Raw genomic sequence first — 72089 nt, forward strand, 5'->3', positions numbered from 1 at the left:
ATTATACAGACGAGATGTTCTGTTTTGGGGATATTATTATGCGCATTATATGTTAAGGTCGGTTACCAAGTCAAGCTATGAAAGCAATGAAAAGTGAATGTTATGTATCGAGAGAATGATTTTATACACATGTTATGTGTATGTTATTTTTTGTGCACGAGATATGTGTACTGTTACTAAGATTTATGAAAAATGAATTTCGTACACGAGAAAAGTGTACTGTATTTAAAAGATATCGCATGTACATTACATGTGGGTATAGGATTCGGGCCCATTTGTACCATGCAGCATTTAAATCTTGTGGTCTATCAAAATGATGGATTTTATTGTTTTATGATAAACTTATGAACTCACCAACCTTTTGGTTGACACTTGAAAGCATGTTTATTTTCAGGTATGAAAGAAATCTTTCGCTGTGCATTTGATCATTTTAAAGACATTACTTGGAGTCGATCATCGCAATGGGACCAGATGTTGGTGACTTCGTCCAGATGGATTAGGACGGGGTATGAGACACTAATGCATCTTAACAACTTATCAGTTAAACACACTAATGCAGACCTGGTTCGCTAAGACCACCGCTCTGATACAAACTGAAATACAGTGGGGACAACCACCATCCCACCCAGTGCCTTAACTATCCGGCGACCACTGAGTGTACCTCAGATATAGATTTTAGGGTCTGCCTCTAGGCTACTGCCAACCCTCGTAAGGGATCACAAGGAGTAAGAGCCAATGCTTCGCCACAAGTCACACTGTGAGAACCTCCTTTACGACTAACCCGCCACACATGGACGCGGTTATTCTAGCTCTTATACTAACTGAAAGGACTCGTTCATATACATTATAAACGATTCACAATAGTTGATTTCATCGCGAGGTATTTGACCTCTATATGATACATTTTACAAACATTGCATTCATTTTTAAAAGACAAACTTTCTTTACATCAAAAAATTGACAGGCATGCATACCATTTCATAATATTCACTATCCAACTATAAATTGACTTAATAATAATCTTTGATGAACTCAATGACTCGAATGTAACATTCTTCGAAATATGCCATGAATGACTCCAACTAATATCCTTACAATGAGCTAATACACAGCGGAAGACTTCTTTAATACCTGAGAATAAACATGCTTTAAAGTGTCAACCAAAAGGTTGGTGAGTTCATTAGTTTATCATAATCATTTATTTTCATCATTTGAATAGACCACAAGAATTTCATTTCCATTTCTCATAAATATACGTCCCATGCATAGAGACAAAAATCATTCATATGGTGAACACTTGGTAACCGACATTAACAAGATGCATATAAGAATATCCCCTATCATTCCGGGACATCCATCGGACATGATAAAACAACATCAAAGTACTAAAGCATCCGCAACCATGGATGGGGTTTGTTAGGCCCAATAGATCTATCTTTAGGATTCACGTCAATTAGTAGATCGGTTTACTAATTCTTAGGCTACCAAGCAAAAGGGGCATATTCGGCTTCGATCATTCACCCATATAATGTAGTTTCAATTACTTGTGTCTATTTCGTAAAACGTTTATAAAAATTCGCATGTATTCTCAGTCCAAAAAAATATAAAGGGTAAAAAGGCAAATGAAACTCACCTATTGTATTTCGTAGTAAAAATACATATAACGTCATTGAACAAGTGCAAGGTTGGCCTCGGATTCACGAATCTATATTATATATATATATATATATATATATATATATATATATATATGTATATATATATATATATATATATATATATATATATATATATATATATATATATATATATATATATATATGTATGTCAATATTTGTCAAACAATTTAGGTTAGGTCATAGTGTACCACAATCCTAATGCTCGAGACTAATATGAAAAAGTCAACAAAAGTCAATTTGACTCAAAATAATTTCCAAAATCTATACATGATTAATATATAGTTTAAATATTGTCGTTTTATATTTTTAAATATTTTTAAAAAATTTATTAGAGTAAATTATATAATTCATTTATTAATAAATAAAATTTTATATTAAAATTTATATAATAAAATATACTTTTATATTAAGTAATAAAATTTATAGAGTTCATTTAATATCATAAAGATAATATGATAGGTATTATTAAAGTAATTTTATTACACGTAGTAAAATATGTTTGTATCACATATTTATTTGATAAAATAATATCTATAATAATAGTAAGTAAAAGTTGTATTATTTTGTAATAATAATTATTATTATTCAATTAATAAAAATATCAATATTTATAATTACTAAAAATGATATTATGATAAAATGATAATTCTAATTATGATAACTTTAATATTTACAATACTTTTTAATATTAACCTTAAAATAATAATTCTAGTTAAAATGGTAATAATAATGATATTTTATAATAATAATGACATTTCTATTAAAATGATAATTTTTGTTAAAATGATAGTTTTAATATTATCAATACTTTTAATAATAATAGTAATGATAAAATAATAAGTACAATAATTTTATCTAAATTCATATCTTACAATATTTTAATTTCATCATGATACTTATACTCATTATTTCCTAATTGATTCATTTGATAGCTTTTAATTGTCTTTTATATCGCGTTCATTTTAATAATAATAATAGTAATCATAATAATTAAGTGTTACTAATATTAATTTTAATTATAATAATACTAATAATAATAAATATTATGATAATATTAATACTAATAACTATTTTAATGATAATAATAAAAATAACAATAATAATAATAATAATAATAATAATAATAATAATAATAATAACTTTAACGATAATAACGGTAGTAATAATAATAAAATAACAATTTTTAATGATAATACTTTCTATGGATAATGATAATAATAATGATCATAATAATAATGATATTAGTAATAATAATAATAGTAATAATAATAATAATAATTAGATAAAAAACTATAACGACGATAATAATAATCATTTTTAATAATAATACAAAGATTCAATTGACTATAAGTTCTAATCTGTTCATCGAATTCATTCGAGTTCTAAATAAAAAGTTCTTAATTTTTCACTAGCTTTCCAACGACATGCATATCTTATACCTTTTCTCAACCGCATACGTAACTAATTCAGGATTCAACATATCCTATCTAATGGCAATATCAAAAGTACAAGCATGCATAATTCTATATTCTCGAGCACTAGTCAAGGATACACTATCAATATATAAAAGTTGAGTTATGAGTGCTCACGTATCAATATTGAGATTCAATATTGTAGGGAAGGTACGTAGACGCAACGGAGACGATAAATACTAGATTAACCTCACGAGCATACCCATGAACCATACCCATCACCTCCATAGCTATAACCCATAATTTCCTTAGCCCTATCCTACTCGAAAAACTAGGTTTGAAATCACGCGAGCAGAACCTCGTCGTAGTATTTTATGTATAATACATAATAATAATAACACTTAATACTCCTAATAATAATATGATTAATAATAATAATAATAATAATAATAATAATAATAATAATAATAAAAATAATAATAATATTATATGTATATATATCGTGAGAGAGATATAGATTAAGAGTGTGTACACTGAACCAAAGATCGAACGTTTTATAGCATTGCTCCTGTCTTCACTTCCCATGCGATCGCATGGGTGCATGGGTATATGGCCATGCGATCGCATGGCCTATGGATCCAGCTAATATGCATTACAAATTCTCGCCGACACTTTTATATTATTATTATATATATATTATATTTAATTTATATAATTACTTATATATTATATTATATTTACGTTCATGGTAAAAATGTAATTTTTACTCAAATGACTTGGACGTCATCACTCGACTCATGTACCACTTTCGGTTTTTCGAGCGCACTTTCGTACGTTTAGAAAACTAGCCTTTTACGCTACGTGACATGTACACTTATTAATAATTTGACTTTACTCATCAAAAATTTACCTTATGATAAATGTAACCTATAAAATTGAGCGTTGTGGTCATTTGCTTCTATAAATCAGAGTCTCGTAGTTTATCAAAATGCGTTTAATAATATCGAAACGTTTTAATTTATACATTAACGCGTTTGTAAAATATATATATATTCTTACTTCAAAATATAATTTTGTATATCTTATATATTTATCTAATTATATTTCAAAGTTCAAAACGTTTAAATAATAGAAAATAACATGTCGTATCACGTTTTGCGTTTTTGAAACAATATATATATATATATATATATATATATATATATATATATATATATATATATATATATATATATATATATATATATATATATATATATATATATATATATATATATATATATAATTTATAATACAAGCTTTAATTAGTTCCTTAAAACTTATGAATAATTTATCTTATAAAACGTTTCACTAATAAAGTTCTTTAAAAATTATTTTTGTACGTTTGAAACAATATTAAATAAGTATGAAAACTTTGTTTTCCAAAACTAAGTATTTTTAAGAATCATTTTACTAACAAGTTATATTAGTAGAGGTTGTTATATCGTAAAACATTTTAGAGAAATAAAATTAAATATACTTTTCATAGGTTTCAAGTTCTTAACGTTTGTTGGTGCAACGTGGTATAAAGTCTAAAGGTTAGATAAATGTACGAAATCACCTTAATGTAAAATGTCGATACCCCATGTCTAAGTTATTTACATTCCACATTCCAACTTTAAAATGATAGTCATAATAGTTATCTTATTAACATCACGAGGAAAATTTTGTAAGGAATGAATTGAAAATCAAACAGGAGTCTCCACTAATCTGACTAGCTCTCGCTACTTGACACTTTGTCCTTACACGAAGATCACTTTACCTTTTATTCCGAATATTGTTAAAAGGAAATGTTTTCCAAATCAAAGTGGACCTCCTAACAGAGACTCGTAATCATAATTCAATGTATCTGATAATTCAATGATTTGATATTATCTTTTAATTCCGTCGATAATTATTTTAAATATATTTTAAAACAAATACGTTCATGTAAAGTATTATACGTCTAATACTTTGTAAACGTTTTCAAGTTATAATATATACACATATACATATATAATCATATCCGTTCATATAATGGTTCGTGAATCATCGAAACTTGGGCGAGGTTAATTGAATGCATGAACACAGTTTAAAATTCTTAACAAACTTTGCTTATCGTGTCGGAATAATGTAAAGATTAAAGTTTAAATTTGGTCGGAAATTTTTGGGTTGTCACACTATGAGGGGTTAATGTATATGAAAGTGGAAAGGTGAAAATGTGGCAGTTTCAAGGTGGTTACAGTGTTCTGCACTTGGTGTCTTGATGAATAGTCTACAGGAGCGTCTTTACGGGTGATCGTTGACGTATCGTTGGCAGGATCAGACGTTTCTATAGTGATGAGTAAGGCTATTTTGTCTATTGTTAGTATCATGTAATTAAAGTCTCACACACTTCAATGTGGCAAAGAAACTAAGATGACCCAAGCTAGTAACTAAAAGATTCGATTATCACTCAATGATGTTTTGGTTTCGAAAGGCTTCATTCCCTTGTAGTATTGCGATGTGAAGTGCGGCGTGACCAGGATAGTTTATCCGGCAATGTCAAAATGAGTCATAGTCAGTTAATCAGGAGTTGTTGTGGGTGTTTAAACATGACTGACCGTTAATGTTGATTTGTTGTTGAAGATCGGTGTAGGGTTTGTTCAAAGTCTCCAAGTGGTAGATTGTTGAGGTATGTAGAATTTGAACAAAATGGAAGAAGGAATGGGCTTAGAGACCTTTCCGGATCGCGAGGGTGACGTCATCAGACGAAATCCAGTAGGTTGAAATGCGAGAAAGGAAGTCTAGAGAATAAGTTCCAGATTGTGAAGATCTCGCAGAGCGCGAGACATAGGTCGTGAAACGCGAGATGGTGCTTGGCCATCAAGTCGATTGATTTTTTTTTTCCTTGTTTGTTTACTCCTAAATATTGTAACCCTAGAATCCTGTAATTGTGTGCATGTATTTTATAGTATAAAATCTTTGGTTTGTGCCCGTAGAATAGAGCATTATCCGTGTTTGGATTTGGGATATAACCACGTTAAATCCTTGTGTCATTTACGTTTACGTTTATCATTTTGCTTTATTTATTCGTTTGTTTTTCGTGGGCTTTGTGATTGTTGAAATTTTTATGTAGTGTTTGGAACCTACAGAAACAACTTTATTATGCCTTCATTAGAATTCTGTTCAAGACGAACCTCCAATTAAAGATATTATTCTTTTTGTTTGGAACGCAAAGAGCTGGTTAGATACAACCAAGTTTGAACCTGAATTGAATACCTGCCAGTCTGCCAAAGACAAAAACTTCTTGTCAACCAAAGATTATATACTATGTTCCAATAACTAAATAATATGTCCAGGTTGTTATATTTTAGTAGGCTTATAACTACCTTTAGTGGCCTAGTTCAATATATTCAAATTGAAAGAACCAATAAAAGAGAGATGTGTTGTAGAAGATATAGGAGAGAAAGAGGTTGAAGAGAGGTGTTATGTATTTAATGTATATGTGTGTATTTGTAACTTACATTATGCACATATATATAGTACAAATTTTACTATCCATATTTGACTAATTACCATCCATATTTAACTACTAAATTTACAACACTCCCCCTTGGATGGTAATTTTTTTTTAAAGAGCAATTAATACTGCCTCGTTAAAAACCTTGCTAAAGAAAACCCAGTGGGATAAAACTTTAGCTAAGGGAAAAAGAGTGCAGCATAGAGTTGACTCCCCCTCAAGTAGACAACGCTGAGTCGTCACATCTTTTGAACTTGCCTCATGCCAATATTGTGAACGTATGTTTTGAAAACAGCGATTGACAGTGCTTTGGTATAAAGATCAGCAGAGTTGTTGATTGAACGTATCTCATTTTAATCTGGTTGTCTTTTACGAGATCTTGAGTATATGAGAAGAATCTGAGGTTTTCATCTGAAACTGTATCATCTAAATCTTTTATGTACAAGTTTGACCCATGTGATTTGTCTACAGTCTCCTTCATGGTTTGCTCAAACTGTTGTTTCAATTCCTATTCCCTTTCAGTCTTTTTCTGAGCCTTACCAATATACCATTCTTTTCCATCAAACTTATGACCGTTAAGACCGTTTATAGCTTTAGCGCCTCGTCAGCATTTATGTTTTGTTCTATCATTTTTGATACACTTCTTTCATTTGTACTATGTAAGCTGTATTATCTTCATAGATAGTTGTTGGGCTTTTATAGTGTTCTAGTCCACAAGAATCAATAATGATTTGTATCATTGATCTTAACTAAAATCATTCCCGAGTAGCTTCATGTAATGCAATCACTTCGGCATGATTTGATGATGTTGCAACAAGTGTTTGTTTTGAGAACGTCATGATATTGCGGTGCCTCCATTTAGGAATACATATCCAGTTTGAGATTTAGCTTTATGTAGATTAGATAAATAATCTGCATCTGTATAACCAAACAAATCTTGTTTCGAGTTGTTAGAATAAAATAATTATAAATCAGTAGTTCCCCGAAGGTATCAAACTATTTGTTTGATCCCATTCCAATGTCTTTTGGTAGGGGCTGAGCTGAACCTTGTCAACAAATTAACTGCAAAAGAAATGTCAGATCTTGTATAATTTGTAAGATACATAAGAGCCCCAATTGCACTAAAATATGGAACTTCTGAACCAAGAAGATCTTCATGATCTTCTAGAGGATGAAATGGATTAGTATCAATATTAAGATCTAACAACCATAGAGTACTTAATGGTTTTTGTCTTGTCCATATTAAAATATTTTAAAATCTTTTCGGTATAAATTGTTTGATGTATAAGTAAGTCATTAGTTATATGCTCAATATGTAAATCAACGTAATACTTGATTTTTTTTTTAAATCTTTCTTTAGAAGTTGAATGGCTTCATAGATTTCTTTATTTAAGATAATTGATATAAACAGCTATGATCACATATCCGAACATTGTTTTTATAAAACACACGTGCATATAAGTTTATATGTATACCCTTTTCTTATCAAGTAGTAATTTAATCGATTATACCACATACGTCCCGATTGTATAAACCCATTTAGAAATCTTTGTGATTTAATGGAATATATTCCCCTGGGTTTTGCATTAGATGCTTATGATACCTTAACCCTTCAGGTATATTCATATATATATATATATATATATATATATATATATATATATATATATATATATATATATATATATATATATATATATATATATATATATATATATATATATATATATATATATATATATATATATATATATCACTATTAAGTGATCTATACAGATAAGTAGTAACAACATCCATGAGATGCATTTAAATAACTACCAGGTTGATTAAGTATCTAATAAGTAATTGTATTCATTATAGGAGGATAAGTTTTTCTCCTAATTCATTTCTGGTCTTTTTGGGAAATCTTGAGTTACAAGTCTAGTTTTGCCTTGTAACTTCATTTGCACATTTCTTTTCGGATAAAAATTCATTTGTATCCCATTGTTTCACATCTTTAAAAGTGATAACGATTGATCCAAAAACTTTTCTTTTATTAAGCGATTCTAATTCAGCTCGTATTGCTCCTTTCCATTGAGTTCAATCACGTCTATTTTGATATTCAATGACAGATTTTGGTTCCAGATCATCATCTTTATTCATGATGTCATTGTAACATTATATGAAAATATCTCATCAAGATTTTTCATTTCATTTCAGTTTCATAATATTGCATAATTTATTGCAATTTATGTATTTACATTTATCAATATCCTCTGCAGAAGGAGTATTGATTTGTGGTTCTTCTTGAACACTTTCTTTTACCTCATTATCAGCTGATTTTCTTTTTCGAAGATTTTTATCTTTGGAACCAATTGGTCTCCCACGTTTCTGCCGTAGCAAAGACTCATGAGTGACATTATTGCCAGCTTTTGTAATTTCAATTCTAGCTGAAGCATTTACTGCTGGTATATATGATTTAGTCACTTATTTTTTCTATCTTTAAATGCATAAAGTAATTAATTTGCAAGTTCTTGCATATGCATTATATTTGAACTTTCTTTTCGCATTCTTTTGTGCGATGATCAATATTCCTTAATTGATGTTCACACCATGAAACATCATTTTATTTATATTTCATTTCTCCCCCTAATATAGGGAAAAATGTTTCATTAAAGTGATAATCGACAAAACTTGCTGTAAAAACATCACCCGTCTTGGGTTCAATATATCTTATGATTGAAGATGTTTCATATCTAACATATATTTCAATCCTTCTTTGAGGAACCATTTGTTGTGGTTGTTCAATTAAAAATACACTGCACAACCAAATGTTCTAAGATGGAAAATATTTGATCTCCACCAAAATTAAGTTGGTAATGGAGAATATTTATAACTTGCACTTGATTTAATGCGAATTAATGTCACATCATGTAAATTTACATGTCCCCATATAAATTTTGAGAGTTTTGTACTCATTTCTAATTGTCTAGTTATTAGAAGTAAGCGTTTATCTATTGATTCAGCTAAACCAATTTTGTGTATGCACATGAGCAACTGGATGTTCAACAACAATCCTTGTAGACATATAATAATCATTAAAAGCTTGAGATGTTAACTCACCAGCATTATCAAGTCTCATCCTTTTAATGGTGTAATCAGAATAATGTGTTCTTAATTTAATAATTTGTGCAAGAAACTTTGCAAATGCCATACTACGGCTTGATAACACACAAACATGAGACCATGCGTTAGATGCGTCTATTAGAAAAATGGTCCACATGATGGATGAATTGGTCCATATATATACCCTTGAATTCTTTCAAGAAACATTGGTGATTATTTCTCAATGTGCTTTTCATTAATCGCCATATGTGCTTTTCATTAATCACCATATGTGTTTTTCGTTAATCACTATATGTGCTTTTCATTAATCACTATATGTGCTTTTCATTAATCACCATATGTGATTTTCATTAATCACCATATGTTCTTTTCATCATATATCATTTTCACCATATGCGCTTTTAATCATATGTGCTGCGCTTTTCGTCATATGCACTTTTCATTATATGCGCTTTTAATTATATGCGCTGCGCTTTTCATCATATGCGCTTTTTATCATATGCGCTGCACTTTTCATCATATGCGCTTTTTTTCATATACGCTTTTAATCCTATGCGCTGCACTTTTCATCATATGCGCTTTTTATCATATGCACTTTTTATCATATGCGCTTTTTATCATATGCGCTTTTCGGTGCTACATAGATATTTCTCATTTTCGATTATCATTGACTGATAATCATATCCATTATGATATATATCAGAGAAACTTAACAAATTTCTCTTTGATTTGGGAGAAAATAAGACATTGTTTACCAAAAAATTCGTACCATTTGGTAATATAAAATTTTGCCTTTTTCGTTCCTTATATCAAGTTTGCAAGAGTTGATATAGTATTTATAATTCCTTCATTTGATTTAAATCAATAAAATATTTCTTAGATTTGATCATAGTGTGTATGTTACTACTATCTGCAATACATAGGTCTTTACCATTTAATTGATGTTGTATTTCAGCAGGATTCATACTAAAACTTCAAATAAGATAAGCAAATAATGAGTTATATTTCAGCAAGATAATCAAATTATATTACCTGCAAACAAGTTATAATCTGAAGTGCATAAAAGATAACACTTAATAAAACATATACGTTATGGTCTAAAACCATTTATTTATGAGTGATACATAAAAATACTAAGCATCTTAGAAAATTCAAACCATTCAAGTCTCAAGGTAGCTCAGGGTTAATTTAATCAAGATTTGTCAACAGATTCACTCTCGTTTTCTTTTCTTTTTTGGGACTTATTTGTAGAGCTAAACAAGATGTTCATGTATTCAAGAAATACTAGACTGATGATCCACATTACCAGATCATTAATAAGAATCTCCAGAATTCTTATAAGAGCGTCTACTAATATCTTTAATTTTATTCTTTCATGGATCACCGTTATTATATATATATTTTTTATAATTAATATCGTATCTATCTTTGAGTATTTTCCATAATACACTTGGATTTTCGATCATATAATATGTAGATTCTAAGGACTCGTCAATATGTTTGCTAAGAAAAATACTTACTATTGCTTTCTCTTGTTCGGAATAATTGTTATTTTCATTCAGGGTTTCTAAAATACCGTTTGATTCGAGATGTTTTTCTACATTCATAACCCATGTTAAGTAGTTGTTCCCACTTGTTCTAAATGAACAAATTTAAGCCTTTTCAAATTCGACATTTTCTATTATCAAAAAGATGAATAACATAAATCATAATCATAATCAACTTCTATTTATAGACAAATAATAAAATGAAATTAGAATCATTTTAAATTCATAAGTAGCAAACAACAGAATAATTGTATGATTACAAATAATAAAACCACAAGGGCAGGATAGAATATAGGTTCACCCGGTGGTATATTAGCAACAATGATGATAGTTAATATGACCAATACAATAGGAAAAATCATCCTTGTGTAAATCATTTTTACAAAAACTTTTTGAGAGTAGTAATCTGAAAAATGAAGATTGATTTGTGAAAATGTGAAAACGGAGATGTTTATTTTATATTTGAAAAATATAGTTGTTGTAACGTCGTCAGTTGACGTTAACAACCGTTATGTATATATGACCGTTGTAACGTCGTTAGTTGACGTTAACGAATAAAGTCACTATATCAAAACGCGTATGAGTAATATAAAGGACAAGATTTTTTTTTCTTATTTTAAATTTTAAGATTTACTTTTAATAAAAATACAAACTACTTTTTCTTATTTTAACTTTTAAGATTTATTTTAATAAAAATACAAACTACTTTTCTTATTTTAACTTTTAAGATTTACTTTTAATAAAAATACAAATTACTTTTCTTATTTTAACTTTTAAGATTTACTTTTAATAAAAATACAAACTACTTTTTCTTATTTTAACTTTTAAGATTTACTTTTAATAAAAATACAAACTACTTTTTCTTATTTTAACTTTTAAGATTTACTTTTAATAAAAATACAAACTACTTTTTCTTATTTTAACTTTTAAGATTTACTTTTAAGAATAAACATTAGTATGCATGAAATAAATAATGATTAATTGCATAAGTAATCATAAATGTTAGATAACATATAAAGACCCCATCGTATTCGTATTGATCGGAATTAATCTCGACCCATGGTACCGTGTTGTCAAATGACGTGTTGCGTACATAAAGTACCGTGTTGTCAATTGACGTGTTGCGTACAATCATGAGGTCTTATTAACATAAATATAAATGTTAGTGAAGTTAATAAGAGTTAGATTACAGAAAATATAATTCAGGCGGTATAACCGACCATATATAACTTAAATAACATAAATATAAATGTTAGTGAAGTTAATAAAAGTTAGATTACAGAAATATAATTCAGGCGGTATAACCGACCATATATAACTTAAATAACATAAATATAAATGTTAGTGAAGTTAATAAAAGTTAGATTACAGAAATATAATTCAGGCGGTATAACCGACCATATATAACTTAAATAACATAAATATAAATGTTAGTGAAGTTAATAAAAGTTAGATAATTTCTTACCTTGATTAGTGACGTGTGCTTGCTTAGATAAACCTTGATTATACGGAGCACTTTGTGCTAATAACGTGTTATATTTCAGTAGGCTTATAACTACCTTTAGTGGCCTAGTTCAATATATTCAAATTGAAAGAACCAATAAAAGAGAGATGTGTTGTAGAAGATATAGGAGAGAAAGAGGTTGAAGAGAGGTGTGATGTATTTAATGTATATGTGTGTATTTGTAACTTACATTATGCACATATATATAGTACAAATTTTACTATCCATATTTGACTAATTACCATCCATATTTAACTACTAAATTTACAACACAGGTAAAAATATCACTAGAAGCAAACTATATGTAAAGGTAGTACAGTACTACATAACACGTTCATTACAAGGCCGAAAATTTAGGGCTAGAATGTTAGATATGTACACACATGCGCATAAATGCCAAAACTTACATAGTCAGCTAATCAGGAGTTGTTATGGCTGTTTAAACAAGATTGACTGTTGATGTTCATTTTCCGTTGAAGAACGGTGTAAGGTTTGTTGAAATTCTCCAAGTGGTAGATTGTTGAGGTATGTAGAAGTTGAACAAAACGGAAAAATGAATTGGCCTGGAGACCATTGCGGATCGCGAGGGTGGTGTCGCCGGACGCGAGCCAGTGGGTTAAAATGCGAGAAAGGAAGTCTAGAGAATAAGTTCAATATTATGATGATCTCGCGGAGCGCGAGACTTATGTGGCGAAATGCGAGGTGGGGCTTGGCTAACAAGTTGGTGGATTTTGTTTCCTTGTTTGTTTACTCATAAATATTGTAACTATAATTGTGTGCATGAAATTTTTAGTAGAAAATCATTGGTTTGCGTCCGTGAACTAAAGTCTTCTCCATGTTTGGAGTTGAGACACAACCACGTTAAATCCTTGTGTCATTTACGTTTATCATTTTGCTTTATTCGTTTGTTATTCGTGGATTTTGTGATTTATGTAATACTTATGTTTTGTTTGGGTCCTACAAATCTTAACATCTTTGTTATTCCTTCATTAGAATTATGTTCAATCTGAACCTCTAAATAAAAATATTAATTTTTTTTTGGGAACGCAAGAGAGCTGGTTTGTATAACCAAGTTTGAACCTAAATTGACAAGCTACCGTCTACTAAAGACGAAAGCTTCTTGTCAACCAAAGATTATATACTATGTTCCAATAACTATATAATATGTCGAGGTAAAAATATCACTAGAAGAAAACTATTTGTATATGTAGTATAGCACTACATAACACGTCCATACAAGGTTGGAATTTGGGGCTAGAATGTTAGATATGTATACACATGCGTATAAATGCCAAACCTTACTTAACCAGCTAATCAGGAGTTGTTATGGGTGTTTAAAAAAGCTTGACTGTTGATGTTGATTTTCCGTTAAAGATCGGTGTAGGTTTTGTTAAATTTTCCAAGTGGTAGATTGTTGAGGTATGTATAAGTTGAACAAAATTGAAAAATGAATTTGCCTGGAGACCCTTGCGGATCGCGAGGGTGATGTTGCCGGATGAGAGCTAGTAGGTTGAAACGCGAGAAAGGAAGTCTAGAGAATAAGTTCCAGATTCTGAAGATCTCGCGGAGCGCGAGACTTAGGTAGCGAAACGCGAGGTGGGGCTTGGCCATCAAGTTGGTGGATTTCGTTTACTCATACTGTAATTGTGTGCACGCAATTTATAGTAGAAAATCTTTAGTTTGCGTCCGTGGACTAAATTTTTCTTCATGTTTGGAGTTGGGATATAACCACGTTAAATCCTTGTGTCGATTACGTTTATCATTTTGCTTTATTTTTTGGTGGATTTTGTTTTTTTTTTTTTTGAAAAGCAAAATATATTATTATTAATGGAATATTTAATTACAGGATCCTATACTCATCTATACAATGAAATGGAGATACATGTTGTGTGGAACTAAATTATGAGGGTAGCCGTCGGATACCATAAAGACTAGCGAGGGCATAACAACTTGAAAAAACAAGCCGGGGTAGAGAGAGGAACAGTGACGATCAAGCGCCAACAAAGTTACTACAGACTAACCCGATTAATCGAACCCTCAGTAGAAGATATAGTATTCGAGGGCTACGCTTGAGAGTAGGAGCGTATCAACCGATGCCGACACGATGTGGGGGATCCGCCACAAAGAATGAAGGATTGATGAGCCATTGGTGCCATATGATAGGTTTATTTTTACTCAATCTTTTGGAGATCCAGCTAAAACTTTGAGATTGAATTTCGGAGAGGATCGATGCAATGGACCAGACTTTTTTGGAGAATACTTTTGCGTTTCTATGTTTCCATAACATGTAACATGTAATCCATTTGGTTGCTTGCCATATTGAAGAGCCGAGATTGTTGTGTGTGAAAGTTTGCTTATTGATGATAGCGTCATTAAGGTTTGAAATTAGTGAGTGGTCTTGGTTCCACCAATCTAGTACGTGTTTCCATATTTGGGCCGATTTTGGACAAAGAACAAGAGAATGCTCAATGGTTTCTATGCCCGATTCGCATAAAGGGCAAAGGATGGAGTCGAGATCAATACCACGTTTGTCTAATTCGAATCTAGTAGGTATCTTTTTTTGAAATGCTCGCCATATGAAAATGAAGACTTTTTGTGGTAGTAGATTGTTACGGGGAATCGTCATGTTGAGGGTATTACCACCAAGCTTAAGGGAGTTTATCAAGTGTGCCATAGATTTGGTGGTGTAAGTGCCCGAAGGGTCGAGAGAACATTTCCAAGAGTCGGGTTTTTCGGACAATGTCACGGAGGAAATTATATTGTTTAGTTCAGTTAATTCATTGAGAACACGGCCGTATGGAGATCGTGACCAGCACCAATTACCGAGTGAAAGTCCATTATTTTGCGTGATTCTTTCAGCGACTGTTGCTTCTTTATTGGACTCGAGCATGTATAACCTGTGGAAAAGTGTGCTGAAACGTTCCGACCCAAACCAAATGTCATTCCAAAATTTAATAGAGTCACCATTTCCGAGGCATTTTGTGATGGCAGTAGAGAAGGAAGTCCCGCATTTGTTCACAACCTTGCCAGCTTTGATGATTTCTTTCCAAACTGTGCGACCTGAAATATTCCTGCAAGAAACGTCAAATTCCAACCCCCCCCTTTCCCGTATATACTTGTGATAATTTTAACCCAAAGCGCATTTTCCTCGTTTTTAAAACGCCACCACCATTTGCATAGTAGTGAGATATTTTTGCTAAATAGGGAACCCACGTTTAACCCACCATTTTCGTAAGGAAGTAGAATTTGATCCCATTTTACCCAATTAATTTTGTTTTCAGAGGATGTCCCACCCCAAAAGAATTTGCGTCTTTTGGCCTCAAGGAGATTAAGGATGGAGGTAGGTGCATGGAAGAGAGAGAAGTAGTAGAGCGGTATACTACTTAGTATGGATTTAATGAGGGTGAGCCGACCTCCGAAAGATACGGTTTTGGCAGCCCAATCGGAAAGCCTTTTATCAAACTTTTCCACAATAGGATGCCAAGATGAAGGGTGTGATGAGGGGATACCGATAGGAAGGCCGAGATATGTGAAGGGAGTGATACCGGTAGAACAGTTAATGTAGTTTGCCATTTCTTCGGTTTCGGGAGGGGAAGTTCCGATACCGAAAAGTTTACTTTTTCGGAAATTGACATTGAGTCCAGAGATTTTCTCGAAGCATTTAAGGAGTTTGGATATGTTTTTGGCGTTCCTTTTACTCCATTCCCCGAAAAAGATGGTGTCGTCGGCATACTGTAGGTGGGTGACCGTGACGTTGTCATTCCCTACATTGATACCATGAATATGGCCATTAGAAAGTGCCCGTTTAGTAAGAATGTTGAGTCCTTCAGCGATGATGATAAAGAGAAAAGGTGAGATGGGATCACCTTGGCGAATGCCCCTTTCAGGGGAGAATTCCATTGTGGGAGAGCCATTAACAAGGATGGAAATGGATGAGGACGAAAGGCACGCACGAATGAGATTAATCCATTTCGGACCAAATCCCATGTAGTGCATGGTATTAAACAGAAAGTTCCATTCGATGCAGTCAAAAGCTTTTTCAAAATCAACTTTAAAAATCAGACCTTTGCATTTTTTTCGTTTAAGTTCGTCGATAATTTCGTTTGCAATAAGAACGCTGTCTAGGATGTTGCGACCTTTGAGGAAGGCTGTTTGTTCTACCCCAATGACCTTGTGGATGACTTTGGCGAGGTGATTAGAGAGGATTTTGGTTAGAATTTTATAATAACTGCCGATAAGACAAATAGGACGGTATTCGTTCAAACCGATGGGATTAGGTTTTTTGGGTATGAGGGTGAAGAAAGATGCATTGCAGCCTTTGGAGATTTCGGAGTTGGTCCAAAACCATTCGAGTGCTTTAATGAGATCGTGTTTAATAAGGTCCCAGTATTTCTTAAAGAATTTCATATTAAAGCCGTCGGGACCGGGCGCCTTAGAGCTATCACAATTGGAGAGTGCGTCCCAGATTTCTTTTTCGTTGAGTTCAGATTCGAGTATGAGATTATCCTGGGGGGAGATGTATTGAAGGTGGGGAGCATTATCGAAGGGGCAATGGTTATTAAGGTTATTGAATTTGAAGAGGTTATTGTAGTAGAGGTATGTTTCTTGTTTTATGACGTTGGGGTCTTCGATCCAGGATCCGTTAATGGATATGCCGTGTATGTTGTTTTTACTTGTGCGTTTTTAATGTAATTATGGAAGTATTTTGAGTTTTCATCGCCTTCGAGGGCCCATTTAATTCTTGATTTTTGTTTTAGCATGTTGGTTTTAGTTTTTTCTTTTTCGAGGTGAGAGAATTTTTCATTTAACCAATTATTTTTCTCTGTTTCGGACAAAGGTCTAGATTCAGCAATGGCTTCCCATTCGTTGATTGCATTAAGGTGATCTTGGATTTGGGAGTCGATGTTATCAAGTTGTGTACTATGTTTTTTGAGTTCCATTTTTACATTTTTGAGTTTGTTACGAAATACACAGTCAGGGCGGTTTCCAGTCGTTGGGAGTGACCATGCCCGAGTAATGACGGAATCAGCATCTTTAAGGTCGAGCCATGTGTTAAAAACGCGAATAGGTTTAGGTCCGGAGTCAGCAAAGGTATTCCTAAGGAGTATGGGGCAGTGGTCCGAGAGGTCACGGTCAAGAGTTTTGGAGGAGATGTTAGGCCACAGTTTGAGGATTTCATCGGAGACAAGGAATCTGTCTAGTTTACTAAACTTCATTCTTTTTATACAGATTCGAGTGAATTTTTTTCCGCCGAGTGGCAGATCAATGAGATCGGAATTGCTAATGAAATTGTTAAAGTTATTAGCCCAATGTTGATTAAATTCACAGTTCATGCGTTCAGAAGTATTTCTGACTTCATTAAAATCACCGAAGATGATGAATGGGAACGTGAGAGAGTTTACGAGAGAGGATAGTTCTGACCATAGTCTGATTTTCTTGGATGGGGAATGTGGGCCGTAGACGTTGATAAGAGCGATCTTTGAGTCATACCCCGCCCATGACCCGCATATAGCAAGGAAAAATTCTCCCTCGATAGCATAATCGAAGGAGAATATATTACAATCCCATATCGTAATGATACCCCCTGAAGCACCAACCGAATCTTTTTGTACGAATTTGAAATCCGAGTTTCCCCAGAATGATTCAATGATATTATCTTGGGTTTGTTCGCATTTAGTTTCTTGTAGCCCTAGAATTGTGGGTTTCTCTTTATTACAAATACGCTGTAGCCAACTGATTTTACCCATTTGCCCAATACCCCGGATATTAAGAGAGATCGTACACATTTATAACAAAAAATTATGAACGAGGAGTAAGGAACGAGATTACCTTGAGTTCCAACGGATACCGATGCTTTGCCCGAATTCGTTTGTGTCGAGGCTAGCGTCTCTTGAGGAACCTGCTGAGGCTTTGGTGTTGATACGCCTAGAAGTGTTCTCCGAGCTGTGGGTTGGAGTTTTGCCGCGATTCGATAATTGAGAAAACCTTAATTTTTGTCCACTCCTGGCTAGGTGTTTGATATAGAGCATGTTCGATCTAGGACGAGTTTTTGGATTAGGATGAGGGGCCACAGGTGGGATATGGTTCGAGGTGTTCTTCTTAAGGATATCGTCTTTGATACATCTTTTGAAAGGGTGATCTTTATCTTTTGGGATCAAGATGGATTTTGCACGTGCAGTGGATTTTTGTTTCGTTTTGGTTCTGGCTTTGCCAATGGAGAGTAATTCGTCTAGGTTAAATGGATCAGAGGATTGTGTAGGAGGTGGGTCAGGCATGAGGTTCACAGGCGAGATGTGCTGATGCTGTTTCGGGGAGTTATGATCGTTTGTAATTGATTCAGGGTTAGGAGTGTCTGGATAAGGTGGGTTGATAGTGCTCGGGATGGTGGGAATAACAGGGATGTGGTTTGATGAGCTATTGTTATTGGGGTGTGGGGTGTTGGGCTGAGAGGTGGATAAATTGGGCTCAATAGGATCTGATAGAGTGGGTTTAAAGCAATTAATTGGGCATGGCGTTGCCTGGGCTATGGTTGGATCAGAGTTAATTGGGTTATCAGTAGGGTAAGATGATGACTCGGGTACTGTGGAGTCACGGGTATTAATGGTATCATTAATGTCATCGTGGGTAGCGGCATATGAGGGGACAGAGACGTTAGGGCAGTTAATGTGGGGAGTTGGGGAGTTAATGTTGAAATTGCAGGTATCCATGCGTTTCGAAGGTTGGGGAGAAGGTGTATTTTCCGGTAAAATGTCACCGGACTTTAGATCAAAGTTGTTTCCAGGATGAGTATGTTTTGTTTGGGTCCTACAAATCTCAACATCTTTGTTATTCCTTCATTAGAAATTTGTTCAATCGGAACCTCTAAATAAAGAAATTAATTTTTCTTGGGAACGCAAGAGAGCCGGTTTGTACAACCAAGTTTGAACCTGATTTGAGTAGCTACCGGTCTATCAAAGACGAAAGCTTCTTGTCAACCAAATATTATATACTATGTTCACTTTATAATATGTCCAACATTAAGGTAAAATTAATACTCCGTACTACATAACACGTCCATTACAAGGCCAAAAATTTGGGGCTAGAATGTTAGATATGTACATACACATGCGTATAAATGCCAAAACTTATACACGAAATCAAAATACTAAATCAACAAATATCACACAATTAATATTGTTCATACTTGGCATATTTGAATTACTCTACATCTTCCAAAACCTCGTGTACTTGATTTTCCAACAACTTATGAGGAGGAAAGTATTGAAAACTCGATATATTATCCGCACTTACATAAACAACTTTATACATGTCATAATGCGTATAAACCTTAACATATTTGAAGACATTTTGAAGGGCTTCACGATGATCCTTTTTTAGGACAAATGAGTAACATGATTGAAGATTCTTCCACACGTAAAAATTGATGACCATTGGTCTACTTGCGCGCTCTAAACAAATACCGGCAAGGGCACCATCCATTTTAGGAAAGTGAGATCTAAATACCAAAAAACACATGTACGAAAAGTCTTGCTCGTTCATTTTGGAATTAGGCAAAAGAGAAGCCGTGCTGAAAGAAATGGTGTCGCCCGTTGAGAACTTTGCGGCCGGGTATCCGTCCCTTGTCTCACCACCATGAGCGGACATGAAGTCGTGATCGAGTAGAACAACCATTGTTTGTAGATTTGTCAACGTCGAAAGCTGACATAAGAAAAAATATGTTACGAAGTATATAGGAGGTCTGTTTGTGTGTGTTCGTTGTCCTAAGATAATTTAGTTACCACTATTATTGTTAATTGTTTTTTAAACAACTATTACGACATCGAAAGCCTGGTGTGCTATAGGGTATACACATTTATTCACCACAGCGGAATCTTTGAGAAAACCTCCCCTTGATTCAAACCTGCGCCAACTAGGACTCAAATCCAAGCCAGATCTGGTCAGATTGCACACGAACCACAGTTGTCTATGACTTCGACCGTTCTTAGTAGTCCAAATAAAATAGTCGTTTGAGCAACGGTTCTTTGTAGGGTCAAGTTGGACTTTTTCTGAATGTGATGATTATGTTATCATTTGGTGAATGAACGACAGATACAGGATTTTTTTGCAACATGTATCAAAACCAAGTGACTTAATTGAAAACGGTGAACTTATAGGGTATGTCTACGTATATACGTATTTGATCACACCAGGGTGTCAATGATTCTGGCGGGCTATAATACTGTTAGTCACGATAATTACATTATGATGGTGATTTTTCGTGAAGGATTACGGAGTCAGGGGTCGGATTGATGAGTTTGTTGTAGGAGAGATTTTCGGGAGATACGGGTGTTGATTTGACTTCTCGTTTTTCGCGATCTTGTGCAAAGGAATCATCGGGTTATCGGATTCAAATGTTCAAGCGTAACTGGAGGAGAAAATTAATAGCGGGTTATTTAACCGGTGGATCTCTTTGAATATTAGATTCTATTTAGCAGATACATAGATCTATGTGTGTTAAAAATTTGGCAATGATCTGATTGTTGGATTTTCAGTTACGATTTGGAAGTTGCTGCATTTTATGGGTGACTTTTTCGGGTTTGATGACGCAAGTGCGAGACGGTTTGTCTTGTGAAACTTTGGACGATATGAGCCAGATATCTCAGAGATGTTGGTTTGTAATGGAAGCTCACGTGGGTCTTACATTTGGGAAGTGTGGTATTCAATGTGAACACATCTGGTATGGAAATCGATAGTGGTAGTTATCGGGAAAATTTGGTACTTGCGGGTTTTTGTAATGGGATGACCAAGTAATTGGTTGGATATTCCAAGATACTTGCAATATGCGGGTGAGTTAGAGCTTCTTATCACTAAGATAATTGGTTGTTGAAGGATGTCAGATAGAACATGTTTAATGGGCGCTTGGGTTTAGTTGATAGTTTGTACAACAAAGCAAGCGGTTGTTCTTCAGGTTTCCAATTAGGAATCCTTAGGTGATGGAATGAGTGAAAAATCTTGTAAGTCCCGGACCTTAAGCATAATGGAATTCTAAGGGTTTCGGAAACTCGGTGTGAGTTTGGTATCGAGCTAGTGCGAGTTAGATGACTAGTGGAGTTGTGGAGATGGTTGCTTGATGTAGTTCTTCAATGCTCTCAAGATTAGTGCGTTGATTCCAAATAATAATAGGACTTCGAATACTTGTTTTACTATCTAATGGCTAAGTAATTTGCTACTGACTGGTGGTACAAATCAAGTTTCTTCTCGAGTAGCCGCGATTTATTCTTAAGTACAGTGGGTGTGTGAACGATATGAGGGGTTCAATGTATGTGAAAGCAGAAAGTTGAAAAGGTGGGAGATTTCAAAGTGGTGACTGTGTTCTCCGCTGGGTGTATTGAAGAATAGTATACCAGGGCGTGTGTTAGGATTTTCTGACTTTTGGGAATGAAAATCAAAGATAGATGGGTATTTTGTACGGGTGATCATTGACGTGTCGGTGACAGGATCAGACGTTTCTAGAGCGATGAGTGAGGCGGTTTTGTCTCATGTTAATATCATGTAATTGAAGTCTCAAGCACTTCAATGTGGTGAAGAAGCCGAGATGGCCCAAGCTAGTAATTGAGATATTCGATTATCACTCAGCAGTGTTTTTGTGTCGAAAGACTTCCTTCCGTCGTAGTATAGCGATGTAGAAGTGTTGCGTGACCCGAATAGTTTATCCGAGGGTATCAAAATGAGTCAATTCAGCTAATCAGGATTTGTTGTGGGTGTTTAAACATGATTGACAGTTGATGTTGATTATTTTTTTTTGAAGATCGGTGTAGGGTTTTTCAAAGTCTCCAAGTGGGAGATTGCTGAGGTATGTATTTGAACAAAAATAAAAAAGAATGGGCATGGAGACCCTTGCGGATCGTGAGGGTGATGTCGCCAGATGCGAGCTAGTAGGTTAAAACGCGAGACAGGAAGTCTGAAGAAGAAGCTCCAGATTGTGAATATCTCGCGGAACGCAAGACTTAGGTCACGAAACACGACGTGGTGCTTGGCCAACAAGTCGGTGGATTTTGTTTCCTTGTTTGTTACTCCTATATATTGTCACCCTAGACTCCTGTAATTGTGTGCACAAAATTTGTGGTAGAAAATCTCTGGTTTGCGCCCGTGGACTAAACTTTTCTTCGTGTTTGGAGTTGAATATAACCATGTTAAATACTTGTGTCGTTTACGTTAAAGTTTATCGTTTTGCTTTATTTATTCGTTTGTTATTCGTGGATTTTGTGACTGTTGCAATTTTGTGTATTGTTTGAGTCTTAAAATCATAACAACTTTGTTATTCCTTCATTAGAATTTTGTTTCGAGCCCAACTTCTAAATAAAAATATTACTTTTTCTTAGGAACGGAAGAGAGCTGGTTAGATATAACTTAACCAAGTTGAACCTGAATTGAGCAGCTACCGGTCTAGCAAAGATAAAAGCTTCTTCTCAACCAATATTCCAATAACCAAATAATATTTTCAAGGTAAAAATATCACTAGAAGCAAACAATTTGTAAAAGTAGTACTACATAACACACCATCAAAGTCCTGACTTGAGTGGTATGAGGTGCGATCTAACTTGGGGTATTGTCAATTCAGGGTGATGCCAATATCGCTGAAAGTGGTTATGTCTCCTCTGGGTGATGCCACTATCGCCGCGATTTAGATTTCCTCCTAACGTGTATGTGAGTGACATATGATCGCGAAAGTTGTTATATATGTCCTCTCTTGATGATGCCAATATCGCCATTTGAAAAAAAAAGTACTACATAACATGTCCATTATAAGGCCGAAAATTTGGGGCTAGAATGTTGGATATGTACATACACATGCGTATAAATTTCAAAACTTACACATGACAAATAACTAACTCAACAAAAATCACACAATTAATATTGTTTACACTTAGCCTATTCAAATTACTCTACATCTTCCAAAACCTCGTGTACTTGATTTTCCAACAACTTATGAGGAGGAAAGTATTGAAAACTCGATATATTATCCGCACTTACATAAACAACTTTATACATGTCATAATGCGTATTAACCTTAACATCTTTGAAGACATTGTGAAGGGCTTCACGATGATCGTTTTTTAGGACAAATGAGTAACACGACTGAAGATTCTTCCACACGTAAAAATTGATGACCATTGGTCTACTTGCGCGCTCTAAACAAACACCGGCAAGAGCACCATCCATTTTAGGAAAGTGAGATCTAAATACCAAAAAACACATGTACGAAAAGTCTTGCTCGTTCATGGAATTAGGTAAAAGATAAGCTGTGCTGAAAGAAATGGTGTCGCCCGTTGAGAACTTTGCAGCGGGGTATCCGTCCCTTGTCTCACCACCATGAACAGACATGAAGTCGTGATCGAGTAGCACAACCATTGTTTGTAGATTTGTCAATGTCGAAAGCTGACATAAGAAAATTATGTTACGGAGTATATAGGAGGTCTGTTTGTGTGTGTTCGTTGTCCTAAGATAATTTAGTTACCACTATTATTGTTAATTGTTTTTATTAAACGAACTATTTCGACATCGAATACCCAGTGTGCTTTAAGGCATACACTTTTATTCACAAAAACATAATCTTTGAGAAAAACTCCCCTTGATTCGAACATGCGCTAACTAGGACTCAGATCCAACCAGAGCTTATACCACTAAGACAATAACTCCGGTGGTTATTATTTTTTGTTAATGTTAATTAATATGAGTAATTAATGGCAGTACTTACTAGTATTTCACCGAGTAATTCTTTATCCTCGTTAGACCTCTTGATCCATGCCCCATACCATATAATCTGCATGACAGGTACAATACCGTATCAATATAAAAATTCACTTCGGAGCTAAAATTATATAATATGTTATTCAAATAAATTTAACAACTCGAGTAATAGCTAGCTAGGTGATCCCAATTAAAAAGCGTTCATTTGATATTTAAATCGATTAAAAGAAAAATTGGTAACTAGAAACTAATACTGTATTTGATTGCTAAATATACATGTTATATAGAAAATTCGTATGACAAGTAACAATTACTTAATACAATGCGTAAGTTCTAATTAAAACACATAATATATTGTGAATATAAGTAAATGATAACCAAACTACTCCAAATTGTAATGTAAATCAATTAACAACTAATTAATTAAATTATTATACTGAGATTGTGAAGTTTTCTAACTAGGCCGACAATTAACAAATGAGTTTAATAGAGAAATATAAATATAACACTTTGTCGGACAGAGCAAAAAAATCAAATTTTGCTACGTGCCTACATGTCTTTTTCAAGTTTAGATTCCATTTGTTTTAAGCCTTCAATTTCTTCCTTTTCATTAGTATATGTAGATTTGATATATAGGTAGAGAGGATAGATATTATACCATACTGCCATGATAGCTTTTGAAGATGGAAGAATGAATGCAACCAAGTTTTTCAGTAAACACAGAGAATTGTTTCAAAGTATCCACAAGTTGATCAACAATGGCGATTGTTGGCCTCAAAACACACATAAATATGTCCAGATTCTTGTTGCTAAAAGGCATGAAGGAAGCCATAATTATAATCTACTGTATTAATTAATGTATATATGTGTATTGTTTATGGAATTAAAATATGATATATAGGAGGAGTTACGTAAATGGTGATCCTAACTAGAGTACTATATATTTAACTAACAAAATGGACGGTAGTGCATACTTTTGCAGCCGTCTAGCTAGGCGTTGAATTCCATAAAAGAATGCTCTCCAAGTCTTATTTGGCTTCTTTATTTGTCTGGATCCCATGCAAAATAGAAGAGTGTTAGTATTAATCCTATCATAAAGACTTAAAAAGGTAAAGCGGTTGTCGGGTAATTTGTGATCGGTTTTTATTGTTTCTGTGTTGTTTATCGTTTGTTGTTAGATTTGGGTTATTGCACTTGATTTTGTATTCGATCCAGGATCATTTTAATGATCCGGTTGCTCAAGGCTCGGGCTTGTTAGCTTTTGTTCTTTGTTTAGTGATAGAGATTGTTTTATGCTCCCGAGCCTTGGAATGCTTTTAGTTCGATTGTATCTTTCTTCGTCTTTTTCATCTATTGATTAAAAGACTTTTTTTTAATGTTATCGTTATTTTAGAAAAGAAAAAAAAATGTTAGTATTACAATTCATTACTTATATAGTTAATTATCAATATAACTCAAACTTTAACCTGTGTAATTATTCAACAACTAGTAATGGTTTAGAATTGAGATACTGTAATATATAAAAAATGTCGTTTCAAAATATACAAGATGATGCATTGGTACAAAAAAATCATAGTTAGAATTCTGACGAAAATGCCAATATATATGATTAGTTTTAATTTTAGTTTTAAGTAGTAACTTTACGTTTATAAGTTAACCTCTTTAATAATAAATACTCCGCATGATCAATTTTTTTATTATAACTACTATACTATTATTTATAACTATTATTATTCTTATAATTAATAATAATTATAATTATTATTAATTAATATTTGCGTTATAATTATTATTATATGATATATGATTCTCTTATACTCCTATCTTGTTATCTTGGGCAAGAATGAAAATAAAAATGGTCAAAAAGTTACTCCTTTTGATTATGAAAGTAGACTCTATATATGTTGTATCAATAGTAAAAAATATTATACAATATATCTATATCTATCTATACATCAATAACAACAACAAAAAAACCCAATATAATATGCGTGATATATGGAGAAATTGAAATGTAGACAATCTTTCTCCTTTCTAAAAATAAAGACAAGTCATTTCTCCACTCAGAGTGAAAACACTCTCAAAAGTAGAGAAAGTCATCCATCTCTCTATTCGACAGATAGAGAGATTGTTTTCGAGTGGACCTCCGGCCAATATATAGAATTTTTTTTAAAAAAATTAAATAAAATTAAAAATAAATTTGAGACGCAATGAAAATGGTAAAATTAAATTTTCATGGGTTTTAAATTCCGCCTGAAATTTAATTTATGCTCTAAGAGTCAGTCAAGTCGTCAATAAGTCGACATCTATACTTACATATAATCATGAAATATGTTTACGTGTTACATTCTGGTTAAATTATGACATGTTTCATTTCAAGAATTTTTGTCAGCTTTTTCTCATTTTTTTTTATTAATTAATTGTATATTTTCTTTTTTATAAGTTGTAGTGTAAGACCCAAATATTTATTGTACATAATGTATTTATGGTGTACGATGCGTGTATGAAGTGTACGTGTTGCTTGCTCGAACGCCGAAGGAAACTGGACGTTGTCTGAAGTGACAAGGTGTGTACGTATCTTTTCAACCCTAAATAAAATTTGTGTTGATGTTTCAAAGCCTTACCATTGGAAAGGAAATCTTATTACGTTTCCAACGATATTTGATTCATCGAAAACGGAGCTACGGTCAAAAAGTTATGGCCAAAACAAGTTTCTGAAAACTGACCTGTAGGTTGGAGCGGCGCTCCACCTTTCGGCGCGGCGCGCCGAACCCGTCTGATGCAATTTTCAGTTTAAAGGTTTAAATGAAGGGTACTTTGATCTTTTCACTTAGGGTCGGTTTGGGGTCATCAAAGCTGATCTAGAACTCCATTGGAGCTCATTTCTCACCCACACAAACACTCTCATCCACATTTAGAGAGAGAGGAAGAGTTCTAGAGTGAGAGAGCTTGAATTGGAGAAGAAGGAGCTTGAATTGATCAAAGTCTCGGGTTTTAAAGTTGTTCACCTCGTTCCTAGCTACGTTTTGGTTGTTGTGGTAAGTTCTAACTCCGAATTTCATTGTTTGATTTGATATTCAAAGTTAGGGTTTGAACTTAAATTGTTAAGAAACCCATTTAAACTCATGAAATGAGTTTAGTGATGCTAGTAATCGGGTTTATTGTTAGTGTTGGTGGATTTTGGGTTGGTGAACAAATTGGTTATGTTTAGAACTTGAATTTGAGTTTAATCACTAGGTTTAGTGATTATGGAAGTATTGGAACCCATTTAGGGTTATTTGGTTGACTAATTTTGACTATGGGTCAAAATTAGGGTTTGGTGACGGTTATGACCCAATTGTTGATTTAGTAAGGTTTATAAACTTAAAATGGATTAAGTTGAAGTATAAAACCGAGTTAAATATGTTTTGGTGTCAAAACTTGCTAATGGCGCGATGTTGACTCCTTTGGGTCAAAAGTAGGGTTTAAGTGTCATTTTGGGCAAAATAGGTGTTTAACACCTATGATTGGGTTTGATTGGCATATTAGGACCATTCTCACTTGTGTTAGTGACTATTGGTTAATTTTGGGCGCGGTTTGTACTTGGAAGTGCATTTGGGTCGAATTTGCTCTAATTGTCAAATTGGGTTGGTTTGTAAATCCAATCTAAGTGTGTTGTTGAATTTGTGATAATGGAATAGGTACTTTCCATTGATGAGTTGCGGATTACTTGGAAGCATTCATCAAGGCGACAAGGTGAGTGTTAATATCCTATGTGCACATGTATGTGTGGAATGGGTGCGGGTCGGGTGAAGTGGTTCTCGGTTAAAGAGCTCACTTCACATATAGGTGGTCTTGACGGACTTGTGTATTGGTCCAATTGGCACGGTTGTGCGTTTTGGTTGTTGGTATCGGTATTTGATTTAGGAGTTAACCTTGGACGTTTATATATTGTTGTATTGTCGTGATGTAGCTAACCCTCCGGGTGTAGCTTCTTGGCGTTGTTCACATCGTCGTTGGTGAACTTATGTTTGTTGATGCATATTTAGCTTGTTGCTTAGTGATCGTACGGTATGCTTACATTAGCTTGCCTTTATGCTTGGATGCTCCGGTATGCGGTATTTGTTTATTTATGTGGCGTGTCCATTTTATGCATATATATGTATGTAGTATGTTATCACTCACTAAGCATTAGCTTACGCTCTCGTTGTTGACATTTTTTTATAGATTGCTTGGATGCGGTGGCTCGGGTAAGCGGGGACTAGTGGACTTGCATAGTTGCTTTAGAAGGCTTGCTTTTGGATTGATTAGGATTGGGTAGCGTATCCCCAATCGCCATGCTCGGCCTTTATTTTGTATTACAAATCATGTGGTTGGAAACTTGTATTTTCGTACGAAAGTTGTAAAACGGCCGATGTGGGCCCGGTCTTCGTAAAACTAATTTTATTAATGGAACGTGTTAGTTTTATCTATTATAATATGTTGTGAAAACCGTTTAGTCTAAATGTGTCGGGAAGTGGTCAAACATTTTCGCATTTGGGACTTTTTGGGACAGCAGCCTGTCCAGGCCCTTTGGCGTGCCGCGCGGGGTCATGGCGCGCCGCGCCATGTGCTGCACAAAGAAATTTTTTTTTTATTTCCGCGTAATTGGTTGGTTAACGGGTTGAGTTGTTACAAGTGGTATCAGAGCATGGTCTAAGGGATTTAGGTGACTTGAGATAGGTACCTAGACTTACACTTTTGTGTGTGCTTAATTTGTTGCGGGACTTGTAGGATTACGGGTCGGAATAGGTTATAGTTAGTGCCTTGTTTGTAGGTGGACTAACGTTTATATTAATAATGTGGATATTATTAATATACTTTTGTGTTGTGATAATAATTCTCGCGTGTGTTTATATCGCGTAGAATTTTGTTTGTGTTTGTTTATATCATCAAGCGAGGCGGTCATTGTACTAACAAGTTGATACGGCGTGTATGCGTAATAAGGACTTGCAAACCTTATTACGGGTGCAAATCATGTCTAACAAGTGATGTACGACGAGTGTTTAGCAAGATGGGACGGTGTTGTGCGTGTAGTCTATACGTTCGTGATCTAATCGTTTGCATCCCTTAGAATGAAAACGGAAAATGGATGCGGAACGAGTGAGCCTATTCACAAAGGGAAGGATGATTTAACGTTAAAGATTGAGGCCGTGTTTGAGCAATATGTCTCGGTTTTCACCGGCAAAGTTAGGGAAGTAACTAAGGAGTTGGTCGAAGGACAAATGACGGAAATGGTCCGAGACCAAGCGACTAAAGTTGTAAAGGAAGAGTTTGAAAAGAGGCTTCCTAAACCTCGAGGTAGTGATGATGAAGATGTACATGCAAGGTTAGGATTACATGGTGCTCATGGTAAGAGGGCACGAAGTACGCCTGAAGGCGTCGGGAATGTGAAGAAGAAGAGTAAGAAGGGTTACAAGCTCACGTGCTTTAAGTGTGGGGAACGGGGTCATTTGGCACAAGATTGTACGGTAGTGCCTTTAGGCTCAATCAGGTGTTTCATTTGTCGGATGGAGGGACACCGGAAGTCAGAGTGTTCCGAATCGCATGACGATCGGGTTAGGAGGTTAGAGCGGAAATTCATGATGGGTAGTGGAGCACGGAAGCCCAACAGCGCTACATCAGGTACCTTTAGTACGAAATTATATGTTGTTCGTTTGTAATAACATGCGGTATGTGCGTAAGTCTTAGCTAAACTTTATTCTCCGTTGGAGATAATTCGTAGCAAGCGGGCGGTTTACGTTTATGGTTCCGGTTTGCTCTCAGTAGAGTGTATAAGTGGAGTGTTGTGCCTTGATCCTATGGTGCGAATCCTTGGGTGCTTAAGCATTTTGGTTGGTATCGGGTAGTTAACCTCGTTTGAGTGAGACCCTTAAAGTCTCAATGGTGTTGTGCATGTTACTGATATGGGTAACGTTCCTAATGGAAGTACCCTATGGTGACGTTTGATTGTCGGGCGAAGGGCATAAGACTTGGTGCAACCAAGCATTCCTTAGTATTTGGGAAATGTTTCTACCAAACCATGAAAATGGGTTTTGGTGTTCGGTTGTTAAGCGCGTGTTCGCTTTCGTGTTGAAGTTGATGAACCATGAGGTTCGTCGGGTGGATTGAAATTCTTGAAATCTAGTGTTGATCTCGATGTATGTTGGTAAAGGAGTCTACGTGACGCGACATTAGGTGCCTTTTTATACCTACTAGCGTGGTGTTCGACTCCGATTGTGTTGCGGTTACATTGTACTTAGGGTACCGAAGTGAAACCTTTAGGTACATGAGCGATCAGGTGAAATTTGAAAAACTAAAGCAATTGGATGATTGCGAGTGTATAGTTCATGTAAATTGTGGTACACTTTTTATTCGAAGTGTTTAAGGATAGGTTAGGATCCTTGGTATGCTCAAAATTGAAGCAAGAAGTGGTGATGGGCCGTGTGAACCCAATTATTGGTAAAGTATGCCTTTGGTAGCATCGTGCGGGTGTACGAGATGCGGTTATGGAACGTAGTTCCAAGTGGGGGAGTTACACTCCCGCACGAGGAGGTTTTAGTGTGAGATTTCGAACAATGCTTTTGGTAGATCCGAAATTTGTGTCAGGACCTAGATTTGTTCAATTTGTGGTAGGGTACAATTTCGGTTAAATTGTACTTATGAGTTTGGATTTGAAATATCACCAAGGTAGTAATGTGGTAAATCTCGTTGAGAGATAATGGGCGGGTATGGTGAGCAAGGTGAAATCCCTCGGTTAAGGGATTCTCTTATAGAGAATTATTGCTTTGTGCGTATATTCGATATAGGTGGTTCTTGCTCGATTGTGTGAATGGTTAGTGGTATCCGTTAGGATTCACTATGGCGTAGCAGAGCGCAATGTTACGCTACTCGCTGTTCGAGGCCAAAAGGGATCACGGATTGGTGGAGCATGACCTTCGGGGTCCTCTGACTTCATCATGAGATCGTTGATTGGTGAAGCATGAACTTCGGGGTCCGCTGACTTCACCATGGGATCGTTGATTGGTGGAGCATGACCTTCGGGGTCCGCTGACTTCATCATGAGATCGTTGATTGGTGAAGCATGATCTTCGGGGTCCGTTGACTTCATCATGGGTGTAGTGTTATATCAGTGAAGCATGACCGTTGACGGGGTCCGTTGACTTCATCCGGTGTTGAGTGATCTATCGGTTGTTTTATACACCGATGGTGGGGTCGTAAGGACCGTGTGGTGTGATCTATCGGTTGTTTTATTCACCGATGGTGGGATCGTGAGGACCATGTTGTGTGATTAGTAGGGCGATAGCCGTGTTTCGCTCACATGTTGTTACGGGTATGACAATAGTCGATTTTGTACACCTTAGGTTTAGCGTTGCCATAGTCGTTTTGGGCGCTTTTGGTTTTAGCCGTTGCTTATGATGTTAGGATAGTGGCGTATTGGTTGTATTGCGCACTACAAAGGATGTTTAGTGGTAAGTGTAATCCGTAAGGATTCATGTGGTTCGATCTTCAACGTTCGGTTCGTTGACTTTAGGTTGAGACTTGGTCACATTTAGCGTTGTCCTTGGTAAAGGTACGCTAAGGAATTGATATCTCGGTACGAGATTGGTTGAGTTTTTCCCGATATGGGGAAAAGAGCAGGTTTTAGTGCTCGGATAGTGGTTTTGATAAATCACAGTTGACGATTTTAGTTGTTAAAGGTGATTCATTGGAAGAATTGTCTAGGAAAGTTCGGATTGGAACTTAGGATTGAGGGTCGTTGAGTAGTTCCGGATTGGTTAAGTGGAAAAGATCACGAGGACGTGATCGAGTTTAAGTGGGGGAGAGATGTAAGACCCAAATATTTATTGTACATAATGTATTTATGGTGTACGATGCGTGTATGAAGTGTACGTGTTGCTTGCTCGAACGCCGAAGGAAACTGGACGTTGTCTGAAGTGACAAGGTGTGTACGTATCTTTTCAACCCCAAATAAAGTTTTTGTTGATGTTTCAAAGCCTTACCATTGGAAAGGAAATCTTATTACGTTTCCAACGATATTTGATTCATCGAAAACGGAGCTACAGTCAAAAAGTTATGGCCAAAACAAGTTTCTGAAAACTGACCTGTAGGTTGGAGCGGCGCTCCACTTTTCGGAGCGGCGCGCTGAACCCGTCTGATGCAATTTTCAGCCTTTTTTAAAGGTTTAAATGAAGGGTACTTTGGTCTTTTCACTTAGGGTCGGTTTGGGGTCATCAAAGCTGATCTAGAACTCCATTGGAGCTCATTTCTCACCCACACAAACACTCTCATCCACATTTAGAGAGAGAGAAAGAGTTCTAGAGTGAGAGAGCTTGAATTGGAGAAGAAGGAGCTTGAATTGATCAAAGTCTCGGGTTTTAAAGTTGTTCACCTCGTTCCTAGCTACGTTTTGGTTGTTGTGGTAAGTTCTAACTCCGAATTTCATTGTTTGATTTGATATTCAAAGTTAGGGTTTGAACTTAAATTGTTAAGAAACCCATTTAAACTCATGAAGTGAGTTTAGTGATGCTAGTAATCGGGTTTATTGTTAGTGTTGGTGGATTTTGGGTTGGTGAACAAATTAGTTATGTTTAGAACTTGAATTTGGGTTTAATCACTAGGTTTAGTGATTATGGAAGTATTGGAACCCATTTAGGGTTATTTGGTTGACTAATTTTGACTATGGGTCAAAATTAGAGTTTGGTGACGGTTATGACCCAATTGTTGATTTAGTAAGGTTTATAAACTTAAAATGGATTAAGTTGAAGTATAAAACCGAGTTAAATATGTTTTGGTGTCAAAACTTGCTAATGGCGCGATGTTGACTCCTTTGGGTCAAAAGTAGGGTTTAAGTGTCATTTTGGGCAAGATAGATGTTTAACACCTATGATTGGGTTTGATTGGCATATTAGGACCATTCTCACTTGTGTTAGTGACTATTGGTTAATGTTGGGCGCGGTTTGTACTTGGAAGTGCATTTGGGTCGAATTTGCTCTAAGTGTCAAATTGGGTTGGTTTGTAAATCCAATCTAAGTGTGTTGTTGAATTTGTGATAATGGAATAGGTACTTTCCATTGACGAGTTGCGGATTACTTGGAAGCATTCATCAAGGCGACAAGGTGAGTGTTAATATCCTATGTGCACATGTATGTGTGGAATGGGTGCGGGTCGGGTGAAGTGGTTCTCGGTTAAAGAGCTCACTTCACATATAGGTGGTCTTGACGGACTTGTGTATTGGTCCAATTGGCACGGTTGTGCATTTTGGTTGTTGGTATCGGTATTTGATTTAGGAGTTAACCTTGGACGTTTATATATTGTTGTATTATCGTGATGTAGCTAACCCTCCGGGTGTAGCTTCTTGGCGTTGTTCACATCGTCGTTGGTGAACTTATGTTTGTTGATGCATATTTAGCTTGTTGCTTAGTGATCGTACGGTATGCTTACATTAGCTTTCCTTTATGCTTGGATGCTCCGGTATGCGGTATTTGTTTATTTATGTGGCGTGTCCATTTTATGCATATATATGTATGTAGTATGTTATCACTCACTAAGCGTTAGCTTACTCTCTCGTTGTTGACATTTTTTATAGATTGCTTGGATGCGGTGGCTCGGGTAAGCGGGAACTAGTGGACTTGCATAGTTGCTTTAGAAGGCTTGCTTTTGGATTGATTAGGATTGGGTAGCGTATCCCCAATCGCCATGCTCGGCCTTTATTTTGTATTACAAATCATGTGGTTGAAAACTTGTATTTTCGTACGAAAGTCGTAAAACGGCCGATGTGGGCCCGGTCTTCGTAAAACTAATTTTATTAATGGAACGTGTTAGTTTTATCTATTATAATATGTTGTGAAAACCGTTTAGTCTAAATGTGTCGGGAAGTGGTCAAACATTTTCGCATTTGGGACTTTTTGGGACAGCAGCCTGTCCAGGCCCTTTGGCGCGCCGCGCGGGGTCATGGCGTGCCGCGCCATGTGCTGCGCAAAGAATTTTTTTTTTATTTCTGCGTAATTGGTTGGTTAACGGGCTGGGTTGTTACATGTAGTTTACTCATAAAATACAAACATAACAAATCTCTCTCACAAACTATAACAACTTTTATCCAAAATTTCAATTAATGAACGAATAAACTTATTTTATTTAAATAAAACTTAAGTATATAACTTAATAAAAATAAACAATCAAATATCTATATTAAATATACAAAATATGATACTCTGTATTTAAATAAACTTAAGTATATCAAATTTTTTTACATTTGCGGACATGTATTTTAGTAGATGGGCTCATAAACGTATCACTATATATTCTATTATTGATGATGTTATCATATTGTTTATTTTGACGTTATTATGTTATTTAATGTTGTTAGTGCTAGGTTATTTAAAGTTGCTACTATTAGGCTAAGCTATTTCAGATTGAAGAGTGTTAGTGGTATCAATATTTTGGAGGAATCTGTCGGCGATTTGTAATATGCCAATGTTCAAGAAACTGTGTCACATTCGATGAGAACAATTGACTGTTGCATTGCAATTATATTCAATACTAACGTGTATGTTACTAATGTTTTCAATACTTATTCTTTCAATTCTATTGTTATCAATAATAAAGGATCCACATAACAGCCCAATCTACAAAATTGATACTAATGAAATTGTATATTTTAGTTTTAAAGGACTTGTTAAAAAAATTGATGTCACACTCTTATTGTCAACATATGGTGTTTTATATTGATGAAATGATTTAGTAGATTTGAGTTTTAATTGTAAAAATAATAAATAGTGATGATGTCACAGTGTTACTGTTCCTCATTCATTCACTTATAGTATATATAACAAACTTTATTCATGGAAGGCAAGTTTAATATCTTCAGGTGAAAGACTTACTCTAGGGAAATCTGTGTTGAGTAGTCTCAGGATTTATTATTTGTCTCTATTTAAATGTCCAGAATCGATCCTTAAACTGCTTGAATCTATTAGGGCTAGATTTTTCTGGGGTGGAAGTAATTCTACTAAAAAGATGTCATGGGTGAAGTGGAATAAAGGGTTAGCTTTTCATGATCAAGGTAGTCTCAATGTGGGTAGTCTAAAAGCATTTAATATTGCATTATTAACAAAGTGGAGGTGGTGGTTTTTATAGAGACCGAATGACTATTGGATGTCAATTATAAAGTCTATTCATGGCGATGTTTAGAGATGATTTCGAGTAATGGATCCTCATCATGGAACAATATTGTGACGACTTGTTTGAAGAGTATCACTGATGGTCACCTTCCCTCTAATGTATTTCGTATGGAAGTTGGGAACGCAAGGAACGTTCGCTTTTGGCATGATCTATGGTGTGGTAACTCTACATTATCTTCTCGTTATAATCATTTATTTCATTTAGACGTTAATAAAGATGACACTGTCGCGGACAAGTGGGTTAATGGGGCCTGGCAATGGACATGGGCTAGAGAGAATTTAGGAAGTAGAAACGAGCAGATGCTTTCTACTCTTTATGATGATCTTATGTCATTCCGTGTTTCGGATCAGTTGGATCGATGGACCTGTTCATTAAACTCGGATGGTAGTTTTTTAGTCAAATCGGCTAGACATGTGATAGATTGTGTGTTTCTTTCGTCTTCCCCTGTTAAGACAGTTTGGTTCCAGTATATTCCGAGGAAGGTTGACATTTTTATTTGGCGGTTAAGGCTTGATTCTCTTCCCGTTCGTTGGAATCTCTCCGTGAGAGGTATAAAGGTAAGTTCTATTGTTTGTCCGTTATGTAGCAATGGGTTGAGTATGTTGATCACTTATTTTTTGGTTGTACTGTGGTTGCGGAGTTATGGATTAAGGTACGGGTTTGGCTTAATTGCGGGATGTCGGATTTTTCCTAGTGGGACTTGTTTATTGTTTGGCTAGAGGGTGTTTGATTTTGTACTTCTTCTCTAACGACCCGTCCTAAACCATCTGGACGAATACATTACATTTGGTAACATCGCGAGGTACTTGACCTCTATATGATACATTTTACAAACATTGCATTCGTTTAAAAAAGACAAACTTTCATTTCATTGAAAGTTGACGGTATGCATACCATTTCATAATATTTCCAACTATAATTTACTTATTAATAATCTTGATGAACTCAACGAATCGAATGCAACGTCTTTTTAAATATGCCATGAATGACTCCAAGTAATATCTCTAAAATGAGCAAATGCATAGCGAAAGATTTTTTTAATACCTGAGAATAAACATGCTTTCAAGTGTCAACCAAAAGGTTGGTGAGTTCATAAGTTTATCGTAAACAATAAAATTCATCATTTTGATAGACCACAATATTCAAATACAGTACACCTATCTCGTGTACAAAACCATTTTCATAAATCTTAGTAACCGTACACATATCTTGTGTACAAAAATATCATACACATAACCTGTATATAAAATCATTCTCTCGATACATAACATTCACTTTACTTTCATTGCTTGGCTTGGTAACCGACCTTAACATATAATGCGCATCAATAATATCCCCAAAAACAGAACATCTCGCCTGTATAATATATAAACTTCGAAGTACTAAACACCACGCCCACTAGCTCTTCCGTCTAGTGAACATTCTGGGTGGGGGTGTTAAACCCGGTAGCTACCTTTAGGATTTGCGTGAATTAGGGCCATACCCGATTCTAATTCTTAGGTTACCAAGCAATAATAATTAGGGGAAAAATATTCACAACAATTAGTGGCAATTATCACGTCCAACTAATTCAATAATAATCCACAGAACTTCTGTCTGCATAATAATTCATTCGAGGAATGTTTTGCTTGTGTCTATCTCGTCAAACATTTATAAAAGCATTTCATGTATTCGCAGTTCAAAATATATTTCAAAAGCATTTAATAAAGCAGTTGTAAAAACAGCACATGTATTCTCAGTCCCAAAAATGTAAAAAGTAAAAGGGAGCAAATGAACTCACGATACGATATTTTGTAGTAACAATATGCATACGACGGAACTGAACAATGCAGTGTTGGCCTCGGATTCACGAACCTATATTATTCATATATATATATATATATATATATATATATATATATATATATATATATATATATATATATATATATATATATATATATATATATATATATATTAAAACGTATACTTGTAATCGAACAAATATATATTATTATTGGTGATATGATTTTTATATATATGTCAATTTATATATTTTAAATAATAACAATATTAATATAGTTAAATTTTGTATTAAACATATTTTTATATAACCATCTTTTGCTGGTTAAATTAATGATAATACTAATAATAATACTAATAATAATGATAATACCGATAATAATATTAATTATAATAATAATTTTTGCTGCTATTAATAGTTAGAATAATAATGTTAATGTTTATATAATAATAATGATACTCATGATAATATTAGTAATAATATTTATAATAATCTGGTACATTAATAATTTTGATAATATTAATAATACATAATGATAATACTAGTAATTATAAATGATACAAGTACTAATGAAAATGATGATAATTTGTATCATTTTCATAGTAATAATAATATAAGTAATCACAATCATAGTGATAATAATAATACCTATTTTAATAATACTGATAATTCTAAAATTTTAAAAATAAATTTATTGATATTAATACGGATAACAATGATAATAATAACAATATTAATGATAATATAATAATAATAATCTTAGTCATAATAATAATAATAATAATAATAATAATAATAATACTAATTGTTAATACTTTATAATGATAATAATATTAGTAATCATAATATTAGTAATAATTTACTTTCTTCAATCATAATAATAATACTAAGTGTTAATTTACAATACAAGTAATTAATATACTAATAATAATAATAATCAAAATAATGATAATAATAATAATGATAATAATATTAACAATAATAATATTAACAATAATCATAATAATAATAATTTTTGTGATGAGAACTACCTTCCAATAGCCTTTATAAAAAAAATTTGCCCCGAGCCGGGCTCGAACCCGAGACCTATCGTTAACCCGAATACACCATTAACCATTCTACCGTTTCTGTTTATCTGAATATATCCCATTTTAATTATAAATAACCCATTTAATTTTCAGCTCAACCCAACAACTTAAATCCTACACGGCCCGTTAACCATTTCACAAGCCCCAAACTTTGCTAACCCGTATATATCAAATGGATTTCCTAAAGCCCAATCTAAAAACAGATTAATCGATCCATGTTGCAAAATTTAAATAAAAAAAAATTTCTATCAGGAACGAATAAGAATTGGAAGTGGGGCTTTAGGGTTTTGACAAAAGTAGAAAACATAAACCGAGTCACTTTTCATCATCCTTATTCCACCATCACCATCATCGTGTGTTTTCACTTTAGATTAACAGAAATAGAAAAATAGAAGCTGCAGTAGCAGCTACAGCGACATATAATAGCAGCAATAAGAGTAACAGGAGTATAAACAGAAGCAGGCACAGCGGTTTAAACGAGTGGCGGTTTAGGCTGTTTTGGTAGCTACAGAAATAGTAGAAACATAAGCATTAGAGCAGCAGTTTTTGAGGGTTGGTTCAAACAGAAACAAACAGTCATCGTTACTGTTTATTGTCATCATCCATGGTCTCGTTTTGTTGCAGGTTGAAAACGAACAAAACAGAAAAATAAAAATATAGCGAGTGGTGTTTAAATGGTGGTTAATGATGGTTTAAATGGTGGATGATGGCGACTAGGGGTGACCGAGGTGGTGATGGTAGTTCCATGGTGGTCTCGGTTGGGTGGTGTCCGGTGATCGATTGAACAAGAATAGAAACAGTAACCGGTGGTAGTAGCTGCAATAGTGTAACAAATGGGTTTTGGGTGGCTTACGGGGTGGTTTGGAACAGAAAGACAGGAACAATAAGTGCAGCAGGTGGCATGTGGTGGTGCTCCGATCTGGGACAGAATCAGTAAACAAGCAGGAACAAATGGGTCTCACTTTTTGGATTGTAACCGAATAGCACAAACAAGGAATGATTATAAACCGAATGTAGCAGTGGTGGTGGTGAAAGGAAATAAAAAAAATACAATGGGTGTGAAGGTAGCGGTTTGTTTGTGTTCACGATAGAAGAAACAAAAAAAAATTGAAAACCGTAAGTGGTTAGAAGGTGGCTCGATGGTTGTTGATGAAATACTTCAGAAAATATAAGAACAAATGGAGCCGAATAATGATGATGATAACTTTATGTTGTGGGTGTCGTTGGTGGTGATTGAGTTACAATATAGAAGAAGATCAATAGTATCGAAAGGAAGGAGAAATATAGTAGCTCACAGGTGGTTGTGATGGTGGTGGTTTTGGGTGTTGGAGGATGGTGGTGGCGAGTGATACTTGTCGAAGAAGAGAAGACATATATGGTTTGATAGTAATCAATTTCAATAATATGCACAGTTAGCAGCCCTCTCAATCCTTGGAGTATTCTACCGACACTTTTCCCACGAAGTGCTATATCGTGCCCATTGCTAAACAGTTAATGTATAAAAGTGTTCCTAAAAATCCCAAACTTTTAGATTAAATATATTTAATTATTTCACTCATTAACTGTTTGAAACCTGATCAAAAAGGTTCGATAATTATTTATTTTCTGTTCCAATTTATATGTACGGAGTACTAATACTCAAACTAAAAAGGTAAATTTTTTTTTTTTTGTCAATTCTATAATCTTCGTAATCGATTTACAGTTCAAATTTTATCTTAATCCATCATATATATGTATTAGATCTATATGAACACTAAAGAAATGCCAACAGAGTATTACAATTGTTTACTATTTAAGCTCGAAATCATTTATTTTCTATATACTATATGTATATATAAATACATTTTAATATCAGGTTTTATTATACAACTAAATATATATATATATTTTCAAATAAATATATTTACAATTAACATTCATGTATATATACATATATATATGTATCTATTTACAAATAATTATTCGTGAATCGTCGAGGACAGTCGAAGGTCAATTGAATGTATGAAACAGTTCAAAATTTTTGAGACTCAACCTAACAAACTTTTCTTATCGTGTCGAATTCGTATTAAGATTAAGTTTAAATTTGGTCGGAAATTTCCGGGTCGTCACATCTTCGAAGGACCGAATCGTGGCAGTTGTGTGTACTCTCTTATGGGCGATTTGGCGTTTCCGGAATTAAGTCATTTTTAATAATTCTTTTTTTAGTAAATGTAGTCTTTTTGATGTCATTAGATTACTTACTTTTCGTTGGATTAAACATAGAGGTCATTTAGTTTCTAATTGGAACTTATGGCTTACTATGCCTTTGTAATTCTCTCTTAGCGTCTTACTAGGGAGCGTTTTTTATTATATATATATATATATATATAATGGTAGGATCAAGAGGGAAGTAACCAAGCGGGGGGAAGCAAAAACTTTTTTTTTTCGTTTTTTGAAAAAACTTTGTTCACGAACATTGTAGATGGGATGAAAATATGAACATTTATTAGAGACACTTTGTGATAAATATTTTTATTTTGGCGGGAAATGAAACGACCCAACCCGTATTAAAACTGGCCCATAAATTTTTTTTCCTTTTAATACGCTTTAAATAACACTTTAGGTCCCAATTGTGATTCCATAAACATCTTTAATACAATAGAAGGTTTAATAACCCTTAAAACATTTAATACGTTGATTAATTGTCCAAACGAACATACACGACCCGACTAGTTTAGTTTCCAACCAAAACCGAGCATGGTGATTTGGGACTACACTACCCAAATCCTAATCGAATACAAAAGAAAGATCTTCTAAGCAACCTAGCCAAGATCTCTAATCCCCAAGCTTACCCGAGCCGCCAAGCATGCGATCCTATAAAAATAGCAACAACGAGAGGGTAAGCTAACGCTTAGTGAATGATAATATACTACATACATATATATGTATAAAATATATACGCCACACAAAATATCAAATACCGCATACCGAAGCATCCATGTATAAGGCAACTACACTAAGCATACCGTACGATCTCTAAGCAACAAGCTAAAGATATCAACAAAGTATAAGTTCACCAACGACGATGTGAACAACGCCAATAAGCTACACTCGGAGGGTTAGCTACATCACAACATTACAATAATATATAACAATATAAAACGAATAAGGTTAACCCCTTAACCCATTACCGAATACCAAACGCCACAATGAAGATTGGCCGAGCTACACTAGCCTTAGTAATCCGAACCCACACGAGATTACTATCTTCACAACATCGAGGTTGGCCGAACTACACGAGCCTAAGTAATCCGAAACCACACGAGATTACTACCTCAATAAGATGTCCGAACTACACGAGTCATCGTGAATCCGAACTACACGCGATTCACTTCTCAACATCAAAACCCACGGTCACGGGATTATAAAATCCACCACATCGGGGTCATCCACTTCACAACAATATCAACCCTTCGCCATTGGGGTTATAACGTCCAAATCACAACCACGTGTGATAACGTACACACAAGCGTGTACCTCGCCAAAGGTGGTTAACCAAAACGCATAAACGTGCCAATTGGACCTATACACAAGTCCATCAATCCACCTATATGTGAAGTAAGCTCTATGACCGAGAACCAATTCACCCGACCCGCACCCATCCTACACATACATATGCATATTGGATATTAACACTCACCTTGTCGCCTTGAAGAATGCTTCCAAGTAATCCGCAACTCGTTAATGGAAAGTACCTATTCCATTATCACAAATTCAACAACACACTTAGATTGGATTTATGGACCAACCCAATTTAACACTTAGTGCAAATTCGACCCAAATGCACTTCCAAGTACAAACCGCGCCCAAACTAACCAATAATCACTAACACAAGTGAGAATGGTCCTAATATGCCAATCAAACCCAATCTTAGGTGTTAAACACCTATCTTGCCCAAAATGACCCTTAAACCCTAATTCGACCCATAAGAAGTCAATATCAAGCCATTAGCTAGTTTTGACACCAAAACATATTTAACTCGGTTCTATGCTTCAACTTAATCCATTTTAAGTTTACAAACCTCATCGAATAGATATTCGGGTCATAATCCTCAACAAACCCTAATTTTGACTCTAGTCAAAATTAGTCAACCACGAAAACCCTAAAAGTCTCCAAAACACCAATAATCACTAATGCTAGTGATTGCACACGATTTACAAGTCTTAAACATGGTTAAATCATTAACCAACCCAATACCCGCCTTTAACAACAATAAACCCGAATATTGGTGTTAATCTCCAATTAACAACTAAATGGGTTTCACCTATGAATCATACAATCAAATGCCCCAAATTCGAATGATGAACACGAAAATGAAATTCGGAGTTAGAGCTTACTACTAGTATCACCGTGATGCTAAGAACGAGGAGAACAACCTAGTCAACTATGCCAAATATCAAATCCCGCTTCTTCCTTTCCAAAAATCCCTTTGAAATCAAATGGGTGTTTGAGTTTTGAGAGAAAAATGAAAAGAAAAGGAAAAGGAAATTAGGAAAATGAAATGAGTGGATGAGGTTAAAGCCTCAAATCTGGCTCAAACGCGAAATGACCAAATTGCCCTTGAACCTTAATTAAAATTACACAAAACCGGTGCCAGCTCGCACTGTATGCCGCGCCGCGGCCTAATTCGTCGCGCCGCGACCTATAACTAGGTCTGGGATCATTCTTTGTCCTACTTCTGATCTCAATTTCAGTCCATTGCCGCGCCGCGGCCTCCTTTGTCGCGCCGCGACACAAAGTACGATCTGAGTCATTTTCTCCTCATACAAGACTTAACACTAGAAAATGTCCCGAACCCTTCATACGCCTATCATACATACCCAATTCACCTATAAATCATATTCGGGGAAAAATGGGGTGTTACAACTCTCCCACACTTAATTTCGATCACGTCCTCGTGATCCTAGTCACGAACCCAAACGGACCCACACTCAATGGTCCTCGAACATGTATTCCGAACCGACTTCCACCACAATTTCACTAACCCGATGGTTAATCCAATGACAAATTACACACTTGATCGCATCCCGAGACATACAATACACGCAACAACCGAAGTCTACAACGATCCCTTAGACAATTCTTCTCAAAGAGTTACCCTTAACAGCTAAATCGTCACCCGCGATTTATCAAATTCCAAAATTCCGAGCACTAGCACTAACTCAATCCTTCACATCGGGAAAACTCAACCAATCTCGTATCGAGATACCAATTCCTTATCATACCCTTACCGAGTACGACGCTAAAAACAACCAAGTCTCAACCTAAGGTCAACAACCCGAAGCGATGAAGACCGAACCAAACGAATCCTTACGGATAACACCAAACACTATACATCCCTTGTAGTGCGCAATACGACCAATACGCAACTACCGTAACATCCTAACAAACGGTTAAGACCGATAACGCCCAAAACGACTATGGTAACGTTAATCCCAAGGTGTACAAAATCGACTATCGTCACACCCGTAGCAACATGTGAGCGAAACACGGCTATCGCATCACTAACCATACAACATGGTCCTCACGACCCCACCATTGGCGTATAAAACAACCGATAGTTCCCACAACATGGTCCTTATGACCCCACCATTGGTGTATCAAACAACTAATAGATCACACGACATGGTCCTTACGACCCCACCGTCAGTGTATAAAACAACCGACAGATCACACATCACGAAGGATAGCCGAAAACTCACGCGCCTTAGTGAATCCGAACTACACGCGACTCACTACCTTCACCACAACAACACTCGGGATTGGCCGAACTACACGCGCCTTAGTGAATCCGAACTACACGAGAGTCACTATCCCGGAGGAATGACCGAACTAAACGAGTCATTTGTGAATCCGAACTACACGAGACTCACTCCTCAATGCAATGACCTAAACCACACGAGTCATTTGTGAATCCGAACTACACGAGATTCACTTCCACAATAAGATGACCGAAACCACACGCGTCATCGTGAATCCGAAACCACACGCGATCCACTACCATGAAGAAGTCAGCGGACCAGAAGATCATGCTTCACCAATCTCAACACCGGATGAAGTCAGCGAACCCCGTCAACGGTCATGCTTCACCGATATAACACCTCGCTCATGATGAAGTCAGCGGACCCCGAAGGTCATGCTCCACCAATCGCATACTCCCATGATGAAGTCAGCGGACCCTAAAGGTCATGCTTCATCAATCACCAATACCATGATGAAGTCAGCGGACTCCGAAAGTCATGCTTCATCAATCAACGCCCTTTTGGCCTCGAACGACGAGTAGCGTAACATCGCGCTCTGCTACGCCATAGTGAATCCTAACGGATACCACTAACCATTCACACACTCGAGCAAGAACCACCTATATCAAACATAGGCACAAAACAATAATTCTCTAGAAGAGAATCCGACACACACCTCCCTTAACCGAAGGATTTCACCTTGCTCACCAAACACGTCCATTATCTCTCAACGATATTTACCACATTACCACCTCGGTGATAATTCAAATCCAAACCATAAGTACAATTTATCCGAAATTGTAATCTACCACAAATCGACCAAAACCAGGTCTCGACAACATTTTCCGGATCTACCAAAAGCATCATCCGAAATCTCACACTAAAACTTCCTCGGGGGGAAGTGTAACTCCCCCACTTGGAACTACGTTCCAATATCACAACTCGTACAACCGTAAAATGCTACCAAAGGTAGACTTCACCAACAATTGGGTTCACACGACCCATCACCATATCTTGCTCCAACCTTGAGCATACGAAGGATTTTAACCTATCCTTAAACACTTTGAATGAAAAGTGTACCACAGATTACACAAACCATACCTTCTCCATCATCCAATTGCTTTAGTCTGTCAAATTCCACCCTGTCACTCATGTACAAAAGGGTTTCACTTCGGTACCCTAAGTACAATGTAACCACAACATAGTCGGAGTCGAACACCACGCGAGTAGGTACAAAAGAGGCACCTAATGTCGCGTCACGTAGACTCCTTTACCAACATACATCGATATCAACACTCGATTTCAAGAATTTCAATCCACTCGACGAACCTCATGGTTCATCAGCTTCAACACGAAAGTGAACACGCGCTTAACAACCGAACACCAAAACCCATTTCCATGGTTTGGTAGAACATTTCACAAATACTAAGGAATGCTTGGTTACACCAAGTCTTACGCCCTTCGCCCGTTAATCAAACGTCACCATAGGGTACTTTCATTAGGAACGTCACCCATAACAACAATATGCACAACACAAGGCATTTTACAACTCAAACTCAACAGCACATAATAAATAATCAAGGACATATTTATTAAAATGAAACGTACCTTAACGTCTCCTTGCCGCACCTGTCCCCGTTAACTCGGGACATTCCGACTTACGATGTCCTTCTTCTTGGCAATGGAAGCACACCATGCCATCACCCTTTGGTACCGAACATTCCCAAGACTTGTGACCCCTCATGCCACAATTGTAACATCTAGATGCACTAGAATCCGGTATACCCATCCGCGTACCAACCGTGCTCACACTCGGACCCTTAGTCCTCTTACTCGGAGCACCATACGAAACAACCCTTCTCTCACTTGAAGGTTCACCAATCTTTGATCGCGTATAAGACTCGAAACCTCTAGCCACGGTGAATAATTCCGCAAACGATTTTGCGTGACCCCGGCTAATCTTATTCTTCAAGTCATCATTCAAGGTTCGATAGAAATCTTGAATCAACAAATTATCATTCCCCAAATACTCCGGGCAAAAACGAGCCTTCGCCATAAAGGTCGTCTTGAGAGTATTCAAATCCATAGAACCCTGTTGCAAATTTCGCAACTCATTACGCATTTCTGACAAATCGGCTGAAGTCCGGAACTCCTCGAAGAATTCCTTCTTAAACTCGTCCCACGATAACGCCATAAACGGTTCACCACTGACAAGATCAATCTTACCATCCAACCAATCCTTTGCCCTACCCTGCAACAAACTAGTAGCGAGTCTCGTCTTCTTCTCAAGAGGGCATTTAATAGTACGAAAACACCCTTCGACATCCGAGATCCAAGTTGTGCTTACCAAAGGATCCGGTTTCCCGTCATACATCGGGGGTTTAGTCCTCATGAAGCTCTTAAGACAACGCTCCATTTCACTACTACCCCGAAATTCGGAATACTTTCTATCCATTTCTTCTCGAAACGCACTCATTTGCTCCTCAATGGTGGCAGCAACTCTAGCATTAAACTCCAAATCGTTCGTCTCGATCCCACTTCCCGTCGCCATTCTAAGGAATGCAAAGCGATTAGATCATGAACGTATAAAACCACACACGCAACACCGTCCCATCTTGCTAAACATTCGTCGTACATCACTTGTTAGACACAATTTGCACCCGTAATAAGGTTCGCAAGTCCTTATTACGCACACACGCCGTATCGACTTGTTAGTACAATGACCATCTCGCTCGATGCTATAAACAAACACAAACGAAATTCTACGCGATATAAACACACGCGAGAATTATCATCACAACACAATCATATATTAATAATATCCGCATTACTAATATAAACGTTAGTCAACCTATAAACAAGGCACTAACTAAACCCATTTCGACCCGTAATCCTAAAAGTCCCGCAACAAATTAAGCACAAACCAAAGTCTAAGTCTAGGCACCTATCTCAAGTCACCTAAATCCCTTAGACCATGCTCTGATACCACTTGAAACGACCCAACCCGTATTAAAACCGGCCCATAAATTTTTTTTCCTTTTAATACGCTTTAAATAACACTTTAGGTCCCAATTGTGTTTCCATAAACATCTTTAATACAATAGAAGGTTTAATAACCCTTAAAACATTTAATACGTTGATTAATTGTCCAAACAGACATACACGACCCGACTAGTTTAGTTTCCAACCAAAACCGAGCATGGTGATTTGGGACTACGCTACCCAAATCCTAATCGAACACAAAAGCAAGATCTTCTAAGCAACCTAGCCAAGATCTCTAATCCCCAAGCTTACCCGAGCCGCCAAGCATGCGATCCTATAAAAATAGCAACAACGAGAGAGTAAGCTAACGCTTAGTGAATGATAATATACTACATACATATATATGTATAAAATGGACACGCCACACAAAATATCAAATACCGCATACTGAAGCATCCATGTATAAGGCAACTACACTAAGCATACCGTACGATCTCTAAGCAACAAGCTAAAGATATCAACAAAGTATAAGTTCACCAATGACAATGTGAACAACGCCAATAAGCTACACCCGGAGGGTTAGCTACATCACAACATTACAATAATATATAACAATATAAAACGAATAAGGTTAACCCCTTAACCCATTACCGAATACCAAATGCCACAATGAAGATTGGCCGAGCTACACGAGCCTTAGTAATCCGAACCCACACGAGATTACTATCTTCACAACATCGAGGTTGGCCGAACTACACGAGCCTTAGTAATCCGAAACCACACGAGATTACTACCTCAATAAGATGACCGAACTACACGAGTCATCGTGAATCCGAACTACACGCGATTCACTTCTCAACATCAAAACCCACGGTCACGGGATTATAAAATCCACCACATCGGGGTCATCCACTTCACAACAATATCAACCCTTCGCCATTGGGGTTATAACGTCCAAATCACAATCACGTGTGATAACGTACACACAAGCGTGTACCTCGCCAAAGGTGGTCAACCAAAATGCATAAACGTGCTAATTGGACCTATACACAAGTCCATCAATCCACCTATATGTGAAGTGAGCTCTATGACCGAGAACCACTTCACCCGACCCGCACTCATCCTACACATACATATGCATATAGGATATTAACACTCACCTTGTCGCCTTGAAGAATGCTTCCAAGTAATCCGCAACTCGTCAATGGAAAGTACCTATTCCATTATCACAAATTCAACAACACACTTAAATTGGATTTACAAACCAACCCAATTTGACACTTAGTGCAAATTCGACCCAAATGCACTTTCAAGTACAAACCGCACCCAAACTAACCAATAATCACTAACACAAGTGAGAATGGTCCTAATATGCCAATCAAACCCAATCTTAGGTGTTAAACACCTATCTTGCCCAAAATGACCCTTAAACCCTAATTCGACCCATAAGAAGTCAATATCACGCCATTAGCAAGTTTTGACACCAAAACATATTTAACTCGGTTCTATGCTTTAACTTAATCCATTTTAAGTTTACAAACCTCATCGAATCGACATTCGGGTCATAATCCTTAACAAACCCTAATTTTGACTCTAGTCAAAATTAGTCAACCACGAAAACCCTAAAAGTCTCCAAAACACCAATAATCACTAATGCTAGTGATTGTACACCAATTACAAGTCTTAAACATGGTTAAATAATTAACCAACCCAAAACCCGCCTTTAACAACAATAAACCCGAATATTGGTGTTAATCTCCAATTAACAACTAAATGGGTTTCACCTATGAATCATACAATCAAAAGCCCCAAATTCGAATGATGAACACGAAAATGAAATTTGGAGTTAGAGCTTACCACTAGTATCATCGTGTAGCTAAGAACGAGGAGAACAACCTAGTCAACTACGTCAAAGATCAAATCCCGCTTCTTCCTTTCCAAAAATCCCTTTGAAATCAAATGGGTGTTTGAGTTTTGAGAGAAAAATGAAAAGAAAAGGAAAAGGAAATTAGAAAAATGAAATGAGTGGATGAGGTTAAAGCCTCAAATCTGGCTCAAACGCGAAATGACCAAATTGCCCTTGAACCTTATTTAAAATTACACAAAACCGGTGCCAGCTCGCACAGTATGTCGCGCCGCGACCTATAACTAGGTCTGGGATCATTCTTTGTCCTAGTTCTGATCTCAATTTCAGTCCATTGCCGCGCCGCGGCCTCCTTTGTCGCGCCGCGACACAAAGCACGATCTGAGTCATTTTCTCCTCACACAAGACTTAACACTAGAAAATGTCCCGAACCCTTCATACGCCTATCGTACATACCCAATTCACCTATAAATCATATACGCGGAAAAATGGGGTGTTACAGGAAAACGCTCGAAGAAGTAATATATAACAATTATCGTGTTTTTCGAGCGTATGTTGAGGTTTTAGCTATTGGGGTTTAGATATTAGGGTTTAGATATTAGGGTTTAGAAATTTAGGGTTTAGGGTTTAGATTTAGGATTTAGATTGAGTTTTTAACACGAACGGTTTAGAGTTTAGGGTTTAGGGTTTAGGGTTTGGTGTTTTGGGTTTATTCCATAAACCCAAAACACCAAACCCTAAACCCTAAACTCTAAATCGGGCTAAATTTTACTTCACAAAACATGGAAAAAAACGTTCATATTATTCACGAACAATATTATCTTGAATGTTATTTTTGTCGATCGTTTTCCCGCCTAAATAATAACATTCATCACGAAGTGTCTCTTCTAAATGTTCATATTTTCGTGTGATCTTGATGCCAGAAAAAAAATTCCAAAAAAACGAAAAAAAATTTTGCTTCCCCCCGCTTCCACCCGATTGGTTACTTCCCCATTGATCATGCCCATATATATATATATATATATATATATATATATATATATATATATATATATATATATATATATATATATATATATATATTCTTTGGCCGTTAAAAAATAGTATATATAAAGTAATACTATATAATATGTCCATAGCTACTCAGTCATAAACCCAGTTGATTTATTATCTCAGGTCATGTTTGATTTGTATTTGATAAATTTACTGGGATAGAACTTATTAATGAGAGTAATAAGATGCTTCTATGGACGAGGTTTGGTTTTCTGTTAGAGTTTGGATCAGGTTTAAAGATGGATGTTATGTCAATGGTCGATGATGGGCAAAATTCAAAGTTGATTGGGCTAAGGGATGAGGATGGTACGTGTGGGCTTCATTAGTGAGCCAGTACGGACATAACGACGAGCCAAAAGTCGTAGAGATTAGGAAATTTGAAGACATCAAGATTAAATTTAAATCAAGAAGAAGGGTAGAAAAGTGTTCTTTTCGGGTACTAATATGGGAGATAAAAGCGTTGATGTTAATGTTTTCTTTCTGTTTAGTGTCATTGATGTCAGTGGCGAAAACATGAATTTTTTTCACCCGGGGCGAAAGTTTTTTTAAAGCGTATCAATTTTTTTTTGGTAAAATATAGAGGTTTTGGGGAAAAATATGGTGATTTTTGAACAAAATGTGAAGGTTTTTAGGCAAAATATGAAGGTTTTGGGGTAAAATACGGAGGTTTTGGGGCAAAATATGGTGGTTTTGGGGCAATTTTTTTTTTTCACTGGGGCAAAATCGAAAAACCCAAAATTTTTACACTAAAAATTGCAAATCGACTGGGGGCATCTGCCCCCCCCCTGCCCCATGCTGGTTCCGCCACTGATTGATGTTGGCTAGTGCTTAGTCTTGTTCGATTCACAGTTTTTTGTTTCTTCATTTAGTTTGAGGCTCGACGATAGATAGTTTGTGTTAGGTCTTATCGCTTTCTAGGATCGAACATCTAAGCTTTTAGCTGTTGAATCTTTCAGTTGAGAGCGTTTTCATTTGGAAAACGTTCCCGTTTCTATACGAGTTCGCGTTATTTTTGCCAAAAATCAAAAAAAATAATGAGAGTAATTAATGATTATTTTTTTAACTTATTAAATAAGACGCGTCTTAATGCAGAAAATTAAAATTAGTGTGAAATTATATTTTAGTCAAAACTTTTAAATATTATTAGTAACTCATTTTATATTTGGCTCACATAGAGTTTACTTTCGTAACTTTAATTATTCGGATGATTATAACACATAAAACAAACAATAATTATTAATCTATTAGTTATTTTTTACAAACATCTTATATAAGTTCATACAACATGACTTAACAAAAAAAGCCATTAATCTTTAAGTACCAATAAAGATTCAAAATATGAATTTTATTGTTCATTCATTTTTTCAAGTGAATATATATACAAATTAAACTCCAATTGAATTTTATTGTTCATTATTTTTTCAAATGAATATATATAGAATATGCATCCCTTAAAATTTCAATATATATATATATATATATATATATATATATATATATATATATATATATATATATATATATATATATATATATATATATATATATATATATATAACTACCAACAAAATTTAAATGTGACATTTTTAAGTTCTAATATCAGCAAATTTAAGTAACAACAAACAAATAGTTGCAATAAAATAATGTTTGATATTTAATATATATATATATATATATATATATATATATATATATATATATATATATATATATATATATATATATATATATATATATATATATATGAGAAATGCTAATGACAACTTTTAGGATTGTCATTAAGAGATAAATCATTGCAAAAATTGGTGATACATGAAATAGTTATTTTCATAGAGGTGGTTAATTTTTATCATATATATATATATATATATATATATATATATATATATATATATATATATATATATATATATATATATATATATATATTAGGGCCGGTCCTGACATTTTTTATGCCCCGAGCAAAATGGTCGAAAAGTGCCCCTATTCGAGCGTTTTTCCGCCTAAATAATGACATTCATCACAAAGTGTCTTTTTTAAATGTTCATATTTTCATCTAATCTATAATGTTCGTGAACAAAGTTTTTCCAAAAAACGAAAAAAAAAAAAAATTTGCTTCCCCCTTTCTTCCAAAAAAGTGCTTCCCTCTTGATTATGATCATATATATATATATATATATATATATATATATATATATATATATATATATATATATATATACATATAGATACATACACATAGATACATATACATACAAATACATATAGATACCTACACACATACATATATACATTAAGATACACACATACATACATTTAGATAAATACACATATACATATACATATACGGATATATATACATAGGTATATATAGATACCTATATACATACATATATACACGTAGATACATACATATATACACATATACATAGATACAAATACGTGTATATATAGATACAGAAACATATACATACATAAATATCCAGGCAATATCAAGTAACATATAAATATGAGGAGGGAAATAGAAGTATATATATATATATATATATATATATATATATATATATATATATATATGTATGTATGTGTGTGTGTGTGTATTTCTTTCTCTCGATGAATGTTAACCATAACAATTTAATTAAAGTGACATTATATAACTTGATTGTACATTTATATAAGTCAAAATTACTATAAGAACAATTACATTAAATTCAATTAAAGAAAGTTAGTAACTAATCGGGGGGAAGCGGGGTGAAGCAAATTTTTTTTTTTTTTTTTGAATTTTTTTTTATCATGCATCAAGATCACACGAAAATATGAACATTTAAAAAAGACACTTCGTGATGAATGTTATTATTTAGGCGGGAAAATGATCGACAAAAATAACATTCAAGATAATATTGTTGGTGAAGAATGTTAACGTTTTTTTTTCATGTTTTGTGAAGTAAAATTTAGCTCGATTTAGAGTTTAGGGTTTAGGGTTTAGGGTTTGGTGTTTTGGGTTTATGGAATAAACCCAAAACACCAAACCCTAAACCCTAAACTCTAAACTGTTCGTGTTAAAAACTCAATCTAAATCCTAAATCTAAACCCTAAACCCTAAATTTCTAAACCCTATAAACCCTAATATCTAAAACCTCAACATACGCTCGAAAAACACGATAATTGTTATATATTACTTCTTCGAGCGCTTTTCCGCCAAAATAAAAACATTTATCACAAAGTGTCTTTATTAAATGTTCATATTTTCATCCAATCTATAATGTTCGTGAACAAAGTTTTTTTTTAAAACGAAAAAAAATTTGCTTCCCCCAGATTGGTTACTTCCCTCTTGATTCTACCACTATATATATATATATATATATATATATATATATATATATATATATATATATATATAGTGGTAGAATCAAGAGGGAAGTAACCAATATATATATATATATATATATATATATATATATATATATATATATATATATATATATATATATAACATCCCATTTTTCTTTCATACATGTCCTGAGGTACGTAATTGATCTTAAGAACGTTTATACTTGGTCGTATATGTGATTAAATGATTTAAAGATTTTGTTGTAATACACGAGATAGATATATATATATATACACATGAGAATGTATACATGTATAAGTATATGCATGGTTTATGAAGGTTTTAAGTCGAGTGAGACCTAGTGGTGAAGTCTAAGTGTATATTGCAAGAGAGTATGAAGGGTACGAGTCATACTACGAGTCTTGGACTTAGTTAGTCAAAAATTGGACAAAATGCCCTATTTGTTGTAGTGACCCGAACTTTTCCACGATTATATATATTAAATGAAAACTATATTTGCATGATTGAATGTTTCCAACATGTTAAGCAATCAAACTTGTTAAGACTTGATTAATTGAAATAGATTTCATGTAGACAATTGACCACCCAAATTGACCAGCGATTCACGAACGTTAAAACTTGTAAAAACTATATGATGATATATATATATATATGTATATATATATATATATATATATATATATATATATATATATATATATAGTTAACATGATATTATGATAAGTAAGTATCTCATTAGGTATATTAACAATGAGTTATATACATAAAAATGAGACTACTAAGTTAAGAAACTCGAAACGATATATATAACGATTATCGTTATAACAACGTCTTACTATAACAACCCGTCCTAATCCATCTGGACGAATACATTATATTTGGTTACATCGCGAGGTACTTGACCTCTAAATGATACATTTTACAAACATTGCATTCATTTTTAGAAGACAAACTTTCATTTCATCGAAAGTTAACAGGCATGCATACCATTTCGTAATATATCAAACTATTAATGACTTAATAATAATCTTGTTGAACTCAACGACTCGAATGCAACGTCTTTTGAAATATGCCATGAATGACTCCAAGTAATATCTCTAAAATGAGCAAATACACAGCGGAAGATTTCTTTCGTACCTGAGAATAAACATGCTTTTAAGTGTCAACCAAAAGGTTGGTGAGTTCATTAGTTTATCATAATCATTCATTTTCATCATTTTAATAGACCACAAGATTTCAGATATTTAATTGTACACGTAACCCGAGTACATAATAACACGCGTAACCCGCGATTTAAAAATCATTCATATGGTGAACGCTTGATAACCGACTTAACTTTAATGCATATAATATCCCCAAACAGAACCTCTCGTCTGAATAATAATGATAATCTCGAAGTACTAAAGCATCTGTATCCCGGATGGGACTTGTCGAGGTCCATGGATCTATCTTTAGGATTCGCTTCAATTAGGGGCCATACCCGTTTCCTAATTATTAGGTTACCAAGCTAAAAAGGAGGTGATATTCAATATTCATAATCCAGCCATAGAATGTAGTTTTTGATCACTAGTGTCTATTTCGTAAAACATTAGTAAAATCAGCGCATGTATTCTCAGTCCCAAAAATATATATAAAAAATGAGTAATGAAACTCACTATACTGTATTTTGTAGTAAAAATACATATGACGTCATTGAACAAGTGTAGGGTTGGCCTCGGATTCACGAACCTATATCATTCATATATATTAAAACCTATACTTGCAATCGAACAATTATATATATTATTATTAGTGATATAAATTTTATATTAATAACTTATATTCATTTTATACAAAAATATTAAGTTTCGTTATGTTATATGTAGTAAATATATATATATATATATATATATATATATATATATATATATATATATATATATTACTTGTTAGTTAAAACAGTACTTTAGTAATTCTAAGGTAATATTTGAAATAATAATAGTGTTAATACTAATAATAATAAAAATGATAATATTATTTATAATTCTATTAATAAATATATTAATGATAGTTTTTCAATAATTAATCTCATAATAAAGATAATATCAGTAGTTTTTAATAAAATGAATAATTTAATAATAATGGTCATGAAAATATTAATTTTTGATAATAATACTTAATTTAATAATAATTATAATTATAAAAATATCTATTTTGTTAATTATGATAATAAGTTTAATTATAACCATACTAATAATAATGATGTTATTACTAATACTGTTGTCGATAATAACAATAATAATACTAACAATTTGTAAAATGATACAAATAATAATATTTATAATAATTTGTATTATGTTCATAATAATGATAATAATAATAATAATGATCATAATTATAATAATAATACATATATTACTATTAGTAATAATAATAACAATAATACTAAGTAATGATAATTAGTAATAATAATAATTATAACAATAATCATTAATATTAGCAATAACAATAACATTCATAATAATAATAATAATAATAATAATAATAATAATAATAATAATAATAATAATAATAAATAAATAAATAAAAGAAGATAGGCTACCTTATCAAATAAGCTTTTTAAAAACAATAACAGCCACCGGCCGGACTCGAACCCGCGACCTCCCGCTCACCCGACACCACACCAAACCATTCAGCCGTTTCCATTTTTCTGATTTAATATCTTTCCTAAATCCATATATCCAGTATCTAACTATCTCCCTATTTCCTCTTCTTATTCACTATACCAATCGACCAGGGACTGAATCAGTCACAACAACAAATAGACATTTAAGTTTGGGCATTAAACTGGAAGCAGACGTCCGTTATTATTTTGAATCAAAAAATAAATAAATAAAAACACAAACAGCAGTTGCTGTTGTCGTGAAAAAAAAATAATTCACTTTATCACGATTTTGAATTCTAGATACTTATAGGTTGTAATTATAACACGAAATAGATTCTAAATCCATCCTATAAACTTTTGCAAACCCCAATTTAACTTGAAACATAACATAAAATTTGAATTTAATTGAAGAACGTAAGCTGACTTTTGAAAACCAAATCTTTGACTTCGAAATTGGAACTCGATAATGAAAATTGGATGTTGAAACTTTCCAGATAGTTTGAATGAATGATTTCTAACAAAATGGCATTATTACATTTTTAAATTTCATTCGAACTCGTGATATTGCAGTTTGAGTTTCAAAACAGAGTTATTCGAGCTAAAAAGAAAATATATCTATTTTAATTTTTGAAATACAGTGAGTAATGGATTTGTTTGAGTAATTGAGTGTGTTGTGATACATATAGTCGATCAAAATTGTTTGGATGTCGACGTCTAACGGATCACAGACAGTTCACAGACAGGAACAAAAGTAAGGAAGAAAAAATTATAAAGTTTGGTTATCATTTTCAACTAATTTGTACTATCAATATATATGGATAACGATTTCAGAAGTAGGAAACAAAATTTTTTACATAAATAAGATGTGAAATTGATTCATGATTTGTATCTGTATCTATATCAATATATATATATATATATATATATATATATATATATATATATATATATATATATATATTATAGTTTTTTTTATATTTGTATATATATTTATATATATGTATTTATATATCGTATGTATATATCTGTATCTATATATATTATAATTAATCTTATTAATTAATAATTATAACTATAATAATAATACTCTTAATACTATAAATAATAGTAATACCAATATAACAGTAATAATAATAATATTATTACTAATAATAATGATAATAGTTATTATGGAGTATATAACAATAATATTTTTAATAACAATAATATTATTGATAACAAGAATACTAATGATAATATATCAATTTATATATCAACTTTCGTATTTATATATTACCTATTAATAATAACAATATCTAATACTGATTTTAGAAATGATAAAAATATTAATATTCTTAATGGTGCTAATAATATTATTAGTTATAATAATATTAATTTATTGATGATAATAATATTAATAATAATAATAATATAACAATTTATACTCATCATATATATATAATAATACTAATGATATAAATATAAATATTTAATATTAATATTTATAATAATAATAATGATAATAATATTAATATAGCAATTATACTTAAATTGCATTTAAATTTAATAGGTTACAATTTATTAACTATTATATATATTTAATATATTTAATATTACTTATGTGTGTGTGTGTGTGTGTTTATATATATATATATATATATACATATATATATATATATATATATATATATATATATATTTTACATATTTATTTACACACTTGTTCATGAATCGTCGGGAATAGTCAAAGGTCAAATGAATTCATGAAAACAGTTCAAAATTTTTGAGATTCCACTTTACAGACTTTGCTTATCGTATCGAAATCATATAAAGATTACGTTTAAATTTAGTCGGAAATTCCCGAGTCGTCACACTTACTAAATACATATGTATCATATTAAGATATTGTTACACTATATTTAACATGATAAAATGATAATTATATATATCATTAAGTATGTTAACAATGAACTACATATGTAAAACAAGACTACTAACTTAAGAATTTCGAAACGAGACATATATGTAATGATTATCGTTGTAACGACATTTTAATGTATATAAATCATATTAAGATATATTCATACATCATAATATCATGATAATGTAATAATTTAACATCTCATTAGACATAATAAATAATGGGTTAACAACATTAAATGAGATCATTAACTTTAAGGTTTCAAAACAACACTTACATGTAACGACTAACGATGACTTAACGACTCGGTTAAAATGTATATATATGTAGTGTATTAAGATGTATTAATATACTTTTGGAAGACTTCAAGACATATATCAAAATACTTGTACTTAACAAAATTGGTTACAATTGCATTCTCATACATTTTCATCAAGAATTCTACTCGTATTCGTTCGGTACTCGTACTCGTACAATACCCAGCTTCAAATTGTATATACTATTGGGATATACATTCAATGATCCGCTCTTAGCAGCCCTTAATGAGTCATCAAACATGTGGGAACCATCATTTGGCAACTAGCATGAAATATCTCACAAAATTACAAAAGTATTATAAATCATTCATGAATTATTTACAAGAAAACAAATTTACACATCCTTTATATCTAATCCATATACCAACGACCAAAAATACATAGAAACACTTTCATTCTTCAATTTTCTTCATCTAATTAATCTCTCTCAAGTTCTATCTTCAAGTTCTAAGTGTTCTTCATAAATTCTATAAGTTCTAGTTTCATAAAATCAAGAATACTTTCAAGTTTGTAAGTCTACTTCCAAGCTTTCAAATCTATTCCAAGTAATCATCTAAGATAAAAAAAACCTTTGTTATTTATAGTAGGTTATCTTTCTTATTTAAGATAATACTCATATTCAAACTTTGATTCAATTTCTATAACTATAAACTATCTTAATTCGAGTAAAAATCTTACTTGAACTTGTTTTCGTGTCATGATTCTACTTCAAGAACTTTCAAGCCATCCAAGATCCTTTGAAGCTAGATCATTTCTTATCACTTCCAGTAGGTTTACCTACTAAACTTGAGGTAGTAATGATGTTCATAACATCATTCGATTCATATATACATAACTATCTTATTCGATGATTTAAACTTGTAATCACTAGAACATAGTTTAGTTAATTCTAAACTTGTTCGCAAATAAAGTTAATCCTTTTAACTTGACTTTTAAAATCAACTAAACACATGTTCTATATCTATATAATATGCTAACTTAATGATTTAAAACCTGGAAACACGATGAACACCGTAAAACCGGACATACGCCGTCATAGTAAAACCACGAGCTGTTTTGGGTTTGATAATTAAAAACTATGATAAACTTTGATTTAAAAGTTGTTATTCTGGGAAAATGATTTTTATTATTAACATGAAACTATATCCAAAAATCATGGTTAAACTCAAAGTGGAAGTATGTTTTTCAAAATGGTCATCAAGACGTCGTTCTTTCGACTGAAATGACTACCTCTTACAATATTGACTTGTAACCTGTATTTATGATTATAAACTTATACTTTTTCTGTTTAGTTTCATAAATTTTCTTTCATTATGAAACCATAGCAACTTGAATCACTCAAAACGGATTTAAAACGAAGAAGTTATGGGTAAAACAAGATTGGATAATTTTGCTTGTTGTAGCTACGTGAAATTTGTAACAAATCTATTCAAATCATAACTTTACTAACTTATATTGTATTATACATGTATTCTAACATATATTATGTAATCTTGGGATACCATAGACACGTATACAATGTTTTGACATATCATATCGACCCATCTATATATATTATTTGGGAACAACCATAGACACTCTATATGCAGTAATGCTTGAGTTAGCTATACAGGGTTGAGGTTGATTCCAAAATAATATATATACTTTGAGTTGTGATCTAGCCTGAGACTTGTATACACTGGGTCGTGGATTGATTCAAGATAATTTATATTGATTTATTTCTGTACATCTAACTGTGGACAACTAGTTGTAGATTACTAACGTTGGACTGCTAACTTAACTAACTTAAATCGTTAAAACGTAATAAAAATATTGTGAATATATTTCAATCATACTTTGATATATATGTATATATTCGTTATAGGTTCGTGAATCGGCCCGTGGCCAAGTCTTATTTTCCCGACGAAGAAAAAATCTGTGAAAGTGAGTTATAGTCCCATTTTTACTATATAATATTTTTGGGATGAGAATACATGCAGTTTTGAAAATGATTTACAAAATAGACACAAGTATTGAAACTACATTCTATGTTGAAACGTTATACCGGATATCGCCCTTGTTGAACTTGGTAGCCTAAGAATTGGTATTTATTATAATTGCCACCAATTAACGCGAATACTAAAGATAGATCTATGGGCTTTGACACGCCCCAGTAAGAGAATTTGAACTGCTTTAGTACTTCTATATTTATATATGGGGATATTCTAGATGCATTTTGTTAATGTCGGTTACTAGGTGTTCAACCATATGAATGATTTTTATGCAGATTGCATGTTATTGAAAGATGAAATCTTGTGGTCTATTATTACAATTTGATATATAGGTTAAACCTATAACTCACCAACATGTTTTGTTGACGTTTAAAGCATGTTTATTCTCAGGTGATTATTAAGAGCTTCCGCTGTTGCATGCTAATTTATGGACAAGAGTTGGAGTCAGCATGCTTGTATAATATTGTTTAAAAACTGTATTCGAAGACATATATTGTTGTGTAATATGATTGTAGACCATTATGTAATGGTCATGTGAAAATGCTATATTTTAGATTATCATTATTTGATAATCGTCGTAATATTTTAAAGGTTATGGTTTGTTTTAAAAATCGAATGCAGTCTTTGAAAAATGGCTCATATAGAGGTCAAAAACCTCGCAAAGAAATCAATTAATATGAAACGTTTATAATCAATATGAACGGGACATTTCAGTTGGTATCCGAGCGTTGGTCTTAGAGAACCAGAAAATTGCATTAGTGTGTCTTACCGAGTTTGTTAAGATGCATTAGTGAGTCTGGACTTCGACCGTGTTTTCTTTAAAAAATGATTGCTTAACACTTTTTGTTGGAAACTATATATTATTAACATGTAAATATTATGTGATATATTAATCTCTTAACGTGTTTGATATTGTGTGATAGATGTCTACCTCTAGTACAAATCCCATCGACTCACCTAATAATAATGAAGAGTCGAATATATTTTGGGAAGATTCACAAATTCTCGAGGAAGAACCGGAAGAGGAGGAACCGGAAGAGGAGGAACCGGAAGAAGAGGAGGTTCCGGAGGAAGAAATATTTGTGATGACCCAGAAATTTCTGACCAAATTTAAACTTAATCTTCATGTGATCTCGACACGATAAGCAAAAATCTGTAATGTTGAGTTTCAAAAACTTTGGAATAGTTTACATGAATGCATTTGCCCTTTTACCATTTTCGACGATTCACAAACAATTAATTGTAACTTGATATGTGTGTATATATATATACATAAATAATAATTAGAAATATAATTTTAACTATTTTATGTTGTTGTTACCAAAATTTATCTAGGTAAAAATTAAAAAAAATATAATTATTATTATTTAAACATATCTATAAATAAAAGTATATTAAAAATAAATATTTAATAATTGTAATACTCATTGGACGTTTCGATTTTTATTTAGAGAAGTTTAATTCGAACTTATATTATTTTAAAATAACGGTGATCCGAAAATGAGTAATATAAATTTTAGGCTTATTAAAATGTATTTAGGAACTATTTGTTGAATTCTAAAACTTTTCATATTTTACTTGGGGTTGGGAGTGAATAATTAATATAATTTTTATTTAATAGTTAATAATCGAATTTTATACCACAATGACCAAAATAAATAAATATAGTTAATTTAAAAATATGAGATTTTTCTGAAAACTTTTATCTATCACTAAATTTACAACGGATTACGATATACTATCTGAATTAGAACTATAGGCACATAATTACAATTCTTCCGGCTGCTATACTATTACTCCTATAATTAAATTGATCTCTAAATTATATTATAATCTTTATTAGATGTACTACTTCTCTCCACTTGTGTTAGGATATTTTTCTTATATAGAATATAGATGATACATGTATCCGATAACACTCACTTGTGATTACTAAACTTTATGTCTATTTTGTTTATTGTTGAAACCCACCATGCTTTACTTTTCAAATCTATTTTCTGGTTCGATAAGTCTAGAACCGAATCCATAGAATAATAATACTACTTGTAACATCCTGTTTTCCTTACGTGGTCTAAAGGTACGTATTTTACCTTGTAGACATTTAATATAGACCGCAAACGAATGTTATAGTTTAATTGTTTGAAAATGTAGAAAATGGTTTGATCAGGCATCCTGTCGCATTTTGGGAGGTCCCATCGCGTTCTGGTCTGTCTCGATACGCGACAAAGCTGGCTGGAATGCGACAGTTTCAATATCCCAGACCTGTCCCCTTTATCGCGTTTGAGTAATGTATGTCGCGTTTGGGTGTCGCGTAACATGACAGACTGTCGCGAAACGCGACAGATGTCACTGTTAGACATTTTTGACCCAATTAAATGGCATCTTTTAGGGGTGTTTTGGTTTTTTCACTTATGGACGGTTTTGGATCTAGAAAACTGATACAAGGGTTATCATAACTCATTTAACACATTTTCAACTACATCCCATTCAATTTTAGAGAGAGAGAGAGAGTTAGGGTTTAGTGAGAGAAAGCTCACTTGGAGAAGAAGAAGACCAAATCCCACCCAAGTCCGAGTTTTAAAGTTGTTCCCTACGTCTCTAGCTACGTTGTGATTGTATTGGTAAGTCTTAACTCTATGTTTTGAGTTTTAATTGGTTTATGGCTAGGGTTTTGTATACTTGAGGCTTGTATGACCATTTGGGGGTTAAATGGGTGAATTCGGGCTATATTGATGAAAGGAAAACCCTAATAGCTATAACCTAGGGTTTGGTCTTGTAGTTTGAGATTTGTAAGTGTTAATTGTGTTGTTAGGCACTAATACACTTGTTAAATGTTGAAAGATTTGTAAAGGGGTTAAGTTGACTAAATTTGTAAGTTTAAGTGTTAAAATGAGTCAAATGGGTAATGTTGACCTAGTTTGGACAAGATGGGTATGAAAATACCCTAGATGATGTTAGTTGTTGATATTGGACTATAATCACTAGCTTTTAGTGATTTATAATGGGCCTTGGCCATTAATGGGCGGTTTTGGTGTAAATGAGTCATTTAATGCAATTGGGTCATTAAATGCTCAAGTGTTAAATGTTGGTGTCTAGTCCAACTAGTTTGTGTATTGAAAGTGTACTTAATGTAATAGGTACGTTGCATTGAAGGTTGCGAGCTTGATTCCTTAGTTCACAAAAGACGATAAGGTGAGTGGAGTAATTATACGTATGTGTATATGATGTATTTATTTGTGAATGTTATGGTATGAACCATCGAGCCGGTAGTACCATAACATATATGTGACAAGTGTCAAGTGTGAACCATCGAGCCGGTAGCACTATAAAATGAGGCGTGAACCATCGAGCTGGTAGCGTCGAAGTGTGAACCAAAGAGACGGTAGTACTATAAAATCATGATGTGAACCATCAAGCAGGTAGCATCAAGTGTGAACCATCGAGCCGGTAGCACTATAAAACAAAGTGTGAACCACGAGCCGGTAGCACTATAAAAGAGTATGACTCAAATGTGTATGGTGTGAACCATCGAGCCGGTAGCACTATAGCGTTTATGGTTAACCATATGGGGGTTTATTGATTGTTAGCATATTATATATAGATTGTGTTGAGTATATGCTAATGCGGTTTTGTGATATTGTACGATTTGTTAGTATTACGAGTATGATGACATGCTATTTGAGTTACAAGTTTGTATACGATATTGTGTAAGTGGTTGCAGGTAAGTAGGTTATATATGTATATGTATAACTATTGCACTCACTAAGCTTTAGCTTACCCTCTCATTGTTTACATTTTTAGGTGCGAACACGGAGAAAGGAAAAGGGGTTATTGGGCATTAGATTCCCATGATGCATGCTAGTTAAAGCTTTTAGAAGATGACCTAATGCATTTGGGTAGTTTAGCCCCAAACCATGCTCGGGTGTAGTTTGGATTAAAACTATCATTTCAAATGGGTCGAACTTGTATTACATTTGATTGATGGCCTTAGTGCCTTTTGTAAACATTAAACTTGTTGTACGTTTTAATGGGTTGTATGGAATGGTTTATATCATTTCAATGGCACGTTAATGTTCGTTACTATAAAAAAAAAATTATCCGGTTGAATACGGGTTGGGTTGTTGTGGTATTAGAGCATGGTCTAAGGGATTTCGGCGACTTGAGATAGGTGCCTAGACTTAGACTTTATTGAGTATGCATTTTATGCGGGACTTGTAGGAGACGGGTCGGACCGGGGGGTTTGTTAGTGCCTAGGTTTAGGTGGACTAACTATACGCTAATTGTTTTGTCTTGTGTGTTTTGCAATAATCATGCGAGATAGACGTTGTACTAGCGAGTTAATGCGACGTGCTCGCGTAACAATGATTAGCTACCATTGTTACGGGTTTAAATCGTATCAAACAAGCAATGTACGATGATTGTTGAGCAAGATGGGGCGGTGAGGTGAATATGTATTTGTGTCATGTCTTTTCGTTCGTTGTTTAATATTTTTTCGTTTTATAGAATGAAGATGAGAAATGGACATGATACCAATGAGGGAGGCACGAGTGAGGATGTTGAACTCACGGCCAAGGTTGAGGCCATCTTTAAAAAGCTAAAAGCGGAATTTCTCGACGATGTCCGAAAGGTTTTCCAAGAATAGGTTGATGGGCAAGTAACCGAAATGATCAATGAGCGAATGAATGCCGCGATCAAAGAGGCATTAGAAGCTAGAAACATTCATCCTCGTTGTGAAGGGGGTGATGGTAATGGTGGTTATGGAAGGCGAGACTTCTACTACAAAAATTTCAAGGATGCTCAACCTCCTATGCTCAATGGGGTACGAGATCCTTTGAAAAGCATGTGTTGGATCTCCGACATCGAGGGGGCTTTCCGTACCGCGGAATGTCCTCCCGAGAAAAAGACGAGATACGGTTCTATCATGTTACGTGAAGAGGCCAAGTTGTGGTGGGACGATAAAATTAAGTTTTATGGTGAAGAGCAATGCATGAGCTTGACGTGGGAAGAGTTCAAAAAGGAATTTTTCAAAGAATACCGAACTCCTTCCGACCTTGATAAAATCCGGGACGAGTTACACAATTTGCGACAAGGTTCAATGGACTTGGTTACCCTCAAGTCGACCTTTTTGGCAAAGACACGTTTTTGCCCGGAGTATGTTGGCGATGATCACAAGTTGATGCTAGATTTTTATCGTACACTAAGCGATGAGTTAAGATTAGTCGGGAATGGCTAAGTCTTTTGAGGAATTGTTCGAGTTAGCCCGGGGCTTCGAACCGGAGGTCCCAAAGCTAAGCGATTTCTCTTTCTCTAAGAGAAAATTTGAAGGTTCGAGTCATTCGAACTTTTCGAACAAAAAGAGAAAGAAGGGTTCCGAAAGTGCTAATAGCGTGAAGAAAGGTGGTTCTTTGAGTTATGGACCCACGTGTTTTAATTGTAATCAAAGGGGGCACTTGGCCCGTGATTGTACCAAGGCGCCGAGCAAACTCACTTGTTATAATTGTGGTAAAGAGGGGCACCTAAGGACGGAGTGTCCCGATTTGAACACCGATCATGTTAAGAAGTTGGAGAAGGCGACGGGTACGGCTCAAGGACGTAATTATTTGATGACCCATGATGAGGCCAAGCAATCAAACGAAGGTGTCTCATATACTTTCATGGTTAACTCTAATCCGGCAAGGATCCTATTTGATAGCGGTGCTAATTTATCGTTTGTTTCTCCAAAATTTGTGCCTAAACTTAATAAGCCGCTAGCTAAGTTAAGTCATCCGGTAGAATTTGAAATAGCGGATGGTAAGACGGTGCTAGGGGTTGATGTTTGTAATGATTGTGATATTGTGTTCGGTTCCGAAGCATTTAAAATAGATCTCATTCTGATGACTTTGGGTGAGTTTGATGTTGTCGTTGGTATGGATTGGCTCGATCATTATAGAGCCGATATTGCATGCCATGAAAAGTCTATTAGGGTAAAGACCCCAAGTGGGGGAGAACTAATTATTCATGGCAAGAGACGGAGAAGACTTGTGCCGATATGTACTCTTGCACGGGCACATCGTTTTCTTAATAGTGGTGGTACGGCTTTTCTTGCCCATGTAGTTGATACTCGTGAAGAGTCGCCATCCATTCAAGAAATTTCGGTGGTTAGTGAATTCGAAGACATTTTTTCGGACGAATTACCGGGTGTTCCGGCGGAAAGACAAGTTAAATTTCGCATTGAGTTGGTTCTGGGTGCTACTCCCATTGCTAAAACTCCTTATCGTTTAGCGCCGATCAAAATGCAAGAATTGTTAAATCAAACCCAAGAGTTACTTGAGAAAGGTTTTATTCGACCGAGTGCTTCGCCATGGGGCGCTCCGGTTCTATTCGTGAAAAAGAAGGACGGTAGTATGCGGATATGCATCAATTATCGGGAGTTGAATAAAGTGACGATAAAGAATCGTTATCCATTGCCTCGGATTGACCATTTGTTTGATCAACTCCAAGGTGCAACTTATTTCTCTAAGATCGACCTACGGTCCGGCTATCACCAAATGCGGGTCCGTGAGGAAGATATTGAGAAAACGGCCTTTCGAACGCGTTACGGGCATTTTGAGTTTGTAGTTATGCCTTTTGGTCTTACGAATGCACCGGCGGAATTCATGGATCTTATGAACTGAGTGTGCCAACCTATGTTGGACAAGTCGGTAATTGTGTTCATTGATGACATACTTGTCTATTTGAAAAGTATGAAGGAACATGAACATCATTTGCGTGGTGTGTTGAAGACGTTACGGAAGGAGAAGTTATATTCAAAATTCTCCAAATGTGAATTTTGGCTAAGGGAAGTTCAATTCCTTGGCCATATTGTGAACCAAGATGGTATTCAAGTAGATCCGGGGAAGATTGAGACGGTAAAGAGTTGGGGACGACCGACTATGCCTACGGAAATCCGAAGTTTTCTCGGATTGGCCGGTTATTATCGTCGATTTATCCAAGACTTTTCTAAGATTGCTTCTCCATTGACGAGGAAGAATGCTAGATTTAATTGGGAAAATGAGCAAGAAATCGCTTTCCAATTGTTAAAAAAGAAGTTGTGTCAAGCTCCGGTTTTAGTGTTGCCGGAAGGTGTGGAAGATATGACGGTCTATTGTGATGCTTCATTAAATAGGCTCGGTTGTGTTCTAATGCAAAGAGGTAAAGTCATCGCTTCGCCTCTCGACAATTAAAGGAACACGAAACGAGATATCTGACTCATGATCTTGAGTTGGAGGCGGTTGTTCATGCGTTGAAAATTTGGTGCCATTACTTGAATGGTGTCAAGTGTACGATTTATTCGGATCATAAGAGTTTGAAACATCTTTTTGATCAATGAGATTTGAATTATCGTCAACGTAGATGGATGGATGTGGTAAAAGACTATGATTGTGAAATACTTTATCATCCGGGCAAGGCGAATGTGGTCGCGGATGCGTTGAGTCGAAAGAGTCAACATCCGGCGATACGAGTAGGATCGTTACGCGTGATTATTACGAACGATTTCCTTGAAAAGCTCGGTGAGATCCAAATTGAAGCTTATGTTAATAATAAGCATGAAGAACGAATCGTGGGGCAAACAGAGTCTATTACCTTAGGCCCGCATGGTTTGTTATCCTTTCAATGACGGGTATGGGTGCCTAAAATGGGTGATAATCGACGAGTGCTACTTAATGAAGCACATAAGTCAAAGTATTCCATTCACCCGGGCGCGACGAAAATGTATCTTGATTTGAGGAAAGAGTATTGGTGGCCGGGCATGAAACGTGATGTTGTTAAATATGTTGAACAATGCGTCACGTGTTTACAAGTTAAAGCGGAACACCAAAAGCCGTACGGTAAGTTACAACCATTGGAAGTCCCGAAATGGAAATGGGAGCACATTACCATGGACTTCATTACAAAGTTACCAAAGACGGCGAGAACCCAATTTGATTCGATTTGGGTGATTGTTGATCAGTTGACGAAGAGTGCCTTGTTTCTTCCCATTCGGGAAGCGATATCGTCGGAGACTTTGGCTAAGTTGTTCATCAAGGAAGTGATATCACGGCATGGGGTTCCTATATCTATTATTTCGGATCGAGATACTCATTTCACATCTCAGTTTTGGGAAAAGTTTCATGAAGATATGGGTACATAATTGAAATTGAGCACGGCGTACCATCCTCAAAAGGACTTCCAAATCGAACGTACGAATCAAACATTGGAGGATATGTTACGGGCGTGTATTATCGATTTCGGTGGTAGTTGGGATGAGCACTTACCGTTGGTGAAATTCTCGTACAATAATAGCTATCATGCTAGTATTGCAATGCCACCGTATCAGATGCTTTATGGGCGTAGGTGTCGAACCCCAATTTGTTGGGGTGAGGTGGGTCAAAGAGAAATCGGGAGTACCGATTTGGTTTTAGAGACGAATAGCAAGATCGATATGATTCGGGCTCATTTGAAAAAGGCTCAAGATAGACAAAAGTCGTATGCCGACAAACGAAGGCGACCGATCGAATTCTAGGAAGGCGACATGGTGATGCTTAAGGTTTCGCCATGGAAAGGAGTTATTCGGTTTCGAAAACGAGGAAAGTTAGCTCCTCGATTTATTGGTCCGTTTAAGATTTTAGCTCGTGTTGGCGAAGTTGCATATCGTTTGAAGTTACCCGAAGAGCTTGCGGGGATCCATAATACATTTCATGTTTCCCATCTCTGTAAGTATCTTGCGGATGATTCTTCATGGGTGCCGTTAGACGAGATTAAATTAAACAACAAATTAAAGTATGTTGAGAAACCGATTGCTATACTCGATGAAAAGGTAAAGAGGTTGAGAAATAAAGAGGTGAGAACTTTTACAGTTCAATGGAGTCGTAGAAAAGGTTCCGAGTTTACATGGGAACCCGAAGAATTTGTATTGGTGTATCTTCTGACTTGTCATGCGGCTTGGATCGCGAGGACGCGCTCCGATTCAAGTGGGGGAGAGTTGTAACATCCCGTTTTCCTTACGTGGTCTAAAGATACGTATTTTACCTTGTAGACATTTAATATAGACCGCAAACGAATGTTATAGTTTAATTGTTTTAAAATGTAGAAAATGGTTTGATCAGGCATCCTGTCACGTTTTGGGAGGTCCCATCGCATTCTGGTCTATCGTGATACGCAACAAAGCTGGCTGGAACGCGACAGTTTCATTATCCCCGACCTGTCCCCTTTATCGCGTTTGAGTAGTGTATGTCGCGTTTGGGTGTCGCGTAACGCGACAGACTGTCGTCAAACGCGACAGATGTCGCTGTTAGACATTTTTGACCCAATTAAATGGCATCTTTTAGGGGTGTTTTGGTCTTTTCACTTATGGACGGTTTTGGATCTAGAAAACTGATATAAGGGTTATCATAACTCATTTAACACATTTTCAACTACATCCCATTTAATTTTAGAGAGAGAGAGAGAGAGTTAGGGTTTAGTGAGAGAGAGCTCACTTGGAGAAGAAGAAGACCAAATCCCACCCAAGTCCGAGTTTTAAAGTTGTTCCCTACGTCTCTAGCTGTGTTGTGATTGAATTGGTAAGTCTTAACTCTATGTTTTGAGTTTTAATTGGTTTATGTCTAGGGTTTTGTATACTTGAGGCTTGTATGACCATTTAGGGGTTAAATGGGTGAATTCAGGCTATATTGATGAAAGGAAAACCCTAATAGCTATAACCTAGGGTTTGGTCTTGTAGTTTGAGATTTGTAATTGTTAATTGTGTTGTTAGGCACTAATACACTTGTTAAATGTTGAAAGTTTTGTAAAGGGGTTAAGTTGACTAAATTTGTAAGTTTAAGTGTTAAAATAGGTCAAATGGGTAATGTTGACCAACTTTGGACAAGATGGGTATGAAAATACCCTAGATGGTGTTAGTTGTTGATATTGGACTATAATCACTAGCTTTTAGTGATTTATAATGGGCCTTGGCCATTAATGGGCGGTTTTGGTGTAAATGAGTCTTATAATGCAATTGGGTCATTAAATGCTCAAGTGTTAAATGTTGGTGTCTAGTCCAACTAGTTTGTGTATTGAAAGTGTACTTAATGTAATAGGTACGTTGCATTGAAGGTTGCGAGCTTGATTCCTTAGTTCACCAAAGACGATAAGGTGAGTGGAGTAATTATACTTATGTGTATATGAAGTATTTATTTGTGAATGTTATGGTATGAACCATCGAGCCGGTAGTGCCATAACATATATGTGACAAGTGTCAAGTGTGAAACATCGAGCCGGTAGCACTATAAAATGAGGCGTGAACCATAGAGCCGGTAGCGTCGAAGTGTGAACCAAAGAGCCGGTAGCACTATAAAATCATGATGTGAACCATCAAGCCGGTAGCATCAAGTGTGAACCATCGAGCCGGTAGCACTATTAAACAAAGTGTGAACCATGAGTCGGTAGCACTATAAAAGAGTATGACTCAAATTCGTATGGTGTGAACCATCGAGCTGGTAGCACTATAGCGTTTATGGTTAACCATATGGGGGTTTATTGATTGTTAGCATATTATATATAGATTGTGTTGAGTATATGCTAATGCGATTTTGTGATATTGTACGACTTGTTAGTATTACGTGTATGATGACATGCTATTTGAGTTACAAGTTTGTATACGATATTGTGTAAGTGGTTGCAGGTAAGTAGGTTATATATGTATATGTATAACTATTGCACTCACTAAGCTTTAGCTTACCCTCTCGTTGTTTACATTTTTAGGTGCGAACACGGAGAAAGGAAAAGGGGTTATTGGGCATTAGATTCCCATGATGCGTGCTAGTTAAAGCTTTTGGAAGATGACCTAATGCATTTGGGTAGTTTAGCCCCAAACCATGCTCGGGTGTAGTTTGGATTAAAACTATCATTTCAAATGGGTCGAGCTTGTATTACATTTGATTGATGGCCTTAGTACCTTTTGTAAACATTAAACTTGTTGTACGTTTTAAAGGGTTGTATGGAATGGTTTATATCATTCCAATGGCACGTTAATGTTCGTTACTATAAAAAAAAAAAATTTATCCGGTTGAATACGGGTTGGGTTGTTTCACTACTGCTATGTCATTTTTATTACAACCGAACCAAACCATCATATCCTCAAAACCCACTTAAATCGCTCACTTACACCCTTCAACGATCACCACCCAACCACCACAAAACCTTTGTTACAAAACTATAGCAGCTGCCATGATGTTTCTGTTCTGGTTACGGGCTGAGCGAACCACTAACCATCATCACCACCTTTGTGAACGCCATCACCACTGTAGTACACTACTGTAACACCCCATCAAAATTGCCTTTAATGGAATGTTAAATCTGGTCCCAGTGCTTGGCTTGACTTCTACGTAACGGCAATATTCTACAGCGGAAGCAATTAATACCTGAAAATAAAACACGCAAAATGAATCAACAATAATGTTGAGTGAATCTACAGGTTTAAAGTAATGTAACAGTATCTGAAAAATAGTTATCAGAAAATAGTTTAGTTTTCTTGACCACGAGATTCTATCGTTTGCATAAACCGAGCACCTGAATATTAGCAATGACCCGAGTATAGAAGCCACTATACCCGCCTTACCTCGTAAAATGTTATACACTTGTTCAAATGTATTTAATGTTCAAAGTAAATGCACCACAGTTTT

The 72089-nt window shown here is 34.6% G+C and overlaps 3 protein-coding genes across 3 annotated transcripts; all 3 read right to left on the reverse strand.

Annotated features, from left to right (window-relative positions):
- Positions 1–14853: 14853 nt before the first annotated feature.
- LOC139901255 (uncharacterized) lies at positions 14854–15657 on the reverse strand. Its single transcript, XM_071883983.1, has one exon. The coding sequence runs from the start codon at positions 15655–15657 to the stop codon at positions 14854–14856; it is 804 nt and encodes a 267-aa protein (XP_071740084.1).
- A 1720-nt stretch (positions 15658–17377) lies between these two features.
- LOC139901269 (uncharacterized) lies at positions 17378–18514 on the reverse strand. The gene has a single exon (XM_071883997.1). It carries the CDS (start codon positions 18512–18514, stop codon positions 17378–17380), a length of 1137 nt encoding a protein of 378 aa, XP_071740098.1.
- A 5009-nt stretch (positions 18515–23523) lies between these two features.
- Positions 23524–25370, reverse strand: LOC139871471 (uncharacterized). The gene is made up of 3 exons (XM_071859181.1): positions 25156–25370; positions 24505–24570; positions 23524–24185 (listed from the first exon to the last, which is right to left on the reverse strand). Exons 1-3 carry the CDS (start codon positions 25327–25329, stop codon positions 23688–23690), a joined length of 738 nt encoding a protein of 245 aa, XP_071715282.1. The 5' UTR covers positions 25330–25370; the 3' UTR covers positions 23524–23687.
- Between the last annotated feature and the right edge of the window lie 46719 nt (positions 25371–72089).

The sequence above is a fragment of the Rutidosis leptorrhynchoides genome, chromosome 1 (genome assembly GCF_046630445.1).
Source record: "Rutidosis leptorrhynchoides isolate AG116_Rl617_1_P2 chromosome 1, CSIRO_AGI_Rlap_v1, whole genome shotgun sequence".
Lineage (NCBI taxonomy): Eukaryota > Viridiplantae > Streptophyta > Magnoliopsida > Asterales > Asteraceae > Rutidosis > Rutidosis leptorrhynchoides.

Coding starts and splice junctions, on each gene's coding strand:
- LOC139901255 (XM_071883983.1), bottom strand. CDS start 15,657: ATGCTCGAGTCCAATAAAGAAGCAACAGTCGCTGAAAGAATCACGCAA.
- LOC139901269 (XM_071883997.1), bottom strand. CDS start 18,514: ATGGGTAAAATCAGTTGGCTACAGCGTATTTGTAATAAAGAGAAACCC.
- LOC139871471 (XM_071859181.1), bottom strand. CDS start 25,329: ATGGCTTCCTTCATGCCTTTTAGCAACAAGAATCTGGACATATTTATG. Junction 24,571..25,155: donor AAAGCTATCATGGCAGTATG/GTATAATATCTA, acceptor CCTGTCATGCAG/ATTATATGGTATGGGGCATG. Junction 24,186..24,504: donor AATTACTCGGTGAAATACTA/GTAAGTACTGCC, acceptor TTCTTATGTCAG/CTTTCGACATTGACAAATCT.